The 72,089-nt window shown below is 32.2% G+C and overlaps 1 protein-coding gene across 1 annotated transcript; it reads right to left on the bottom strand.

Annotated features, from left to right (window-relative positions):
* Positions 1–33,217: 33,217 nt before the first annotated feature.
* Positions 33,218–52,722, bottom strand: LOC119834471 (D(4) dopamine receptor). The gene is made up of 2 exons (XM_038358845.1): positions 52,302–52,722; positions 33,218–34,732 (listed from the first exon to the last, which is right to left on the bottom strand). Exons 1-2 carry the CDS (start codon positions 52,475–52,477, stop codon positions 33,445–33,447), a joined length of 1,464 nt encoding a protein of 487 aa, XP_038214773.1. The 5' UTR covers positions 52,478–52,722; the 3' UTR covers positions 33,218–33,444.
* Positions 52,723–72,089: the final 19,367 nt, after the last annotated feature.

The following is a 72,089-nucleotide window of genomic DNA, read 5'->3' as shown; positions in this document are numbered from 1 at the left end:
ATCAATTGATCGAAAGAAAAAGACAGTGATCAAAATTATAACCAAATTTTATATGAAACCGACATGACTCTTCAAAATATAAGATAAGTGAGTGGGGACACTCACAGTACGAAACACAGCAGTATTTGCATGCTACTACGCGTATTTTTCGCAGCTCCTGTGTGAGTGTGAGGTACTTTCCCCGCAAGCTGGCCCCATTCGTGCCGGAATGTGCTCTAATCTAACAAAAAATAATGAAATAGACGCGAAAATAGTCAAATCAAGCAAAGTATTTATTAAAAATAATTTTTAAAATGGCATTCATGTACTGGTATTCCATCCTTCTACTTAATGATGAACATTTTATATGCTTTTTAATAATCATGATTACTTAGTGGATTATCCTACTAATCCTACTAATATGAATAGTGTGAAATTTGTGAGGATGTGTGTATGTTTGTTACTCTCTCACGCAAAAACTACTGAACCGATAGCAATTAAATTTGGTACGTAGATAGCTGGACAACTGGAATAATACATAGGCAGGCACAATACAACATTGCAGACTTTTCATCCCGATATCCTACGGGATACAGACTTACGCGGGTGAAACCGCGGGGCGCAGCTAGAATTTGATAAGCCTGCCTCAAAATTCTCAGTCACTGAAAATACTTTTTAATTAATAAATTGATACGTATATATTTATTGATGATTACTGAATATTAATACGTATATATATACGTATTAATATTCAGTAATCGCCTTTCATAAACTTTATCATATTAATTGCTTATTAAAATATGTGTAGGTACCTATTCCACATGGAGAATCATGATACTTGACATGGAATAAAAATTAAACAATTAATTTAGAATTAAAATAATTATGGCTTATGTTAAGTATTTTTTTATTACTTTCACAATCACGAAAACGAAAAGGTTGTATTATTTATTATGTGCCAGTTATTACGAACGTTATAATGAAATTAAAACAAAGTTTAGGTTAGCTTCCTATGTTTTGCTTATTTTTAAACCGACTTTTAAAGGAGGTACTCATTTCAACTTTTTTCGCCTGTTACCTCATCCCTCTTTATATAGTAAAATGATTTTGATGATTCTTTTTATATTCGAACTAGCTTTTTCACGCGGCTTCGCACGCGTTTTATTCGGAGTAAAGTTAATAGATGAGAAATTTTGAAAGAATAGAAAAAATTTGCCTTACTGTAGCAAGAAACGCACGTTCGAATCCTGCCTCGTGATCAATTTTTTTCTATTCTTTCAAGCTTTCTCATTTATAAAGCATTTGAATGCTATAAAACTAAAAATTAAAGTTAATAGATGTTATTGTACTAATAAACCTTCCTCTTGAATCACTATCTATTAAAAAAACTACTTGTCATGTGGTCACATTACACAAATAGGTGTAGTTAAAAGAATGTTTTTTTTATTAAGAATAATTATTTGTATATATTTACTTCTATTTGTACAAAAATGAACTTTGATGTACAATAATATAAGTACATAATAAATAAATTAGTAAATTATATAAGTAAATAATAAATAAAATAATCTATAAAAGAACAAAGTGATCAAATCAAATAGCACTCCATGTTTATTTAAAACCAATACAAAACAATTCATTGTTTGTGTTATGAATTACTCAGAATTTTAATTATTGCTCCCCCGGATTTCATATATTTTAATTATTCAAACGACCCAATATCACAAAGGTTAAGGAACGAACCAATTTCTTGGATTACATTTGTTAAGCCTGATTAAAAATTCACAGTCAGTTCAGTTTAATTTAAACTGTATCTTTGAGGCGGGTCAGATTTTCGCTTAAACACCCAAATTTTTTTTTAAGTCACACTTGGCAATGGATCTGGTGGAACGCCTGATAGTAAGAGCTACCATAAGGTCCATTGCAGACCTTACGCCTCTACAAATGTTTTGCCGACTTTAAATTGGGAAGGGATTAAGAAAGGATTGTCGAGAGGAAAAAAGGAGAGGACTGGGAAGGGTAAGGAAAACGATATGGGCCTCCGGCTCCCCCACACACCGAACGAAACACAGTAGAATGCTATTTCACGCCGGTCTTCTGTGGGGGTGTGGCACTCTCCTGGTGCGAGCTGGCCCAAGTCGTGCCGAAGCATGCTCGACTACCACATACAAAAATCTTCAATAACGTATCTTAGATTGATGTGTACTTATGCATGTCACATGTAAACCTTACTCTTGAATCACGCTATCGTTTAAAAAAACCCACATGAAAATCCTATACGCAGTTTTTAAGTTCTAACCGCACATAGGGACAGATATAGTGAAGATATGCTTATATATCGTGAAGAGATCTTTAAATAAAACTCTGTCTACTAAAACATTTGTTAAGTTTTAGGTTTATTAATTTTTGTTTAATTATATTCATTATAATTTGTCATTATTCTCTCGCATATATAGTAAACAGAAAAGCAATTCAAACGAAGAACGTGTAACATTAACTTCATTAAAATTGACGTCATTTCTTCATAAGTTTGTTATTAGACACTTAAACCTGATATGTCCCTTCATATTTCATTAAAAACGCGTGACCAATTCACGTGCCAAATTCCAGTAATCTATTATTCACGTTTTACTATATTTAAATTTAAAGGAACAAAAAATAAAACCAACTACAGAATATGCGATTTTACTTGGGTTATGGGTGCAATGATGGGAAATAGGGATTATTAAATTATTAGCTACATCAAATATAAATACTATCCATAAAATAACTCTTCTACAAAAATAGTACCAAAACAACAATGTTCTATGAACACAGCGAGTTTTGAGAACACATTTGTGTTTGCGAACGTCAGTTAAAAACAGCAAAATTTTATGCAATATTGTAAACATCGATGTAATTTTGAAAAAATAAACTGTGGCGGGATCACTGGTGGCCGAGAGGCTAGGCGTTGCTACGGTTAGGCAAGAAACGCAGGTTCGAATCCTGCCTCGTGATCAAATTTTTCTATTCTTTCAAAATTTCTCATTTATAAAGCATTTCAATGCTATAAAACTAAAAATTAAAAATAAATCGATCTAGAAAGATTCACTGCTCATCAGCTTATTACCGTTATACCAAATCCCTTTTTCAAAATTAATAATATCTTTTACAAAAAGTGAGTAAATGAAACGTAAATTTTGTATTCCTTAAAACGTATTTACTCTGAATTAAGTGACCTTGTTAAATGTATCCTTCATTTTCATAAGATTAAACGTCCCTTTTGCCAAATTATTTATTCAACAAAAGGCTTCAAACATCTTGTATTTCCCTAAGAGCTCGCATCAGAAATAGCACCAGGAAGTAAGGACAGCTCGAGGTTAAGCGTTAGTTTCAGGAGATGGATTGAGATGGTCCTTGGACCCTCTCCCTCGCGGAGGTCACGTCAATGCCAACATTGTTGACAGCTCGGGTCAAAAATTACGTTTCATTTATACTTAAGTACCTCCTAGTAATTATAGTATCTCCCGATTTTTTTCGCATAAACGAATTTTGTGTCTTGTTCTTTTATCGCAAAAATGAATTTTGTGCATCTTATGTACAGTACAAATAAATTTAAAGTCTACACAAATTATAATAACACACACCTACACAATAAGATAAATCACTATCTTCGAAATTCACCAAGAAATTTCAGATTCTCTACTAACATTTACTACAAGTCTTCAAATAAACTCATACTGTCGTTGAAATTTACAATAGTTACTGCTACAACTAACTTCAATTGCAGATATTTTGACGGTAGATTGTGATATTATTGAATGCATTTTCAAGATTGTTCTAGTATGTACTCGGTTTTTCCACAAAAACCGGTAGAAATCAATAATTTTGTGAGGAGCTTCATAGCTCAAATTCATTTCAATGAAGTTTAATTACAGTTATTTTTTACATGATATCATCAATATTTAATGACGAAAAATCTTATTACAAAATATAGGGTAGGAAAGACATTCGTATCGAATTGACAATCCTTTTCCCAACTCGGTCAAATACTACACTCTAACAAACATTGCAAGAGGTATTAAAAGCCATATCCATTATCTATTGTCTGTGGGGGTCTGACAGGGTGACAGGGTTTACGAGTAAACTGTCAGATAGTGCAACCCCCATTCCATCATAACACCTTGACATTATTGCGCCTGGGTCGTGGCACTGTTATATTTAACCTACTTATAATGGGTATGATTTAAAATCTCTTATAGTTCTGAACAACTTAGATACTTTGTTTAACTCGAACAGTAACAACCGCTCCAATATTACACAGTTTTGTTTTTATCTCTTTTTATTTTCTTCAATGTACTTGTGTATACAAAGAACGGATCGGCGGAATTTGATACACCATTTCGAAAAATAACAATAATTAAATGTTAGCGTTAAGGTTGTGGTGGCATGTGTTATGTCGGTTGGTCAAAACAGAAGCACTCTTGAGGGGATTTGAATGTAATAAATTTAAAAATTAACTCACCATTTAAGTACAGGTACATAACGTCACAATTACACGATTCGTATACCGAAACTCACGTTATGATTATGAGACATTAGCCTCGCGGTTTCACCCGCGTAAGTCCGTATCCCGTAAGAATAACGGGATAAAAATGCGAAAGTTTGTGTGTGGGTTTGTTGCTCTTTCATGCAAAAACTACTAAATCGGTTGCAATGAAATTTGGTACGTAGACATCTGGACAACTGGAATAACATATAGGCAACTTTTTATCCCGATATTCCTACGGGATACGGATTTACGCGGGTGAAACCGCGCGGCGCAGCTAGTTTCTAATAAAATTTTATCCCGCCCATAAAATCAGACCCTGTCACAGGGATGCCCTCCAAAAAGCCTATTGCGTAGTCCATCGAGACTTTTACAGCCTCATCAGAGCCCCAATCATTATAACACCTTGACACAATTACCTATGTCCAGGTCGGTGCTATTTGTCTAACCTACTTTCAAATAGGTTGTAATGTATGCATAAGCGTGGATACGTTGGTTTGTACACATGTGCGCATATTGTGGCGTTTTTTACGGAGCTTTGTAAAGGATGTTAACCAAAGGGAAATGAAATAAAGCGAAATATATCACGATGTTTTATTTTGCTTTCCTAAAGTGAAAAGTCAGGCCATAGTTCCCAATAGTTCCTTATACTGTTCCATTTACCATCCCATTCCATAGCCCGGATATTAAATGTCCATATTTTGCACTAGTCCTACATCGGCCGCGGACAGCCCAGAGCTGTAACTCTATAGTACAGCCAGGGGCAGGCTGCGGCTGATGTCACATCATCATCATCATCATCATCAACCCATATATATTCCCACTGCTGGGACACAGGCCTCCTATGAGGGTTCAGGCCATAATCCACCACGCTGGCCAAGTGCGGGTTGGCAGATGTCACATGTCGTCGAACTTTTGATTCTTGGACATGCCGGTTTCCTCACGATGTTTTCCTTCACCGTTTTAAGCAGTGGTGATGTTATCCACATGTGCAGATAAATTGAAAAATCAATTTATTTGCTGCACGCTCGCCCGGTCTCGAACCCCGACTCATCGATTTTGAAGTCCGAGGTTCTCACCACTGAGCCACCACTGCTTTTTACATTTTTTGTGATGTCACATAACACATTAAAAATCTCAAAAGGGCCCTGCGTGTTGCACCTATGTCCCCACGTAAGCCTTCCAAAAGACCGGGTGCCTTCCTTTTGGGGGTACCAGAGTATTATGGACATTAAGATTCTAATGGTAAATTCAAGTGCGAACCATCTTCCTGATATGTCAATTCACTTGCGCCGTTTCAAGTTGTGAGTCAATACTCACAGTGTGACTTAAAGTTTGAAACGGCGGTGTGACTCATAGTGTGAACAAACTCAAACTTATTAAGAACACACACACATTTTAAACTCTATAAGAAACTTATAAATATAATACCACAGAGTAATACTGAGGGTATTACTCTGTGATATTACTAGGAGGCTGTGTCCCAGTAGTAAACATGTATGGGCTGATGATGATAAAGTCTTAGTAATAGATTATGTTTATTATGTATTTATTATTGTTGTATTATGTTATCTGTCGTAACAGGGTCACAATTTTGCCTTTCGAGTATGAAACTAAAAATCACTTTAAAAAAAACCAGAAATTTGATGAATAAAATGTAACTATAACCACTGAACCATAAGTATTACATAACTAATATATGTAACCTTTAATGGGTTTAATATTTAATAGGTAGTCGCGGTAATGATAACGTGTTTGTATGTATTTTCTAATTTTAATAAAGATTCAAATAGTTTTCCTCTATTTAAACTTGATTTTAATTGATCGATTGATAATACTAAGGTACACTTCTTCATCATTTTTGGAAACGAAAAAGTACTGGTGGGTGCGTGATGAATATTTCAAATACAGTTATGCCAATAAGCATAATAAGACATGCCCCTGCTTAAGTTTCAGCTTATAAATTCACTAAGCTTAGAGATCGCGAAGTTCGAGAAATGAAAAAGCAAGTAAAATTAAACAGAGTAGTTCATACATGATAAGATGCACAACTTTTTAAGAGTAATATACATTTCTTGGAGTACTTATAAAAGTAATTGAAAACGTCAAATAACAACAAACGGCCCTCGTACACGTTACCTTACACAGATATTAGACATTTTGATTGAATCAGTTATAACAGAAACATACGTTATCCTACATGACCGATAAGGTAACTGAAAGCGCTAATAAAACAATTGCAGTAATTATTTTGTTACGAATTTTCTTGTGTTTGATTTTACGCGAGTATTAAACATTTAGAAATTAAAAACTTTTTAACGGGTTTTAAACTCGATTTATTCATTATATTATTAACCCGACGTTTCGAACACTTCACAGCAAGCGTGGTCTCCCCGTGACCCCGTGTATATCGCGTTTAAAATCCGTTAAAAAGTTTTTAATTCTAAATTATTTTGTTTCAAATACATGAACATTATATAGAATGACAAGGCCGCCCCGTACACCGTTCATCGCTCTTTGACCTTACTCAATTATTATTATAATTAGATAAATAAATGTTATTTATTGTTTTTCTTTACGTTTGAACGATTGCCTTTTAATGTTTTTTTTCTGATTGAATTATTGTTTATTACATTATGTCTATAATTAATTAAAATTTTAATTAATCATTCAATATCGTAATTATTTGCTCATAATATTAACTTGTAAAATTCGAATGAAGATTTCTTATTTATTTATTTATTTATTAAAACATCAAATATCATTACAGGAGGATCCCAATATGATATTGACTTAATCTAGTTATCTACAAACTAATACTAATATAATAATTATAATGAGACAACCCAATAAAATGTGATCATATACCCTTTTCTTATTATTAATTATCTACTTATTATTTGCATAACTAGGTAGCTATAGCACACAACTATATTAAATTTTTTTAACAAAAAACTCAACTACCTTATATTTTCAGAACGAAGACTTTAAAGACACCACACGGCAGGCACCAGCTTTCAAATAAAAAAAGAATCAAAATCGGTTCAACCAGTAAGAAGTTATGATATACACTCAAAATACAGTCAAATTTAAAACCTGAGTTTTTGAAGTACATGAAGGTACTTTTATATAACATTCCATCACATTAAAATACCAAAACGTATTACGCATACTTTTGTAGCAGTGAGGGCAATAAAAACTTTTTGTTTATTTCCTCACAAAAAGTTCGCGAAACACAATAAGTGCGAAACAATTTTTGATATTGCGTTTGAAAATAACCCTTTTCTATATAGAAAGAAATATTTTCCTTCTTACATAATCTCAATGATATTTTAAAACAGCACCAAGAAAATGTTGGGTTTCTAATAAAATTATAGGCGTAATCTATTGTGTTTTATCATTAGCTACTGGTTTCTGAATCAAATCATTTAAAGTTCAAGTGAAAAAAAGATTATGCCTTAATCTATTTCAAGAATCCTATGTGAATAATTGTTGTTCTCTATATTTATTCATTCTATTACAAATTCCTATTTTAACAGTCACTTTGGAATAATACCTAGTTTGATAGTTAATAGTCATTATCATCATCATCAGCCCAGATATGTTCCGACTGCTGGGACACAGGCCTCCTATGAGGGTTCAGGCCATAATCCACCACGCTGGCCAAGTGCGGGTTGGCAGATGTCGTCGAATTTTTGATTCTCAGCTAGTTATAATATATGTATATGTAAATTGTGCACGAGTATTTTATACACACGTTTACAAGAACCACCGCCACACCTATTAAACACGAATCATTAAAATAGTTTATAATATCATTATCTTTATAAAACCCTCAATATTTATTAATAGCCAATTCGCAGATGTTACTAACATTAATTTTAAGATAATATGGTATTGACTGCTAATTCGAAACACGTTTATTAGTCACGTTGTATCGCACGGAGCTGGGTAACTTTGTTAAGGGTTATGCAATGTTGGATCTTGATTTATTTGTGTATGCTTCAAATTTGTCTAAGTCAACTTTGATACGGTGTGTGGTCCCATGAACCGGGGAATCGTGTATGAGGAGCGTGGGAATTCGATTCATACCTGTTTCTTGTGCATCTTTTTCAAACGCGTAATAAGCTTTTAGTGTCCTGCCAGATCGAGGACATTTTTATCTTAGAGTTAAATATTGATACACTTTTGTGATTTATTTATTTATTCTTTGCTACAAAACAAAACTACAATAAAATCTTAATAAAATTACTATCTAAAGAAATGGTGGTCTTATATATATAGCGATTTATATATATATATAGCAAACTAGCTGTTCTATCTGGCTTCGCTCATGGTACGTTTCCCGGGTAAAAGTATCCTATAGCACTCGGGAATAATGTAGCTTTCTTTAGGTGAAAAAAAATCAAAGTCGGACCAGTAGTTTCGGGGCCTGTGAAGTACAAACAAGAAAAAAAAAACTTGTCCTCTTTATTACATTAGTATAGATAAACGAAATGGTCTTGATTATGAAAAGGGAATTCACTTTATTTATGCAAATAGTTCTCACCTTAACATTGCCCTCAGTAGAAACCCCGGACGTGAGTTTCTAAATAACATGCATTAAACAATATCGAAGTTTTCCATTTACCAATTACTCGTACCGCAAAATAAATACTTATTACCAGGTCCGTACTTCGTTAACTAACCTTGGGATAGGTCCCAAGGTTAAATTGTGTACTCCGGGGCCCCAGGATACGTAGGCCCTACAATAAACGGCTCGACGGAACACAGTGGGGTTTTAATCGATTTAAATCCGACATAATCAGGTTGCCTGGCCGAGATTGCTGATTAGCAATATTGTTTTGTCTATTTTTTCACTTGTTGTTTCTCTCTTAAATTGTAGAATAAAGTATTACAAATAAATAACCTCGGCTCCTTCACCAAGAGGTATTAGTGGCTATGCAAGATTTCCCCTTCAATGAACAAAAAAACAAACATAGAAGTAATAAATAATGTCGAGTAGCTTGATCCCGTCGCTTCATTGACGTGACGTTTTAGTCCAGACTATAATCAATATCTGTACGAGTAATGTCTATCTGAAGAGTTAGTTTTTTTGAACACGGAATCAGGAACTAATAGATCGATTCCAAATATTATTTCACAGCTGGATATGTCGGGTCGGACCGTTAGTCTGTATATATTTGTAGAATAATAATAAGATCAAATTGCTTATTTAAAGCTGACATAAGAGACAAGTCCTTTGTATATACATTAAATAAATCATTCCATTGGTTCCCCTAAAAAAGTTGATTGTTGCTGTTGAGGTTAGTTTCATCTCGGGGCCTCTATTAGTCCTAATTCGACCCTGATTGTTTCCAATTACATGTATTATACATGTACAGGTAAATGAAATTGTAAGATTTATGTAACATGATTTTTCTATTGATTGTGGAATATAAGCGTACTAAACGATATAATATAATGATTGATATACAGTAATACCTATTATTATATAATTTTTATTATTTATTAACTAACAATGAAATAAAATATGGCTGATGGCCTTATGAATTAATGAAATATCCTTCATTGCACACATAAAATATTATGAGGCCTTATGATGCCATTCTAGTAATATCATCATCTAAATAGAATATTTTAATTCCCACCCACTTCAAAAAAGAGGCGGTATTCAATTGTTTTTTTATTTGGATTTGCAACCTCAGACCTTTTGACAAATTTATTCATTTTATATTTCAAAGCTGGTGCCTTTTTCTAGTTCTGTCTTTTTGAAAGTGGTTTAGCTTCTTGATAAAAACAATTGTGTACCAAGTTTATTTATACGATTAAGAACTGTAACTCCTTGCGAGGTTTGTTTGTTATAAAAAAGATTAATTTTAAACTCCGTATCAGATGATCTTACTTGATCTATCTTTACTTAAAATTAAAAATTTAATTAACAGATAAACTATAGAATTAACTTAAGGTTTTAATTTTATAAAAGTGTAAGATTAACAACCTCTCTTGCGGTTGTATTTGACTCAGCCATTCTGTATCTTTTTCGTTCGGTGAGTGGGGTGGGATGCCGTATCCATTACCTCACCCTTCCGAATCCTTTCCTTCATCCCCTAAAAGCAGCCCAACCGCTGTAAATGTTTCTATGTGGTGGTGATAGCTTACCATCAGGAGAACTAAGCGAACGAAGGTCAGTTTCCCGCCATTGCATAAAAAAAAAGTTAAAGATAATAAAAAGATACCGGATACAGACTACAGATTATAAAAATACAAGTTCAAGTTTCTTTCTAATCCACGTGGAAACTGTTAGCAACATCCAATGCATCTGTCACCACGTGTAACTGGAATGGTTATGCAATATTTCGTAATTATTTTTTTTTTAATATAATTTATTCTATTGTTTTATAGTGAGGTCTATAGTGTACTATTGAGTAAGAATTCTATATTGTGAACTTATTTGAATTTAACCAACGTTGCTGAAGACGGGAAAGGTTGTAAATTTGTGAATTTAAGTAAGTTATAAAATATGGATATTTTAGATTTATTTAAGTTAATTAACTCTTATTTATTTAATTTTTTAGACTACTGTAGTAAACTACTCAGAGTAATAAGTAGCATAATAACATGAGAAAAAATTGTATAAATCAATTGTTTTATATTATTACATAAATATGAATAAATAATTATTCTATTAAATAAATTCCATCAAATCAATAAACGTTTAATTGTTTTAATATACAAAAAATACCCGTGTAAAGTCTTCTGAAGTGACATAACTGGTATTCTCGCATAAGTCTTATGCCTTTTTTATTTTTCTTAGTATTTATTCATAATTTATATTATCTGTATAAATAAAAAGTAAAAACTGTTTATTCGTAAGTCATTATTGCACTAATTTTGTTATTCTCATACACATTTTTCGCATATGAGAAAAAATGCCCATGTTGTTTAATCAATGTTTCATTGCCTGAGACTGTATCTATCCTGAAAACACCCAAAAAATTTTTTATTTATTTTATTTTTATTTTTGCCGTGATTTTGACGTATACGACACATACCATAGCGATAACCGTCATAAAATATGTTGATCCGTAAATAAAAAAAGCAGAATCCGTCCTCAGTGACCGAATTCCCGATGGAGTTGAGTTGCCATTTAAGGAGAAAAAATCAAAGAATAAGAGAAAATCGAAACGTTTCTACGACGAAAGACGCATGAATAAAAAATATTAAACAAACTTTTCTATTCCCAGCAATTATCCAACTAAGTAATTGTAATACTATATTATATAATGTAACATAACTCCACACAGGCGCCGTCAGTGCTTACAACGCGTCTATATAGCTAGAAGCAGGTGCTAGGCCGATGACTAACCTCGCGGTCACCGAATCTGTGTTACACGAGTATGTTATTTATTGCTTATCTGGGAATTTATTCGCTTATTTCTTTCTGTATAAGCAAATCGACTTCTGAACGTGTTGCCAGCCAACATCTTTGTTAAGGTCCTTTTTGATTGGTCAAATATATAATTTTTAGTTTAAAAACTTAAACATACACTTAACTTTCATACGTGCAACGCGCGTATTTTCACAAGGTCACATAAAAAGAAACAGTAATTTTTCTTTCCCTCACTTAGGATCAAATTAATTATTAAGACCCTTTAAACAACTGTGTAAAACTCACCTGAAACTTTTTAAAATGCTCTTATCTTCCTTATATGATACATAGATATAGACATAAAATATCACGAAGAGTGCCAAGCCTTGGATCAGGGGGCTAGTCCATCGTCTGGTGCGGTAAGGCAGCTTGAGACCCATTCCGCCCATGGCGCTTCCGAGGGTGGCTATCCAACAGCCGCTAAAGGATTTGCGTTTAGCGCGGACTGTCACCCAAGAAGTCACGGACGAATTTTAATCCAACCAACCCACCTACGACCCCGACCTTAAAAGAAGTTCCAGAGTCTAGTTGGCTTTAATCGTTGGTCCACTTTTGAAGTATATTATATCCCAGTGCCCTTTACGGCCCAGACGGGTATACACAAAGGGATTATCCACTCTAAATGAAAAGCACATAAGAGAAGAACATCTAACAGTATTGCATAATGTACACACCTCTTTATAAATATAACGCAACACACACCCGATTAACTCATTAAATTATATTTATAGATATCTTATTTAGTGTTAATCTATTTTAAGATATTTAATTGCATTTATGCAATTGGTTTTAAAACCTAAATAAGCATTATGTAATTGAAAAGAGTCTCCACGTGTGACCAAAGATGACATTTTTGTCGAACATGTGATTTTGAAATCACTGAATTATCTATATATAAGTTGAAGCTTGGCTTTTATGATATAAACAATGAAGTTTTTGAATTAGTCAATTGTTCTACTTTGGCTCATTCTGAAGATTTTCATTTTCAAGTTAAGTATTTTCTATTATTTTACGGACATTTCGACGCAAAGTTTTAATGCTAGAATTAACACCGTGAAATTACATATTGTGTAAATAAAATGCATGGAATTTCAAAATTTGTTCATATATTTATAATATCAATCAGTACAATAACGCATCAAGTAACAATATTACATTTCAGTGAGTGGACCACCTCGTGACTCCTGTTGGCGTGGTACAACATGTGCATTAATTTACAACTTATTGACGAAAAATATTCGTTTCATATAACGTTATATTGCAGTATTCCTGTATTTCCTAATCGTATTTATTTAATTCTTTTATAACTAACTAAGGTGCATTTAGTGTGTAAAAAATACGTCTTTTTTATTGCAGAGAATCGTGTATACACTTACAAATGTTTAGATCATAATAAGTATCTACTGAGTACAGAAAATCTGTTGAAAGTCATCAAATTTTAAAGTATGATGACAAGACTGTAAAAACCTAGATATAAATCTGATGAAATCTTTTAAATAGGTACGTCAATTTCAAAGTACAATACTCTTATCTTAGATTTTATCATCACTACCTACAAACCGTATTTTCGCAGTCGTATAAATACAAATATCATATCTAATACACATAAAAAATAAAATATCCTAATATGCTAAATTTTTTTTACACCAAACCACCCCTGCCTACACATAAACATAGGTAATTTAGGACAAGTAGTTCAACCCGGGAGAAAACAGTGCGGATTCCTATCTACGTGGAATTAACACACAATTACGTACTAAGTTGTATGTAAAGATTGAATTTATATTGTGAGCTTGATGTCATATGTCACTGATATGCGATACACCTGTTTACACGTGGAAAGGGGAATGACTGATCAAATTGTGGCGGAATAATGGGGTACGTAAGTACCAGATTGTTCAGGTAATATACCAGACTCAAGACGTATATCTTTTTAGTAGAAGTACATCGTAACGTGAAGTTTTAAAAGAAATTATTCTAAGTCGTAGCATTTCTATATCAGACATAAAGTAAAATAAATGCGAAAGTTTTTAAGGATGTGTGTATGTTGTTTCACGCAAAAACTACTGAACCGATTGCAATGAAATTTGATACGTAGACAGCTGGACAACTGGAAAAACAAAAGGCTACTTTTTATCCCGATATTCCTTACTTACGGGATACGGACTTACACGGGTGAAACCGCGGGGCGCAGCTAATAATAATTAGTGAGATGTGGTTTAAATCTTATACGACATCCACGGTCATACAGGATACACTATTAATGCAGGTAATTGAAAAACTTTTAGAGACAGGAATTTTTCTAGTCACTGTATAAAATCTTCCAAGGGGAGCTCCCTCTTAGTCCTCTCCCTCTTAGTTGTAGTCCTGGATGAAGTGTAAGGATTTACAAAAAATATATTATGCGTTTATATTGAAATAATCCTAATTAATAATATGTTAACTACGATCGTCGAGTTCATGCTAGAAGTCGCTGGGTGTGTCATATGGGTTTATTTAAATTCTACATTCATTTTTCACAAAATAAAAATGGTTTCAAATTTGGTAAATTTTACGTACATTTAAGTTTCAGCGATACACGTGATGTCATCACTTTTTCAAGCACTAACTAGCGTAACAAAGAATTATCTATTTTACATAATAATTTATGCATAAATATCAAACTAAAACAATGTATTTTACTACATATGGCTTTCTGAGTTCATTATATTAGTTGAAATTTATAAGTTTAAATACAAAATATGTTTAAAAACTTATAGCTAATAAAATAGCATTTATCTGTAAAAGGTACACCTTTTAAATTCTTATTATTTTTAGATGTAAATTCAACAACGTTATTGTATTTTTATTATTTAATTATACAGGGATTACAACAAAATTGCACAAATTAATTACCATGTAAAACGTACTGGGATGCTATGGCCTAGTATTCATAAGGTTTTAGCTTCTAAATAATGTGAACACCTTATAGATGAAATTGTCCACGAGAAAGAATTAGTTTTATTGAGGGTTTGTGAAGAATCCCACTAATATTACAAATGCGAAAGTTTGTAAGGATGTGTGTGCGTTTGTTGCTCTTTCACGCAAAAACTACTGAATTGCAATGAAATTTGGTACGTAGACAGGTGGACAACTGGAATAACATATAGGCAACTTTTTTATCCCGATATTCCTACGGGATACAGACTTACGCGAGTGAAACCGCGAAGCGCAGCTAGTCAAATATAAAGGAGACATGAATAATCAGTAAGGCCACCAGGATAACAAACTTTTCAAGAGATGTTTAAAAATGTTTCAGTGGGATATCAATAGCTTTGATTTGATGGAGTAATTTATGAAATTTAAATGCTGTATTGAGTTTATTACTGAAGGCATAAATTAATAAACATTACCGAATGTATTATGACATAAAGAACAATAGGAATTAGCATATTTCCTTCTAGAAGTGTCTTAAAGGAAAAATATGAAATTTGACTACATCATAATGCTGATGGTAGGTATTTCATTAATAATTGACTTTTAGTATGCATAAGTGCAAATAAATAAAGAAAATATTATTGACGGAAGCAAACGGAAGTTATTCGATAGATAATACCTACTTAAAATGATTGTGTGTGGTTTTATTATTGAATTTTAAAAGTATTTTAAATATATTTTAATAATTGAATATATCATGTAGTTATGGAGAGGCTGGCTGCGCCCTGCGGTTTCACCCACGTAAATCTGCATGTCGTATTATTATCATTTTAGTGAATAGTGCCCTCGACGTATAAATAATTCATTAAACAAATATATTTTTTTTTAATATAATTTCACGTTTACAATTAATTAAATATGATGTTTGATTCTCATGTAATTAAGTAATCAGCATACCTATATATAAATTTAAGCATAAAGTTTCATCTAAAATAAAGTAAAGTTTCATCAAGTTCTAAAAATCATCTGTTATTTCTTGCTTAAAGTTCAAAAACCTCTCTCATTTAATTACGGCGAATTTACATTGTGCAAATAAACTCCGTAAAATTGTGTTGCCTTTGTAGAATTCCAGATTTATCTATCTTGAATACTTAATAACTCAGTTATATGAAGGGAAGAAAATTTTATTCAGGAATTGAAAATTCATGGCGCATAATCACAGCTAAATATAGTAAAACAAATTATTATTATTTCCATTACATTTATTTTTTAAAAACGAAGTCATCTTGAGATGAATTTGAATCCTATTTTTAGAGCGGGCAATCGAGCTGGTGGTTCACATAATGGTAAGCCATCACCGCCGCAATAGAAAAATTTCCTAAGTTAGTGTATTTGCAAATACTTTGCTGTATTAAATGGATGGAATGGAAAGAACTGATGACAATAATACAGGGTATTTATACGGGGTGACCTGGTCTGGTGTGACCTGGCCTGGTCCAGCTCCCGTGACCCCTTCAATAAAGCGGCTCGACGGAACACAGTAGGGTTTTAGTCGGTAGGAATCCGACATAACACACGGCTTGCACTATGCAAGATTTCTCCATTTAAAAAAAAGGATAGTATACGAGGTTCCTCCATAAAAAAACAGTGTCACTTGCATGCTACGCTTTCAAGTCTTCTGTGGACGGTACCTTCTGGTGCAAGCTATCCTAATTATGACAAATCGTGCTCGACTCTCTTGTTAAGTTAAATTTCATTAAAGATGCTTTTAAATGCTTAAAACATTCAAAAGTATGGCCCTATTTAGAAGTAGTTGTAACAGTGGCATTTATTTGGATAGTTGTAATTAGCGTTAAACCTAACGAAAAACGGGTTGTATCGGTTATCCTACTAATATTATAAACGCGAAAGTTTATAAGTATGAATGTTTGTTACTCTTTCACGCAAAATCTACTTAACCGATTGCAATGAAATTTGGTATGCAGATAGCTGGACAACTGGATTTACACATAGGCAACTTTTTATCCCGATATACCTACGGGATACAGAGTTACGTGGGTGAAACCGCGGGGCGCAGTTAGTAGGTATATACAGAAAAACAGAGGATTAAAGCTAATATAACGCTGATAATTCACAATTTGGAAGATGACATCGCATAAATATTATACAATAAGGATATTAGTAACAGCAAAAACTTAATAACATGCATAAAGTTAGACATATAGCTTCGCGTAGGTACATTACTCAATCATATTTTTTATTTCGGTACGTGACTGGCTTAGGAGGTAATATAGAATTAATTCCAATCAACGTTTAGTGAAATACGTGTCCAATTTGATTATTTATCGTCTATTCCATTGGAAAGTAATTCTTTGTATTTGTGTGTATGTTTGTTATGTACTGCTGAACCGATTTCAAAAATTCTTTCATCATTAGAAAGCTGCATCTTTACTGACACGTCATATAAGTTAAGTATAAAATATAATTTTATCCGAAAACGGAAAGTTTGACAATTTCAATGTAAACCTTCGTGAAGTTTTTATATTATATTATATACTTTTTCTGATTATAAAAAAAAATGTATCATTATTTGAAGCTGACACGTGACATAACACGAATCGACTGTTGGTTGTTATTTCTATAACGTGTTATTTGACGCTTCACTTAATTACGATTAATATATTTAGAATCTTATCGCCATTTATTTAAAAGCTATGGTTAATAGTTTTCTAAATTCTATACTTATCTCCAAGGTTAAGTGCAGGAAGACATGACATTTATCATCAAAATGAACTGTCATAGATTATAATAACAGACGTTTAAAATATCATTCATCAATTTTTCATCAATTTTTACAGATTTTTTATTAAGTTTGAAAAATAAACAGGTAATTTTAGCATAATCTATACTAATATTATAAAGCTGAAGAGTTTTTTTGCTTCTATGTTTGATCGCACTAATCTCAGAAACTACTGGTCCGATTTGGAAAATTATTTCAGTGTTAGAGAGCCCACTTATTGAGGAAGGCTATATACAAGCTAAATATTTACCACGGGTGAAGCCGGGCCGGACCGCATGGGTTATATAATTAGTGAAATTGAAAGACGATTACAATATCGGGCCTAAATATTTAAAAGAGAAGTGAATTTACACATGGATGTTGACTCAACTAGTTGGATTCTGCCGTTTCACCCGCTCCATTGATTATTTTGTGAAATAAGATATTATAAGCATAGATAGTCATAAAATTCTTTGATTCATAGACATTACAATTTAAATTTCTTATTGGTCCCCATATACTTAAGAAATTGAGTAAGTAGTAAGCATTTGAAACCATATTTCTTGAGATGACTCCTTCAAATAAAAAGACAATTATTTCAAATATATTAGAATAGGTACCCTATTAACTCATAAAAAGTATCCTAGGAATTCTGATATGTTAAAAAATATTGTAAAGCAATACATCTTAACTAACTAATTTTATGAACTCCCTGAAATATTTCCTCAACTTTTCATTGTTTATGACAATACTGCATTTTAAAGAGAATAAAATACTCTCCTACAAAAACAGACAGTGGAATATATTCAAATTGACAGATAGAATGTGAAAGTAACGTTTATTATTATCTATAAATAGGCGGGAATCACCTGTCACTTGTCAATAGCACAGATAAAACAGACGCATGTTTAGCATAGTCTGCGATCGCACCACACCCACCTGTGAGTCATAAGTGTCAGTGACCTTAGTATTTACGATTTTTCCAAATGACCCACTCAGATTCCTAATTGTTAGTGAAACCTAATGAGGGTTTGGGGTAATAATAAGCCTTTGTTATGAGGGCTGGTATATTTCCTTATCGTGTATTAGACTATAATCGTTTATTGTTACTAGACGCTTACATTTCAATGTTAAGGATTTGTTTTACGAGTTGAATTATATTTTTATCAGTCAATAATAAGCTATGTATTTATCCACTTACCAAAAATACAATATATTTGAATGGATTTAAGTAATTTCGATTGAAAGAAATATATATTGTATGTTTATTAATTTTATTTTAAATAAATAAAATGTATTCTTTTAATACATTTTTTAGGTATAATTTGTTTAGATGTTTGTAAATAAATCACACAAAATCGCCTACATAGATAATTTGAATACAATTAATAATGCCGCAATAAGTGAGGGATTCAAAATAAAGAACTAGCTTCGAAGTTTAATGTACTAAATAATTAGATATATCTTGAATATATACAACCCTTAGTAAAAGAGTTAGGTTAGATTACATAAAGATGTACACTACTTGTGGATAAGTAAATGTGTAAAGAGGTTTATAATCATACCTAACCTTCGATTTTAAATAATTTATTTCGAACACACTTCATTCCACGTGAGTCTCCGTTAAAAAACTAAACGCTTTAAATGTTTTCCTTATATCATTCCTGTTTATGGGTATTCTATATGTATGTGTATATGTATTCTGTGGTTCATTATATAAGAGTTTTTAGTTTTGAAGCGAGGGTCAGAAAATACCAATGTTTATAATAACAACAAGCTAAAGCTCAAAACACACCTAAATTGTTTCATCGCTCCCTATATCCATACATCTAACCTATCTTCCCCGAAGATTTGGCTATCCAATGTATCGAATTTTCAAATGGAACTACCATTCTATCTTCAAAAATGTTTATCACTTATTATAATTTTAATAATTTTTACCGTAATGAGTGTAGATACTGCGAAACAATCAATGTACTGAGGTTATTTGAAACAGATCTTTATTTAATGAAAAAGATGTTTACTAAAACTATTAAAAAGTAAACACTATTGTATGTTAAAATGTATGCGGAACTAATGTCTGATAGTGTATGTGAGTTTGTTGCATTAATTGACCTCATTACCTAGCTCTTACACTATTCAGCATATATAAATAAAAATACAAACAAATATTATATAAAGATATACAATTTTGTAACCCACACTTTGCATATGAGTAGCTTCAACTTCGTACAAAACGTTGGTGGTGCCTAGATGCAAATGTAAAAATAATATTATATTAATAATTATTTAAAAACATTTGCACTTCTCAACCAATGACAAAAAAACAGGCATTAATTATAATATCAAGTAAAGGGACTTAGAAAATTATTTAATCATGACGAACTTAATCAGGTTAATAAGAGAAACTGATGATATTATTGTAATATCACTGATCTTTAATAAGTGTATAAAGTTTGAAAGAATTCTGTATGTATGTCTAAGATTGCGTATATACTAGCATATAAAACATACAGGTGAAGCTAATAAAAGTCTAAAAATCGACCAGACGAGTTAAAATCTCTAGAAAAGTGTAGCGAATTATATACTCCCGTAGACGGTCTTTGCTCAACGAGGGGAACTAGAACTGATGATGATTTTATACAAGTGTTAAGACTTGAATGAGGTAATAAAATTTTAATTCAGACATGCATTGGGCTAATACGTACATTTACGTTTAATAATCAAGTGTTATACTATATCGTATAAAAAATAATCTTTTCGGTGTTAGCCAGAAATATATTCAAGATTGTGCACTTCAAAAAATAAAGGTTTTCTTATTCCTAAATAAGCACTAACAATGATTTCCCCATTTCAAATTTAAATTCGACAAGTTGTTAAACATACGCCCCCGCGATTTCACCCGCGTAAGTCTGTCTCCCGTAGTAATATCGGGATAAAAAAATTGCCTATATCTTATTCCAATTGTCCAGCTGTCTATGTACCAAATTTCATTGCAATCGGTTCAGTAGTTTCTGTGTGAAAGAACAACAAACACATACACATCCTTACAAACTTTCGCATTTATAATATTAGTAGGATTGTAGAAGGAAAACCTTCCCATGCGAATAACCCTTATGTATTTTTGTGAACCTTTTTAATAAAGAAGGAGATTCGATACAACTCTATTTTTATTTACGGCATTGTAAACGTTAACTCAAGGGGTTTTCAACCGATTGGCGTAATTCTTTTTGTGTTTGATAGCAAAATTATTGTCATTTGATCATTTGGACGTCGGTGCCCTTTGTTGTAGATAAGAATTATTTTCTCGTATACTTTATTGCGAAATCATAACTCAGAACTCAGTATTTGCAACAGCTATCACGCGACTACGTCATTTACACGCATAGAGAGGATCAGAAGGCAAATGCCGTGTGAATACTGGGATAAAAAGTAACTATATTTTTTTTATGTCATAGTCGGCAATGGAGCTGGTGGGTCGCCTGATGGTCAATGTCACCGCCACCCATGAAAATTTGGAGAGGCGCACAGTCTATTACAGACCTAACGACTCTAAAAATAGATTGTCGACTTCAAATTGGAAAGCGATTAAGAAAGGATTGACGAAAGGAATAAAGGAAAGGACTGGGAAGGGTAAGGAAAAGGACATGGTCCTCCGGTTCCCCCACTAACCGAACTAAAACCTAGCAGTATGCTATTTCACGCCAGTCTTCTGTGGGGTTGTGGTACTTCCCCGGTGCGAGCTGGCCCAATTCATGCCAAAGAGTGCTCGACTACCACATACAAATTTCATTTACAAAACTTCCTCACCAATAAACCAATCGAAACCAATACAAAATAACACATCAAACAAACGATACAAGGAAACATTTCACAAACAAAAACAGGACAACAGACAAATTCTGTCTAGTAATACTGCATTCACAGATTTTTCTACCAACCACAAAACCAAGATGACGTCATAGATTCATTCAAGGCACAACACAACACTTCGAATCTTTATCCCTAATACGATACAATTGGTTGTGACAACATTTTATTTAAAACGTTGAGGAAAACTAATGTTTGTCAAAGTTTTTGTAAGTTGTAACTAACGATTACATCACCCTTTGTACGCACGCAAAAACCTGCCTCGAATATAATTATAATACGTATTATATTAAAAAGGGTACTCCCGCTTAAAATTTAGTATACTTCGTTGAAGTCCCCTCAGTTTTAATATGTAAGCTGACTCAATTTGTGTTGTAGTTTCAACATTATAGCAGCCCATATATATGTTCCACTGCTGGGACGCAGACCTTTGAGGGTTCACGCCATAATCCACCACGCTGGCCAAGTGCGGTTTGGCAGATGTCACATGTCGTCGAACTTTTGATTCTTTGACATGTCGATTTCCTCACGATTTTTTCCTTTACCGTTATCCACATGAGCAGATAAATTGAAAAATCAATTAATCTCCTGCACGCTCGCCCGGTCTCGAATCCTTATCGATTCTGAAGTCCGAGGTTCTCACCACTCAGCCACTGCTTTAATGTTGTAGTTTATTTCCTGTCAAGTATATATAACAGCTTTCGTTTTACAAATGCTGGTCGCTTTCTATTGATAAAAATATTTAATGCCCGTATTGCCATATATGAAACCATAAATAAAAAAATACGTTTATCCGAGCTTCAGCTAAGAGCACGATGGAGGAAAACTGATATAAGGAAACTAATAAATCCAAAACTGTAGGTAATTTGTGATGGAAAACATACAAAATCGCAATTAGATTACCAATTAACAAAGCAGTATTTATAGGAGATATTATACTCTCGTTGTGGCAAATATTGTTTATTAATGTATCTAAGACGAAAAAAAAATGCCTTGTTATATTATACTAACATGAAAGATAGATTTTCTTTTCATACTTTGTGATTATTATCTATTATATAAAGTAACAAATTTATGGATTTTGCTTAGTATTTAGCAAAGAGCACATCAAGTTTTATAATCGTGCTATCTTGCATAATTAAATGCCCAAATATGCTTCATTTGTTTAAAGCTTTTAATTAACGAATTGGCTAAACGTCTCGGGATTGTGTGTAAAAAATGCTAACCATATTAAAACCTATTTAATAGGCGATGGCTAAGTTTGTAGGTCGCGACTCGCCACTGCCCATGAATATTTGCCGAGGTAGGGCCGATACAAATGCGTTGACCTCTTTCAAGGTGTAACTGATATGAAAGGATTGACGGTGAGAAAAAAGGAATGGACTGGGAAGGGTGAGGAAAACGATACGGGCCTTCTGCTCCTGTACTTACCAATCACAGTAGCATGGTACTATTTCACGCAAAGCATCTGTGTGGGGAAAACTTTCCCGTTGCGAGCTGATCAAATTCGTATCGAGGCATGTTCGACTCTCACTTACAATTCACTGACAAGTTAGGATTGATCTTTTGTCTTATCCAATCCTTTTACTTGTAACAACCAACCATCAGCCAAAACTACAATTTTTTTGACATTCATAGGCGTCGTCATAGATATCTGATTATTTAGATATCGCACTTTTTTGCGATCAGCTGACAAGTCTATTTCCTTCAACCCGTAAAAGCTGCATAAAAGTGGAGTTTGTTCAAGATATTATATTGAATCATTCATCTATTTTATACCTACACACGTGTAAAAAACAAATAAAACTCAGCGTTTAAGAACGTGGAACCGCAAGCATGTACCAAGAGATCATAAAACCTAGCAACTATTCCCGAGCATAAAAATATTATCACGTAATTAAAAACCGTGCTGATGATACTGCCGGGGAAATTAACTGTGCCAGTTATGCTCCCATTAAACTTATATTTCGGGATTTTATTATCATAGCAAAACGTTCATGTGATTTAAACATATTAAAATTATTTTTAGTCGTACTATTAAACGATGTACATTGCCCGTTGTCGTTTTGCGTATGAAACCGTACAACCGATATTTATTTGAATAATCATACCTAATTGTAATCCTACTGATATAAAAAATGCGAAAGTTTGTAAGGATATGGGTGTGTTTGTTGCTCTTTCACGCAAAAACTGCTGAACCAATTTCAATGAAATATGGTACGTAGATAGCTAGACAACTGGTATAACATAATATAGGCAACTTTTTATCCCGATAATCCAACGGGATACGGACTTATACGGGTTATAAAATCATTAAGGAGTGATTTTGTAATCCTTGGTAAAAACTATGAAGTATCGAACAATAAAATAAAATAATGTATCACACAATAAAATAAAAATGATACCTCCAAAATGTACACATTCTTGAAATGCTTATCTAATACGATATTCGATGAATAAACTATTTTACAAATGAATGAACAATCTGCCTAATTTATAATTCTTAAAGTTATTCTATATCATAAGATCACTTCAAACTCTAAATCTTATATAAGTTACACCGTCCGATTTGCAAGAATAGGTACAAATTATAATGCAATATATTTCGCAGTATCACAATAATATGTTTTCGCGTCTAAATACTAGGAATATTCCGATCTCAACCACGTCTCAGTTGATAAACCTCATTAATGCTAACTTCGATAAACAACATGACATTCTAGTAGTATGTAATTTGATTTTAAACGTTTACGATAAATTAAGTATAACTTTATTTTAGCTAAACCACAAAATTACTACCAATGGTAAAAACTTTACTAGTATAAATATATCTGTATATGTAAATATTGACCAGTACTTTTGAATAAATCTTACAATTAAAATTAGATATAACAATAACGTAAAAACTTATTAACTATGATGATTAATCAGTTCCTAGAAAAAAAAATACATTGCAATTTGTACATAGTGTAAAACAAAATCGCTTTCTCTGTCTGTCCCTATGTAGGGACATACATAGGGATGTATGTTTAAATATTTGAAACTACGCAAAGAATTTTGATCGGGTTTTTTTAATAGATAGAATGATTCAAGAGGAAGATTTAAATGTATTGTAACGTCTATTAAACTACTCCGAATTTAACGTGACCGAAGCCGCGGGAAAAAGCTAGTATATAATATATTCAACTAATCATAATATCCAAATTTTAAATCATCTGTTTTTCCCAATGTAAATAAATATTATCTATAATATTAACACCCGTTTTTTTCCATATAAACTCGTATTCTTACGTTCCTTGACCGATTGTAAACAATAAATACATTAATAATTGTAAACATACATGCATACGTTTACATATTGTCAATGAAATGACGCGGGACCGCGCCTCCGGCTATCGCGAGAAATGTAGGTCTGAGATAAGTGCTGCCATGTGCTTAGTGTTAAAAATACATTCATCGAAACGTATATATAAAACAATAATTGTAAATAATAATGGTGATTATGTGCTCTTATCGGAAATTTAAAGATGCGTCATACTGACTTGCATCTACGGAAAGTTTTCTCTTACATTGATTCTGTAAGCGAGTTATATAGTAACGTTTTGTTTCATTTATACCCTTTAGTATGCTATTTCATTGTCATTACAACAGTTATTTTTATTGAGATACATCTCAACCTATTTATTTATTATTGTTCATTTCAAATTAAACTCTATACAATAATCCATTCGGTAATGGATTAAAACAATAGAGTGGAGTTCAATTACGATAATACATAATATAGAAGCTAGAAAAATCACAGGCGGTAGACAGTTGCTCAAGGGATCAGTTAGGTCAATGTCGGAAAGGTGAAGCCCCGGGCACCGTGTAGTTCAAATTGTTTAACTATTTGTGTTTAGTTCTTTATTTATTATTTCCTTATGTATATAGTGTTATGTTATCTGTGGCAATAGTATGAAAAGGTTTAAGCAATTACGAAGTAAATCTATGACATAGTATTTTCTTGTGTTTAATTTTACGCGAGTATTATACATTTAGAAATTAAAAACTGTTAAACAGATTTTAAACGCGATTTATTCATTATATTATTAACCCGACGTTTCGAACACTACAGCGAGCGTGGTCACGGGGAGACTACCGAGATATACGGGGAGATATATAGAATAAATCGCGTTTAAAATCCATTAAAAAGTTTTTAATTTCTAAATCTATGACAGTTTAAAATACATTTTACATGAATTCATGTTACGATGTTTCTGACTTCTAAATGTTGGAATACTTGGCGTTTGTATACGTTGTTATTATGTAATTAAGTATTAACGATTTTGTGTTTAATTTTAATAATTTTTGTCGAACGTTAAATATAGCTTCATGTATAAAGTCTTTGTATAGTATAGAAAGGAGAAATATATGTACAATCAACGCCTCCATCCTCCATAGTTGTAAGGTTATTTTAATAACTTTTTCCAGTTTTATTACAGTTATTATAAGGGAAAAATAAATTCCATTTTCCAGATAAAACACAATAGTTGAGAGGGTGATAACCCTCAACCAGTGTCAAATACAACGTCGGTCATTATTCTACGTACGCAATCCATGGAAAATATGTAATTTAAAGATAAAACGAACATTATAATGGGTGCTTATTTTACCTCTAATATTATCCTCTCCAGTAAATAAAGCGTACTGTAACTGTATTGAACCTAAAACGGAAAATTCACATTATTGCAGATAAAATATCGTTGGACATTAGTGATTCATATTTGTGGCAATTCGTGTCCATACGTAAGATGAACTTTCACGTAGGCATGATTATGAATTTCAAATATTTCAAACGCTATAGTACTATACTAAAACAATAAAAAATTAAATTAAAACTTAAAAAACCCCGATCCCGTTATTTCTATAAGTAGGCTATATCCGAGTATATTTGCAGATATTCGGTTAATCTACCCACTTCCAACCCCTACAACTTTTAAACGGACCAACTGATTTTAATCAAACATATCTAAGAACTCTCGCACATAAGTCACCTTTAATACAAAAAAAACTAAATTGAATGCATCCGGTTGGGAGTTATGATGCCACAGACAGACAGACACACAAGTCAAACTTATAGCACACCTCTTTTTGCATCGGGGGTAAGAAACATTACAACTTCTAAGTTTATTTTAATTATTTACAAGTGAAAAATAAAAATGGGACTTTAAATTCTATTTTAAGTATAATGCACTTTTGAGTCACGCAATATACCTAATACTTGATAGGATAAGCTATTTTTACATGAGTTACACCCACGATTTTATTAACAAATTATTATAAAACTTGTCAGTTCAATGAACCTTTAATACGGACTTTGCTTCATAATAAATCATTTTCCCAAAGGAAGATAATCCGATTTATTGAATCGATATTTATTTATAAACGTAAAATCTTACGCAATGATAATTAAATTTAAACGTCCCACTAACTCATGGCGCCCTGATAACCTATCGCTCCTGTTTTAATTTATCTGTCACATTGATTAAAATAAACTGGTGTAGGAATTTTTTCGTTCATAGATAGTTATTTTCGATAGACTAACCACCACACATTATCTTTCATACAATAAACTATGCGATTAAGTTATTTAGACCTATCTAAATCTCAGGGATTGAGTCTCAGAGGTATATAATCTGTGCTACGTACCCAGTTTCTTCTTTATAATTATTTTCAAATATTTTTATATTCATCGAAGGGCTTTACAAGAAACCACAATAGATAAGGAAGTAACTTATAACGATAATTTAGATTATACTATTGAACCAGTTTATCCACATAGAAGATTATTAAAACATTCATAATTATTTTTAAGTAAAGCTATGGTATAGTGAATGCTAGGTTTATGTTATAGTGTTAATATATTACAATATAAATTCTATAAATAACATTTAATAAAAACATAAAACATATAAATTATATTTGCATTGTTACAATTCACCTCTTCACCCTTATATATCGTATAAACTATATCTTTAATACATTTGAACGTTTACTATTGAAGTTATCACTGCGCATTATTTACAGTTTATAGTAAATATGTATTTAGAATTAAGACGCATATTGAAAAATATTTATTGAATTGGGTTTTTTATTGGATCAGCCTTATTCCATACATATTTATACTCGGCTTCCATTTACTCATATTTTTAATTTATATTTATCAATATTTTCTCTCCACATCTTAAAGAAAGGATCGCACTTTAAATTCGGAACATTAATCACCTCTCAGTTTATTTTAAAGGAACTCTAAACGATAAGCTTTGTACTTTTGTATAATAATATTATTATTGACTTTTATTTCTAATAATATAACAATATATAAAATATCTTGAGTAATAATATTAACATTGGGACCTCTTATTTCACCCAGCTAAGACTTTATACGCTATCTATATGAACTTGCATGTATAATTAATATTTTTTATAAGTTTACAATTTATGGATTGCAATTTTATTCCCACTTCCTCATTCTCATTTACTACAAATCTTGTCGAAGCTTCAAAGTGTTTTTTTCAGTGCACGAATATCGTTTCCCGCCATTACATACTGTATCAAATGAAAAAAACATTGATGACGCGTTCATGATAGAAAAAAAAATTGTCCTTTTCGAAGGAGGTTTCATACAATGCATGCAATGTATAGGTATAATCTTCGGTATCACTGCAATACGACAACCATTTCTACTACAATTTCTAACGATGTATGTAATAATAAGGTTTTAAGTAAGTTAAAATATAATACTAAGATCAAACTCGATCAAAGGGTCTTTCCTTCAATTTCGTAACATGACTTTCAGTATCGTTCTACTCTCCTGGTATTATTGTACTAAATCACAGCCAAGTGATAACTACCAACACTATGTTAGTCACTGTAGTGACATAATGTTTAACCAGGCTTATGAACCGTTTTAATATATAGTAAATAGTTTTTTTAGAGGTTTAAGTAAATTTAGTATTTAATTAACATAAAAATTATAAATACGCTATTTAAATATAAATGCGTATACAGACAAGATTTTTCGAACACGTTCCTTAGTTAAAAATTAACTGGTCCTAGTTATAAAAATCACGTTATTTTTGTATATTATCCTTATTTAACATATTAAAAACAACAACCAATTACATGTTTTATAAAATTGGTAGTACTCACAAAAGTTGTTTAATAGATGATTAAAAGAAACACAAATTAATGTATTTTACGCGGAAACAAAACTTGATTACGATAAATCAAAGTTTTTAAAATAAATAATTGTTATCACTACCGCATACTAAAATAAGTCTTTGATAACTCTTCTTCTCATAGAATTAGAAGAAATCTATTCGACTATCTGATATTGAAACAAATTATATCTAGTATGTAGACACAATGTACACTTAGAAATAAATAGATGGCATGTGACTGTTTGCAGTGTCAATTTGTTTCTTATTATGAATATTGTCCCACTACTTATAATAAGTGTATTACTATTACTTTTTCAAACCTGTTATTTCTTTCTATTAAGCGAAACCAATGCAAAGATTTAGGTAAAATTACTTGTTATTCGTAAAGTTTTATTGAATCTAGCTTATATCATATAACAATTCTTATAATATATAGGTTTGCTGTTATTTCTGTTGCATATAGGTTTTATAACTAAAACTGTATTAAAATAAGTAGGTATGTAAATTGGAACCTGGATAGTTAGTGCCACGAAACAGTTATAAAAAGTCCCATTATAATAATGCGATTAGTTATTATATTCGTAGGTGCATCATGTACCATTAATAATATTTTCGCACGCACCCAATCCAAGCGTATTACCGTGAGTGTGGCCAACAACAATGAGCATTGTTCGTCGTTTTGAGTCCGACGTTTACATAATACTACGAAAGTGTTCTAATTGTATAATTGAGAATCTCGTAATCATATACATATTTTGTTATACGTTGCGTTAAAAAAACCCGCCCTAAATGCCTTCTGTTTGATAAATATAAATAAAACAATACTTCAAACGATATAAACGTTTTTTTTTGTAGCTAATGGAAGAGCTAATGCGTAATGAGTTGCCGTAATAATTTAATAAAGGAAAGGATTTATAAGGGCATAAGGGAAAGGACTGGTTAAGTTAAGGAAAGGGATATGGGCCTCCAGTCCCCGCTCCCTGCGCTTTCTTACCGGTACCAACTAAAGCAACAGATATTTACAGGGATTCAAATGCATGCTCTGAAGCTATAATCGAGTTGAAGTTACCACTCCGCCAATCGAGAGAATTCGGGGCAATATTGAATTGATATTACCACAACACGTCCCATTTTGCTTAAATCTTTTATGTATTAAAAACATCATCAAAACAGGATATATCCCATGAATTATTCAATATTTAACTCAAAAACAAGCTCTCTGACAAAGGTTTTTTTTTTATTTAAGTGTGGGATAATACATACTTTGTTGTATTAATCTAGCATGAGCTAAACGTTACTGTGTTCGGTTTTACAAAGTTATAAATTAAGCTTATTTGATGCAATTTGTTTTTTTCCATAAAATACGTTAAATAGCATTTCTCCCGCGCATTTACATGCGTAGTTTAAGGGAAATGGTAGATATCAGACAGACCCGTGGTTTTTCCCTTGTATATCGCCGTTGCGGTAGAAAATCCGGGATAAAAATTATCTTATATCCTTAGAATATCGTCAATGTTACACACTATATTGGTACCAAACAACATTTAAATCGGTTCAGTGGATTATGCGAGAAGTGGCAGACAAACAGGGCTATTTTCGCATTTGTAATATTAGTGGGGACTTTTTTTTAACACAATAGATATTAAATAAAAGATTGAAGCAACTAATATGTATGCACAGAATTTTAAAAATAGCAGTTAAGTAAGAAAAGCAATACTGTACTACCAATTACTTTAAGTTTTAACAACTTCGAAAGTTATACCTAAGGTTGTTTATTGAAAAAAGGTTAAGGTCTAAAACTTCATATATATTTTGTAAACGATAAAGATATCGATATTTACTACAATGTTTCGATTGGAGGATATCGATTTTATGTTCCTTGTTATCAGTTTTGTAATAGCTTACATAACATCAGATAATCTTCACAAAATTGTATAAATTATGAATGGACACGTTCGCGATGTAATCACAGCTTCCTTGTGTAAATGATTGATAAAATATCTATTGTTTAAACAACATATTTTGTAATATATCATGTGATTACTGCTTATTGGGCTTCGACTCTGCAGCATTCCTATTTATGTAAATATTATCTATTTATGTAACCTATATTACCTATGCAGTATCTAACGAAGTAGTTTGTAATGGTAAAGAATTTTTAAAATCGGTACGATAGTAATTGATTTAAACCGTAATAACAAACGAAAAATGGCATAATTCCTCTTTGTTTTATTACTTTAGTATGCCATTGCTTCTCATTTCGTAGATATGTAAAAAGTCGGTAACATAGTAACTTCTCGACTTGCATCATCCTTCCATAATGCAATTATAACAAAATATTCACTAGTACCTTTTTTATATAATAGCGAGCAAAAGAGCAAGCGCGTCAACGGTAAGCGGTGATGGACGCCGCCCATAAGCATCCACACAACCTGGAGAGTTGGTTGTGCTGCCGGCCTTTAAGGTCGAGTACGCCCCTTAGTTACTTCTTACCATGGTGAAAGTCATTGGTCCTGGGAGTTGTCTGTTCACTGCCAGGTCTCTGTTCCTGGTACCACTTCAAACTCTAAAATAGTACCGAATGACAACAATTTCTATCAAACACAGAAGCAAATATAGAAGAAAAGCACGTAGTTATCAAGCAACAAAACAAAACAGTCGACTGGAGAACCTTCTCCGTATTGCTAACGTTGGCTAAAAATACTACTAATTATATTAAACAAGTCTTTGCCGACGATTTCACTCCCGTACCAAAATGAAGATGGCTGCCCTAATCCAGACTATTATCGATCTATGTGTATAATATATTGGACAACATTAATGAAATTTAAGGTGTTTTATGTATTTATCATACTTATACCCTTTTAGGGATAATATGCTTCTAATTTTTTTTTCTTCTATTCATTTCATTTGTATTTTGGACAGAATATAATAAACATTCAAAACCGTTTCATTATACGTTAAAAAGGGCCTCAGAACAAGGAATGTACCCAGTAATCAATATTCATTTATGTACGTAAATATTATTCAATGATATAAACGATTCAATTTCGAAAATTTTCCTTCAATTGTGAAATAGATTATGACATAAAGTAGCTGATATGGATATCTATCATGCTCACGATTGTCATGACTAGACTCAGAGAACGACAGGTATCCTAGTTATGTTAAATACCTATATATTATAGTTGGTATAGACTAGTGTAGTGTGGTCTTATATGTATGCATTTTCTGAATAATTGTACTTCTGTTATGTTATTATCGATTTCTAGTTGATAGATCAAAGTATTTTTCGAAATCAGTGTGTAAAAATTTGATTCAAATTATATGTTTTAAGTGAAATTACAATTGAAAATCCTTATGCACCACTCTTTCTCTCTCTCTAGAGAGAGATGCATATGCGTAGAGATGCATAACCTCTTTTTGTCTTATGACTACATCTTATAGAGCAGGTACATGTTTCAGAAAAAGTGGATTATTATTATATAATATAGTGCAAAAATTATAATAAATCCTTTACAAAATGCAAGTGTAAGTGCCTCATTTTTATTTAATTTTCAACTGACTACAAAAAAGGACTCAGTTCTGTATTTTTTAGGGTTTTTAACTAACATTTGAATGGGTGAACCGATTTTGATGATTATTTGAAAGTTGATGTGTGGTACTACTGTGGTAAATGGTCCCAGAAAAATGTCGTCTAGTTCTGATCATTTAAGGACAGTTTCGTAATTTGCGGTTTTTATGAAAATGGCTGTTCCAGTTTTAAATTTATGTGTAATTGAAGATGTTTGTAAAAAGAGAGAATAGCTAGCTACTATCTGCCCGGACATCAAGATACCTGTTTTATCCCAAGGAAGCATTTAGTCGGGATAAAAAATACCCAAGTCATCTCATACCCTGTCTGTACACTAAATTTCATCCAAATCCGTTCAGCAGTTTCAGCGTGATTGACGGACAAATAAACTTCCATATTCATAATTTCAGTATGACTGTGTTATTTAATTAGTAATATAGTGGAGTGTATATGGTCCTGAACATCTTAATCAAAAACTTAATGTTTTTCAACATCAGTTTGTACTTTGTGTATCACCCTTTTTTATAATTTCATACTTTATATAGGTGTGTCCAAAATTTTCTTAATTTTGTCTTATTACTTTTGAGTTTTTATGCTGTAATGAGTATTCAATAGATCAATTCAAGTATGTTCCATGAAATTAAAAACTGTTGCTTTTGCCTTCCATTATTAAATTTATATTATATAGTAACTCAGCGATAGGAACTGCGTAAGAACTATAAAACTATCAGGTGGCAAGTCTTTAACTGGATTATATAATATTTATATATACAAACTTGAGCGCAATCCAGTAACATTAGGAAAACAGTGCGCAAGAAACATGAAATAGCAATTTTCGCAACAAGATGTTTTACTGACAACCTTCACTACTTCTGGTTCATGAATATAACATGTTATTTATAAGCAGATTATTAGGGTCGTGAAATCAAACAGTGCATCATTTCAAATCGAATTTTATATTTTCTATTACATTTATCAGTATCAGGTAGTAAAATGCTCCGCTCAGCGGAAAGGTACATGGACACATTAATAAATTAACTTATGCTAAATCAGTCTAACGGTCGCGCCGAGCGCGGGGCGTCTTAACCTAGTATCACAGATGAGTAGAGCGGTGGGGCGCAAAGAGAAGCGGACCCGCGGGGCGCGCGGGTCGGAAAGCGACGGTCACTCGTCCGACGCCGACGACAGCTGCGTGCTGCCGCCGGAGCTGAAGGAACTGCGGCACGCACCCGCCTCAGAGCCGTTTCCCGAAACCGACGCACGGTTCTCTCCATTTTCTCTCCCATCGCTGCCTGGAGACAGCGTCCGTAGCAGCTCGAGAGCGGCCCGCGCGCGCTGACCGTCCGCCGCCGCCGCCGAGGCAGCCCCAGACGCTCTATCCCACGCGCTCTTCTCAGGAAGCAAAAGCCGCCGCGCTTCACGCTGCACACGGCGCGAACGTAACGCAAATAGGAATGGCGATGCTGCTGAAGCAAGCAACAGTAACGCTAACGCAGGAGTCCGTACACAAGCTGCTAGGCCCGGTACGGCGGCCGATACCACCGCAGCCGCCGCGTGCGGCACATGCAACATCACTAATGCACCCGTTAATAGTCCAACTCGGGCTGCACGAGATTCTTCTCTATATCTAAACAAAGAAGCGTTCGATATTCGACACCGGATAGACGTTATCCTCGATCCATTGTTTGAAGGAGCAGGCGTTCTCGGTTGCACAGATAATAAAGGTGCGGCGAGAGATGGCGCCGAGCTCACCGCAGGCAAGCCTTTCCTTAAATCTTCATTCGATTTGCCCTCTCTTCGTGCGTTTCTGAGACTCGCGACAGAAGGGCAGCGGACAGGTCGCTCTGGCGGCAATAGGAACGGACCGAACTTGCGATCGGTCTCTCCATTTTCTGGCACATCAATTTTCAAAGTCAATCCTTCACCTTCTTCTATCAAGTCTGGCAAGTTGATTTGAGGTTCATGTAACTGCAGAGCGCTGGCCCCATGAGCACGTGCTCTGAGACCGGACGATCTCGCCGCGCGGTATATCCTTGCATACATGATGCAGACGACGGCTACCGGAACAACGACTCCAGCTATTAAGTACACGACGTAATACGCTAGCTCGACTGCCTGAACGGCTGGTTTGACGGGGTAGTAGTATCTGAAGACGGCGATGGCTGCACGAGTGGAGGCTGCTCCGGCTGCAATCAGCCACGTGGCTGCACAAAGTGAAGCAGGGCGGCGCTGAAGAAGCCTCGTGTGACAACGGAGCGGGTCGGTGACTGCGTGGTGCTGGTCCACAGCGATGAGCATAACAGCTAGCAATGCTGCCAAGCTGCACGCCGAGGCGGCGGCGTCTCCAGCCTCGACCCAACCCGCTGCCTCCCTCGCCGAGTGCTCGCCAAACAACGCGGGCGCGAGCAGGGAGGTAGTCACGAGATTCGTCGCCAGCAGATTGATGACAAATCTGTAACAATAAGAAACCTCATTGAGCATGATTCATGTACTACAGTTTGAAAACAATGAAATAAAGAACATGCATGTTTTCGATTTGTTTGACGCAAACCAAAACTATTCGTGTTTAAAAACATGTCCCTACATCATATGTCAATATACCGAAATAGAGTGTGAGCACGTAGAACAGGCCAGAATGCACTTGTCCTTCGACACTAGCGGGCCCGAGGTTTTTTACCAAGATTAAGATCTAGTTACGTAAGCGTTTTCATTGTCCTGTTGATACGAATACGTTTCGAAACATCAAATGTATCTACTTGACGCTAGAACTAAGAACTGTTGAGTGTTTCGCAAAGCTTCTAACGTGATTATATCTGTGGCACGCTGTTATGATTGAATTAGTCATTAAAGTGTATTAATTTCGATAGCTATTACAGCCTTAGGTAACGACCGCACTCATTTTGTAAGGTTGAGATATAAAACACACAGTCGTTGTTAATTATACGTCTAGGTATGTTTAAATATATTTAGTTTTAAATAATTTTAACATTTAGCGTAAATTCAAGGGCGTGCGTAAAATATTAGACAATATTGCGACACGTTTGTAAATAAGATAAACCTGTTCACATAAATAATTAAATTTTTATAGCGATTTGCGCGATATACGTATAACAGTATCTATTAAAACATTTATTTGATAAACCTGAACCTTTATTTTTGTTGACTTTCTATAACGCGCTCCAAGGAAAGGTTGTTTCTCGAAATAACCTTAGGAGATGTAGATAGACACATAACATGTGAATAAAGTTATTTAGACAAGCAATGTATTGTTTTATTTTATTTTAGATAACATTTCGACAAATTTAAATTGTCTTTTATGTTTAAGATGTTCTTGAAATAAGAAATTATGAATCGTAAAGTTTTATTACCTGCTTTTTATTTCAATTAATGGTGTATATTTTGAAGGGTTTTTTTATTTATTACTAAGCACACAAGACTTTGAAGAAAATCTTTTATCCAGTCTTTATCTCAAATGTTAATCAATGTAATTAGTAATATTATTCTCAATCAAGGTGAATATTAAGTGACTTAACAACGTTTAAATAATAATAATCATTGTTTTGAATGTTAGTTCTTTTAGGTTAATAATTATACCACCAACTTTAAGTAAACACCTATGGCATTTATAACATTAGTAAGGGTACCTCTTTATTACTCCTGACAAAAAATTCACATAGAACTAGATTTTATATTCACATAATATTCCCGAAAATATTTTTAAAAACAATAAATCTGTTTTTAACCGCAATCATCCGCCATTTCCCTATGAGTTCCTTAGAAGCCCATGGACTATCATCGGCACAAGCCGCATGGTAACATAATAATGTTTTAATAAACATCCAGAAAGATCCTCTCTACATATGCAGGAGTGCCCTTGCTGCTGTGACATTGGGTTCTGGACCTTCGTTCATGGTGTATTTGAAAAACAAATGTAATATATGCATTATGAATATATCAGGGCATGTAGGCGGAATCGCTTTTTAGAATTAATGGATCTGGCATCGTTTACAGGGAATGAATATTGTTTATGCCGACTTGATGGTTTTAGAATGACCTTTCATAAAATTATGGTGAGAATTAATCTCCGCAAGAGCTTGCGGCTTTCGGCAAATCTGTTGTATCTTAATCTTTTTAAATAACTAATACATAAATAGTTCACTAGTATTTTTATTATTAGGAAATAATCATACAAGTAAACGTCTTTATATAAAAATATAATATCGAATACTGATGAACTTCCTAATCAAATATAAATAGGTTTGAGAATTCCGTATTTTATTTAATTAACTAGGAGACTAGCCAAAACCTAATCAGACAAGGCCATCACACCAGTCATACATCAGATGATAATATGTTCCTGCGCTGATATAATGACTGAAATAGAAATCGCTTATCTCTAACTAAATAACTGATATAATACTTGGTTTTATATAATTAACTGACCCGATAGACGTTGTCCCGTCTTTTACGATAAATAATCATAAAATGTTATTTTTTTATTTTAGAGCTAATTTATTTTGTTTCTTAGGTGTCTCCTTAAGTTTGTTTAGAGACCCTCCCCCCTGACAGAAGCAAACTCAACAACAACAAAAAAACATGTGCAAAATAAGTCGAGGCCTTCTTGATTAATATTCATACAGATTTTTATTCATAGAGATAAAGGAAATACAGCTTAAAGACAATTTTTATATTTACGAGTGCACATAAACGTCAACAACACAAAGCTATTCAATTTTTCGCAAGTGAATTTTAAAATACTATACAATATAGCAGTCATAGAAGTAAAGGAAATGTTACAATTCTTATTGCAAGACGGTAAATTATGCCGAGGTCAGAAAATACGTGATTTTATATACAGTATTATATTATGTTTCGTTTTACGTGAGATTAACTAAATTAATAATGGATAAGTTAATGCTAGAGTAAGATATTTTATAGTTTCATGTCATGACATATTGACGAGATACCAAGAGTTAGGAATTGATTAAGACCTATGATGTAAAATTATACTGGGATTAGATTAGTTCAACCAATACACATTTTATTAACATTTTGTCCTCTTAATTACAAACAACATCTAGGCAGTTCTTTCTTTGTAAAGACAGCAGTTCAAATCTACAGTTAATTGTTAAATAACATTTGATTCAAAAGCTTATACAAAAGTTTTTATAGACAAGTTTTAAGTATAGTAATTTCATTGGTGAGGAAATAATTTTATGTGACAATGTATATAAATACATGTATTTTTATCAGTAAATAAAAATGACATACTGTTTTGAAATACATATACGCCAAAGTCTTCGAAAAACTTCTAAAGGAAGGTAATAAAAAAATCATATTCACAGAAACGAATTTATTATATGGCGTACCTTGAAAAATTTGCGTCAGATGTTTAGAAAACTAGAGGAAACTTTTAAAGTGTGTCAAAAAATCATCATTTGATGGAGTCGTTCCACTTTTAAGCGATAAATTACTTTAACGAGCGCCAAAATCATCAAAAAAATCCACTCAATGCCAGATTAATTGCAACTTTAATATAAAAACGTGACGTGTGTTTTTCCAAGTTTTTTAAATTGTTTTCTGATACGCTTATAGACTATTGAATGAAATCTCTTTGAATGAAACGTAAGTATATGACAGATAAGAATAATAGAAATAAATCAATCATTACACACTTCATCGTTATTTCTTGACCTAAGCTCATATAGAGATATCTTTAAAATACGACATGGAGATCGCTTATATGTACGATTAGTTAATTGTTATAGCATATTTTAGAATCGACACGACACTAAAAATAATTACACGAACCAACCAAACTGTACTCAATTTAACTGCAAATTTTAACTATAAATTTAAACAAAAAATCAAACTTATAAACAACATTCTTAATCAAGAGAGTTTTTTATCGCATTTGTTAAAAACATATCATATTAAATCGAGTTTATTAAGTGGCACAAGGCCGGGGAAACCCCGGCGCGAATACATCTAGAAACATATTATGTTTATCTGTATTTGGTTAACAATTTCAAAACGTATCTAAAGTTCATTAGTGCGGATGCATCGTCTGAATTTATACGATATTAAGGTATAATTATGTCGTGTCCAAGAATCAAAAGTACAGCGACATGCGACATTTGCCAACCCGCACTTGGCTAGCGTGGTGGATTATGGCCTGAACCCTCATAGGAGGCCTGTGTCCCAGCAGTGGGAACATATAAATGCGCTGATGATGATGATGATCATGATGAAGGCATAATTTTCTTATGACTTTTGATTTTTTTTCCTTTTTGATTACGACATTATTTCATCATCATATTTCAGTCTAGTTTGCCCCAATAACAAAACAATAATAAAAGAGATAGATATTATATTAGTCTATTTTATGAGAACAGTAAACAACTTCACTTAGAACTTAGAAGAAGAACTTAGTAATCGTTAAAGTTATTCGTTTTTTTCCTAGAAACAATGTGGTGTTTTGTATAACACATCCTCCATCCCGACTTCGCTCGAGCTGTATTAATAAATCACAGTCTATGTCACTTTCTGACCAGCTATGCAAAAACTAACCTACGCCAATCGGTGGCTCTTATGAACAAACCCACTTTCGCATATTATATTGAAGATTTACAACTTGTGTGTACAAGAAATATGTATTTAATGACCAGGATGTGGAAAATCCGTTTTTATATCTAGAAATTACTCGTAATTAATTCTTTTGTTATAGATATTATCACAATATCACACGGAATAAATTAATACCGTCGTAATATTCAAAACCAACTCGTGAACGTAATATAAACTATGTAAGGCATTTAGATGAAACATATAATGATTTTAGCTATTTCTAAGGTAAACCGTTACCTTTACTTCTCTCCCATGTTTTATTCTGATTTCATTATTTCATCGAGTAATTCCATTTATTCGTTTTTAATTACAAGCGTTTAAGATAACGCAACAATAAGAACGAAATAAACTTAATTGTAGTTAACATATGAAGTATATATGAAGAAACTAGCTGTGCCCCGCGGTTTCACCCGCGTAAGTTTGCATCCCGTAGGAATGTCGAATAAAAAGTTGCCTATATGTTTTTCCAGTTGTCCAGCTATCTACGTATCAAATTTCATTGCAGTTCAGTAGTAGTTTGCGTGAAAGAGTAACAAACACATATTACAAACTTTCACATTTATGATATTAGTAGGATAGGATTTTGTTGAACTCAAAATCGTAACCTATCGCACTACATTGATAAGAAACATAAATACTAGCAAAACTAATTATAATCAACAATAGGCATATCGAATTGAAAATTTCCTATTTTCTTTCATACTTACGCTATAGTTTTATCCGTGTTTTGTTTACACTACCTATGCAAGACAAGAATTTAACAAAATAGGTATATATAAGTACGTCGTAGTAAATTGATTTTAAGAAATCTTCCATAAAAATAAACACTTATAAACAAACCACACAGATAACAAATATCATTACACGAATTGCATTTTAAAAGCATTAAAATGGACAAAACCATAATGTTTAGTAACACGAAAAATATTTACGATGCATCGTAAAAATTCTTTGTTGATAACGAATAAGCTGTTATTTTGTATGTACATATTAGTATGCAATAGTAATAAATTTAGAATATGATTCTATGAATGTTGCCATAGATAACTTCCTTTGCCGTCAAGGCGAAAACATAACCTCTAAAAAATGTATGACCATGACCAACGAGACCAAATTTGCGCGAAGATGGATGTCCGTTAATATCCTCTCGTAAAGGCACTAATGAGTCATTTAATAATACTTTGTGAATTCAGGCCGTGGAAATCAGAGGCCATTGTTTTGAGTTGCAATCATAACTCACTACGTCTACTACGAATTATCAATCAAAGTATTGCCAGTTGTAACAAACTTTTTGTTGAGTTGAATGTAGAATAAAAATATAATGCAGCTATTCACGTGTTGTATGGATGGCATGGAAATAATTGCGTGAATAATTAATACGAATTAATCCATAGCATCAATTCCTAATCGATATTGCGATGTCGCCCGATACGTGTTTTTTTTTTTTGTTTTCCGTGTTAATAGTTCAGACAATAATAGCATATTCCGTTTTAACTTCATTACTTTCAGTATTTAGTTCGATCTTATATGGAATGCGTATTATTCACTTTCGCTTAGTACACTCTATGTGTATTTTATCTAGTGTATTACAATACAACTATTTGCCAAACGTTTGTTCCAATGTTGGAGCCAAATAGTAAAAGTCATCAAACCAGTTCTAAATCCCACAGAACTAGAAAGGACAATCTCTCTACGTTTGCCAGCTCACTCTGTAAGGATCTATTGATTGTTACTTACACTGCTATATATGAGATAATTTTTTAAGTATTAAAAAGGGTTAGGTGAGGCAATTTATAGTATAGTCTTATTAAAAATGTGTGTATCTAATTGTCTATCCTATAGCGTAAGCTTTGTTGAGGTTAAAAACAGCTGTATATAATATACTGGGAAATATATACAATGATTTTATATAATAATATTTATAGTTGAATTTAAGTTGTGCAAGGGATATTCCAAAGGTTAAAAAACTTTTGAAAACTCCTAAAATGCAACGTATTTTTTAAAGTAAAACGATGAACACTAATATATTATAAAAATCGTAAGATCATACTATGTTGCTTATAATACAATATTTAACAATTGTTTGTACAGGTGAAAGGTGATGACGAAAATTTACGAGTTTTTGTAAACACCGTTTGATCATAGTTTATATATAAACTACGTTAACAACGCTGAGAGCTAATTTAAAATTTGATGAAAAACTTTGTAAAGTTAACATTACAATATATAAAGCGTATATTTAATATTCTTAAACCTTTCTTTCTTTCTTTATCTCTTTAACGATGCTAAAGAGATAAAGAAAAATATAATTTCATTCGTAGATTTTGATAAAAAGCAAATTTCTTAGTTCTAGCAGTCTATGTTTCCAGTTCTATACATTTTCTATGAAATGTCCTGTTTTGATATACAACTTCAAGTGTACTAAAATAATATTATAACATCAATATGACGTTCCATTTCTCATTTCAAATAATGGAATCCGCATTTGATTGACAAACATACAGAACTTCTTTAAACTATATTGGGCACCATCCATCAAACGAAAAACAATGGCCGCAATAAATTTTGACGGGAACTGACGTAAAACGAAAAGGTTAAGGTAATATTGGGAAAGGCTTATAGGAAGTGCAATGACAAAAGACTGTGTGAGTGATTATTTCTTCGCTTGTTTCCGGATGAATTTCCGCATTAATGTCTAGCTTTTAGTGTTAGTTTCTGTCATGTTTACATTTACATGTCAAAACAATACGTTATCTGTATTAAGTTAAAACGTTTTTTTATCTATGCTAGCATAACTTAAAGTCGAAAAAAGGAAAATGCTTTTTTCTTCAAAAGTCAGTATTTCTTTCGCACTGTATATTCTAAAAAAATTACATAAAAAAAAATTAAATATACTCAAGATTATTAAAATGATGAATCTCACTTCACAATCACATTATTTTGACGTTGATTTGAGTTATATATGATTTATTAGTATTCATGCAATTTTTAAGGAAATTAACATCCGTCTTACTACTTTTAACTAAGTCGTTTATTTGTTACGCATAATGTTAAGTCACCTTGAATTCTTTAAAACATAACATATTATAAATATTTACTAGACACAAAAATAAATATATAATCCTATGAACAGTTAAGGTTATGTGAACCTTTGTATTATTTAGCTATAGTTTCTTATTTTTTAAGGCAATTTCATAGCTCAAACGTTAATGAACTATTACTGACTAAAAGTACGTAATAACTTTGTCTGTGACTATTTAACTCATCTAATTGATGATTTAATCGTATAATAAAATATAATAATTTTATTTAAAGAAATAATTTAACTTTAACACTATAACAATTGAAAAACAATTAGCGTTGATCAATAACAAGTTATTGCAGTTTCCATTGTCAGCCATTATATCCTAACCTAATTTGCGGCCTAAAAATATTAAAGAAATCCTCTATTTTTAGAAAATTTCATACGCAAGTCAACGAACTGAAACATGACGAGATCGTACAAACAAATTCGTGTTTCATAAAAGCTTTAAGGATCTAAACTATATAATGAGTCCTTTCACCTTTACCCTAATGTAAGTTCTCCCCTTTAATTAATATTTCGTCTCTTTCACTTATAGGTAACGAAAAAAGACAGCCTGTTCGTGAAATCTTTCAGTGAATCTAACGCAGACGATTATAACGTTACGTGATATGCCGTTATTAATTGCTGTCGTATACTTATCCAAAACGCTATTTAAGTTCTTTTGTCCTTTTCATATGGAATCTATTTAGAATACAAAACCGTCGCATTCGAAGCGACGGCCTTCCTCGATGATGAATGTTGAATAATGTATCGAATGCAACCCGGCTGGTTTCAATGTACACGTATTGATAATCAATCCCTTGTTTAAAACGAATATTAATTTTTATTGTATTTTATATCAATGGCGAGTGGCCCCCGAACCAAAAATATCGCGCACCTGTGATCTGTACAATTAAATAATGATAAGCATTTTAATATTCTTGGCCCAACTCTGGACAAGTTTATTTTATAAAATTGAATGCGGCGCATGTGATTCACACCTATCGAATTTATTTGACAATCACCTTTTGCCGTATTACCATTACGAAATTTTGTATGAGTTTCGTATGTGGTTAGTGTTAAAACCTCAGTAGTAAAACAAGATTATTAATTATTTCTAGGAGTACATTGCATTGTAACCAATGCTATTGTCTTTCTGTTAGACAGTGGATACCAGGATCAGATAGAACAAAAGAAGTTTATGCTACAGACTGTTTATGTAGGTATATATGACGGACGAGACTGGGAATCCATGTGTTGTCCCACACACATAAAGGACGTAACGCACACATAGACTATTATGTTCCTAAGAAACATGTATTCAAGGTTTTACCGCGTTAGAGTAGTCCATCCATATTAAGCGTTATGAGAAATGTTTCTCAGTTCCTAAAATGAATAGCTCTAGAAGCTTCTCGGACAATAATTAATACCAATACACATACAATAACCAAATTAAACAAATGACATTGGGCAAAAGTACTTAGCCAAAAGTTTAGTCTTACGTCAATGGCAGGCAATTAGTAACAAAAGATGGCGGCCCGCCAATAATGATCCTCAATCGATTTGCAACTGTTTTTATGAATAATAATTCAATGTCTAGTGGGCAAAACGAACAAAACGTTTGTTATACACAAATTAATCAGCCTTTGTGACTTTCGTATAACATAAAAAAATATTTAAATATAAATTATATGTACATCGGAATCGATGAAAACCATGAGACAGATAATAAATTTACCAAAGCCGCGCAAAGTTTTTCCGCAAAAAAACTCAACCAACGTTTCGTCGAAATGATCAATGGTTACAATTTATTTAGCCAATTAAGAGCACGATAATGAATGAACATTTCACGGTCAAGGTTTGAAAACTGTGAAATGAAGATTTATAACGTTCAACACCATTACTCTCAATTACTTACGTCAAGATTAACATTAACAATGAAAAAGCGCGCGAAATTCGAATTTAGAACCGATAAATGTTAAATGACGTAATTATAAGTTATTGTATGCAGAAGAATAAGATGTAGATGAAAATAAAAATTATTTAGCATGCAACGGCCTTAGGGCTACCTTCACACAGTAAATCCAATGTGAGACAGATTATATTTGAATAGTTAACTTCCAATTTGCAGTTAATTGCTGTTTTAAAGCATGGGTGACCGTGAAGTGTTATTACAGATAGGAAGTAGTTGAGCAATTATTGCAAAAGTAATATGATATTGCACGTTCGGTTTATGGCAACAATGCAATCTTTGTGGAAAGCATTTCAATGACCGTTTATTATCAATGATCAAAATCGTATATGATAGCATGATAAAAATCATATAAAATAATGATTACATGTTTTAAAAGTAGCCTTTTACATTTAGTTTGCATAAAAATAACACAAAAATTTTATTGTTTGGTAAAGATGTCAGTCCTTAAGCTATAGAGTAACAATAGACAAGTCATAATATTGGTGCAGCCTATAAATAATACCACAAATAATGTTAAAACTACATTGCTCTTATGATTGCAATAATAATGTAACGTTTACAGATAACTAAATACATAAGTAAAGAATGTAATTAATTTATCTAAATAGTCAAGATTCAATCAATCAATCTCAATTTAAAATGAGAAGACATTTTTTAATTGTACACTATCAAAACATGTGAAAAAACTGAAAAAAATTCGAAGAAATAGTTGAAAATTAATTGGCAACACTCTGAAAACTGGAACAAACATTTGTCAATCGACATATTAACTTTTTATTATGTATGGCCAAATAAAAAAAACTACGATGTTGCTAAGATATGTTAAAATATCGAATCGAGATTGTTTATATAATTAAATGACATTTCTGGGTAGATAACTTAAATGTCATTGATGAAATATTATTAGATTCCACGTACATCGCCATCCAAAAGATTTAAATCTGTTTCGCAGTTTCTATCCCTTTAGATAGTTAAACGTTAAATTAAAATACCTATTGTATTATCAAAGTACATATTATTTTAATCTAATAATTATATAATGAAACAACTACAGACAATTACTTCATTCTATTTTTATATTATATCAATGTTTTGTTGTGCGGGCTTATAAGGCTATTGAATAAATTAAATATGGTCGAACAGGACATTATAGATTGGACCAGTTTCCTATTTAGATAATGACTCATTCTCAAAATAATATTGTTGCTAACCAAACCCTATATCCATAATAACGTATTGTTAGCCACGATTAGGGTTGCCAGTATTGGAAATAATCAGGGATAATTATTCAACAAAATTATAAAGTAATAAATGTCACAATCATTGCATTGCGTTATTGTAGATTCTAGTAGTGCCTGGTTATATACTAGACTGAGAGTGTTTGTAGATATTTTATCTTTTTTTTCTAAAGGTTGTAGAATTATTTTTTAGATGTATTGTTGTTGAAAACGAAAAGATGCATCATTATTTTGTTCTTACGTTACTCGTACAAGACAATGAAATATATGATTATCTTTTAATGATACGATTGTACGATACAATTTTTTTTTTATTTACCGCATATAATGTTTGGCCTTGGTTAAATTGATTGAAGAATATTGATGTTTTATTTTTCGGTAGTTCATTGTTCCTCATGCTCAATGATAAAGAACTCACCAATCGGGCTCATAATTCGACACAGTACTCTCGGTTTTGAATGGAGCATCGTCTAACAAGTTTCCGGTGACATTCATGTGCAAATTAGCCAAAAATACCCGCCAAAATTGTCGGGAACAGATAACCTTCGCGAACTCGATGAGACAATTTCTGTCACAGATTGTATATATCGAAAACGAGCCTATTACATATGCGTGGCATAATACTTTCTGGTATATACAGTATTAAATAAATTTACAGAATAATACTGAATATAATAGAGCGTATTGTGCGCATAGAATTTGAATTTTACCGCCGAAAAAATGATTATCTACCACGAATCTATCATGAGCTCTCCGCGTGAATGTCTATGACACATATAATACATGGCTTAAGTTTAAAATTATACAGCGATCGCCTAAATCTCGCCTTGTTTGCGAATAATTAATGCCCCGTAACTTTATAGGTTTGTTTCATTCGTTATTTTAATTTGGAGAACGCTTTAATTTCATGTATTTGAACATTTAAGTGGCTGTTATTTAATGATTGTGATATGACATTCGATGAGGCGCTTCGAAAGTTGTAGCGTTCGTTTGGTTCATAAAGAAAGTTATATCAGTCATTTGTCAAACTGTGAGCTGAATACAACCGGATCCGTTTGAGTGAAATATTTTAGTTTTCCGTCGCTATTCCACCATGATACTTACAGAATAGATATTTTGCGTGTTTATAGATAGAACTCCGTGATATTATTCCTCCAAATAAATGTTTTGTTCCTTCCTTCTTTCGTTGCCTTTACTTGAAGTACTAACGTAAATGAGTTGGTATTTGAAGCATTAAAATCTATAACAACTATTTCAACCTTAAAAAAATATTTGGAGTCGTAGACAGACATGATGTATAAATTACAATAATTTTAACCCGGATCGAAAAACCTAACCATTTAAAAAGAACAATAGTATAGTAAATTTTGTAACACAAACAAGGAACATAATGTTACGTGATTTTATATTCTTATTCAATCTCTATTGTTTACGAAATGGCTACAATTATTACAAGGTACCTATTGATTGTTTAGTAAAAGACCTTGTTACCTTTGACAACTACGGAATTCAAATCCTATCAAGGTACATTTTATACATTGTAGGAATATTGCGATTGGTATTGCAGCTTTTTTCTATTGTTGCACCTACTTGAAATTACAAGTGCCATATTACAAAATTCGATTTAACGTTTTCTTATTTATTTTTAATAAAAATTATCAATCCATGCATTACATACATCGTAAATAGAAAGTATATATAATTATTTTTGTCTAGTTATTAACTTTTGTTCCGGATGCTCGGTATTAAAATATGTCTAGGAATATTTATTAACGCATTTTGTAAAAACATACATTTCACGATCATTTATGGGTGTAACATCCGCACTCAAATGAACAACAATCGACGTGTGTAATCAGCTGCTTTCATAATTTTACATTGTATTCTTTATCATACGCCATTGCTCTTTACTTTCAATGCCATTAGTTTATTCAAGACTATAAAGGAAATAAGGAATAACTTAATGTCACTGAACACCAACAATTAATGCAAGTCGACTATAGTTGTTCCAATTTTCACGGTTGATTTAACATTTGCGCCTAAACACGGTCTGTGAAAATGTTACACTGGCTTTTAAAAACGAATTCGAAATCTCTTTTTTAATCTGCGTCTTATTTTAAATTTAGAACGGCTGCTTTCCCGCTATTTTCTGTATTGTAGTTAAAAAATTAAAAGCAAAATGCATATGTTATTTTACATACGTACATTAGGGTAATTAAATAATAACCATGTATTTGTTACAGAAATGCTCTTAGAAAGTCACATTGGTAAACTGATACCATCATTAGCACGGGCACTTAATGCTCTCGTATTTGTTGGCATTTAACATGAATTCAAATAATTGTGGAAAATTCCTTATACAATTAGCTTTTGATTAGCGTACAAATACACATACATAATTCATAATAATAACTGAGTTTCGGGTTTATTGTCCTAATATCTATCCTAATCCATTATACGTATTCAGTTTTTTATGTTTTTTAATAGCAAAATTAGTAGGTGATGCACGTCAACGCGCTGACGTTATAGTCGCGCTAAATTATTGTTTACTGTGAACTGTCCCTTTAACAAGCGATGATCTTTAAAATTGCGCTACGTCATAAGACAGTACTGACATATGTAATTCTTTTTCGCCATTTATTTTAATGTATTTATATTTACATACAATACATTAGAACTACAAACTTGTACAATTTATTGTATTACCATTGCTTGCACGCGTGCTCTGCACGAAAACGCGCCAAAATATCGTTATATAACTTGCAAATATCAATAAAAACCATATTGTTGTATTTGGAGGAAAAAATAACTAAAAGTTAAAAGGAGCAGCGAAAGTAATTATTGTAAATCTAGTTTCAAGTGTTCTAGCTCCGAGTTAATTCAGTTCTTGACACACTTCAAATCAATGGGCAAGTTAAGTCGATCGTCTGTGCAATGTCTCTGTCAAGGAGTTTAAAAATTATCTTTATTTATACTCTGTGTTATGATTGCTTTATAATCTGTTGACCTAATTTCGACGCGACCTTTAGTTGCAACCAAAACATTAAATGTTTTCGATTTAATACATCGCGTATTTACGATGTATTGGTATCAATATTTGAGTAACGTTTTAGGGGTTCCTACATATTTATTTATTATTTAATGTACAAGGCAAAGATCTGTGTTAGCGGATGTTTAGACAGCAAAACCAACAAATTAATAATTTCATTTCATTAATGAATGAGGTCGTTTTATTAATATGTAGTTAAGATAAAATCGTAATGGTTTTAAATGGATTAGAATTTGGACCTAAATAGTAAATATTTATGTAGAAAATCTAGCTTCTCGGAATATGAAAGTCTAGGTTTGAGAAAATTAAAGATTCGTACATACACCATAAATCTCAACGTGTCTACCTGGGATAAGATTTACCAAGAAACAATGACGCTGTAATACTGCGGTTTATTCCATAGCAAAAACAGGTAAATCATGACTATTTTTATAGGTCTTTTTTTACGCACATTAAAAACATTGTGTATTATGATATAATGTTAATAACACATTTTAATTAATTATGAAGATATTGTTCGTATTTATAAATTGACTATAAACATTTAATGTAAATTATCTTCTATTGATATTTACTAATTTAAGAGGTCTCCTAACTTATGTACAGTCTATCATTATTCCATAGTTCTAAGAAACCCATAGATAATTAATAATCAATTTGTCTATAGTCTGCATAGATTACAGACTTCCGTGCAAATACTAGTAAGTTGTACTGTTAATAGAGTTAAGGACTGTTGTTTACCACTTCTCGTCAGATTATAGACCAAATGACATGTTAAAATAAGATTTAATCGTATGAATGTTCCGCGAACTATTACGTCATGTTTAGATAATTATTATGATACAATCAGTGTTAAAAACAAAAGCGTATTTTTAATTTGTGTAATATGGGTTTGGTAATGTAAATTGAATCTGTATTGATTGTTTTTTGGACGGCTAACATTAGTAAAGTCAAGGTATTTCATTACAGTTTCAACTTTCGTTGCATTAATCTTATGCATTCCGTAAATTTCATCATCTTTGAATTGGTTAATGGTTGGGTACTAGAGTAACTTATTTCAAAACCGATATTAATTAATTCGATAGTACTAAATCGATTTGTTGCTTCATTAGAAATGTATTCAAGTGACATGTTAACGTTAGTTACTGACGTGTTGCGTTTAAATAAAAACCTTCACCTTGGCCTTTTGTTAATTATTTTATTGTTATTAATGAAGGAATTATGATTACAATGTTTGATGAAACAGAAAATATCGATAAGAAGCGGAGAGCCCTGAGAGAGGAAGATCGTTTAGTTCATTATTTTAAGTCTGTTTAAAAGATTACATTGAAATTGTAGTAAAAAGGTAAATGTATAAGAAACGGTATAGGGCCAAAATTAATCCATATTTTGTTCGAAATATATGTTTAAGAAATACATTTACCATGGAAATAATATGTGATGGTTTACATTCGCCTTGTTTAAAATATATAAGGTATAGAAAAACGCGTCACTGTTTCAAATGGGAGATCAATTTTGTGTGGAATATACGACTTCCACCAAAAATTAACACAAAGATTAATTCTCAGTGGAAATAACTCCATTTAGTGATACTAAGCAGATTTCTAAGGTGTACTTTCGTAAATTTATGTCCAATTTGTTTTAAAAATACGAACTATACGCAACAGTGACGTCAAGATGGAGGTGTATGAATGAATTGATAAGTCGTGACTTTATAATGAGCGGGGTACGAAATTCTGCATATTGTCGATAATCGGATTATACGAAACTTACTGTTAATTATTGTAAAAATAGACATTTTATCGAAGAATTAAAAACTTCATTATTTCGAATGATCTCTCTACACTTAAAAATAGGAACTTTTAAAGGCCACAAAAGTAAAATTTAACTTTAATTAGTGCGTCGTAACCGCGAAATTATTCAAAAAAACATTAACACACTTAGCAAAGAGACGTAGACAGATAATATTCAACCTCCAAGCTGAATTTAAAAGACACGTCCAATAAAAAATGACAAGTACCTAGTACTGCGCGATCTAGTTTGACTGACATTTATCGGTTTTAAATTCATTCGCTAAACAGCGGATGCTAGCTGAATCCAACCCACAACAATTGAGCTGCAATTACCCCCCGACTATCTTGGGGTCAGAACATGACTCAGTACCATGTGGAGCTTTATCAAAGTTCAAAGACCGGATAGAAAGCGTGTAAATACAAACATTTATTTATATTACGATAATTATTATGTCACTGGAGCCGGTATTGAGGACGTTTGTTTCTTTATCAAACGTGTCAAGCATTATTTTCTGGTTGCGGTCGCTACGTAATTTTCCACTGCCTTTCGGATGCAGGGTTGCCTGTTCTGTTGCCATAGATCCCGATATTTCGGGAGTTTTTAAATGATAGGGATTATTAAGTTTATTAGACGACGATTTTTTTTCGAATTTAGGCACATTTTAATAGTTATTTCTGGACAATAGACAATCAAATGTTGTATCCATACAGTATATTTATTTAACTTAATTCTCTAAATAACCTTATATTTATTCAATAAAAATTGTACACTACAATGGATATAAGAAACTTTAGATTTAGACACCTCGAAACAACTACCCGCATTCGTCAACCCTAAATGTATATCTTAATGTTAAAAGCATTTAATGTTCTGCATCATTTCTCATTTGCTCAATAGATTTGCAATTGGCATTACGATGTAGATAACTAAGTATTGACTTAAGTGTATAGTTGAGCAACACTCGAAACAATTATTTGATAGGACCGCTTCAATATTAATGACCCGAAGAAACTGCTTGCTCTTAACATTGGTGCGGATTACAAGATTTTTATGGCATTTGGTAGATTTCTCTGATCTTCACCGCAAATACGTCAATACACTGAAACGCTCGTGTGTGAGTGATAGACTCAGTCAATGTTTTCACACTCATTCTCATCAAGCAATTAGGTTAATTTATGGGCAAATATTTTTAGTCTTTGATATTTGAATACTCATAGGGAACGCGACGAAATATTTATTCACAGAAACCACGGTTTATACCGTTTGAAAGATTGGCTTGAATTGATTATAGATTGAACTAATGGAATATTCTGAAGGTACACTTTATTATACGATGGAATAAATTGTTTCGGAGCGTCTCCAATAAAACTACGTGATAGAATTTAACAACCTTGAATAACTGACTTCCATAAATATCAGTGAAATGGTATAATGTCTCAAGTGAAGAAAAGTAATTATTAATAAGTATTTTGCGTGTTTCAGCAGAATAGTTTCAAGTGCAATAACTTCACGTTGTTATTAATATCACACACACGATACAAATATATGTATGATGATTTATCTGATTTCTTTATTCAACTAAGAGTTATTAGACGTTGATGACTTGCGATTATGAAATGAATAACTGGTCACAGCACAGTTACTGTAACTATTTTTTTATTTTCAACGATGATACGCGACCTTCTCAGGTCTGATGAAATACATTGCAGATACCTCTGTACATTACTCTATTATGTTTGTTGCTTACTCAAATTACTAACACTGGCTTTGTTATCGATAGCAAGCCTCAGGTAGACGACGACCGGTACTAATGATCTAATAATAATATGGGCTTTGGCAAAGCCCCAACTACTATGGTTCGGCTTGACAAAAAATCCAAAATTCAAAATAGATTTACATTAATCAAGTTTTGTAAACGTTCATACTCTGTGGGGAGTTTGTTTTGTTTTATTTTGTAATATTAACCGCCACCTCTACCTGTTGAAAGTAACTTTTGAAGTTGTTTTTAAGTTATAGTTATGTAGAGCTTAATGTCATTGAACGTTGCAAGTTGCGACTCTACATTTGTAGAGTTTAACTTATAGCTAACAAGTGAGACCTACTTAAGTAATACAGTCCATTCTAATCTACGTGGGTAAAGCGTGGAGGATCTTAAAATTTCGCATTGAATTTTAGAAACCAGTCAGCCTTGATTCTCGATTGTTTTACGTCCTGTGAACCTACTTTTAAAAAATGCTGAAATTGTTAAAAAAAAAGTTGTGACTGGAAACTTACCGATTTGAAATCGTCCTCAATCCAGGTCGTCGACAGAAGACCAACAGGGCCAATGAGTTGCCCGCGGTCGAGACCAAAAACAGAGCAAGGAGCACCACCTCCTCGACGAGCCGGTCTTTCGTTTCCATCCCCTCAGTCAACGCTCGTCCAAAAGACAAGTCAGTTGATTGTTCCATGCAAAAGTCATCACTACCACTGGCACTGCACGCAACACTCTCAGTTCGTTTAAGTCACTGCAGTAATCGCGTTAAGTTTTGGAGAACACGCTGTACGTTAGCAGCGTCTTTCTCGCGTGGCTGTCGGCTGACAACTGATCGCGGTCCGCGTTACGGCTTGGAGTGGTCGGTGCCGTGCGCTCGCCGTCCCGCGCCTCGCACCGCTCCACTCGTTGAATTTTAACATGCATTCCGTGATGCACATGTTCTCTCTCGGCCGTTACATTTGAAATTGTGCGTTTTACAAAAACTCTACAACTGCCTGATAAATGTTGTGTAGAGTTGTTTCCGTCTGTAGAGTATGGCCTTAAGCTATTCAAATGTTCGATTCAAATAACATTAGAGATATCAATTAGATAATGGCATTATCTTTACACATCTACAATGTCTACTGAAGTCTCGTAGTAAATACAGATCTTATAAGAAATAAGTCTTGTTTTAAAACTTTATTTTATAAACAATGAAAACTTTCCATCGTTTTGTGAACGTCATAATATATTTAATGACACAAATACAGGTGGCAAACAATTTTTATGTAGAGTTCAGTAAGTAGAGTTTGGACTCTACCACGATCAACTTACCTTTCCTTTTGAGTAACAATACGTATTAAACGCATTATTGCGTTTAATAACCTAAGCTAAAAAACTGCTAAGCATCTGTTTAATATTATTGAATATTTTTAATTGGCAACCTTAAAAGAGTTTTGTCAAAAAATACAAAACATTACTAATTCTAAATGATTCCCAAGATTATTTTGCATATTATTTAAATATGTGGATTGTCTTAAGAAATAAAATCTAATTTGATTGAAACTTATGTGTTTTCTATATTAATGTCGTAATGAAACTACTTAATTATAGCGTCTTGAAGCTGTCATTGTACAAAACAATTTTAATCTCTCATACCCATTTAATGGTGTTTTATTGTTTTGCAGTTCTAATTATATATTGACATTCATAATCGTTACTATGATAATCTTGTTATTTTGGTATGTTGGTATGTTATCTAAAAGTATGTAATTAATAATACTTTGTTCCTTTAACTCGTGTCTCTTATTTCAAAAATAAGCTATCATTTATTAAATTGTCCGTTTAATTTATAAAATTATGTGGAACTAGTTAAACAAATGTGGTGTGTTCATATGTGTTTATTCTTTAAAACAACCGATTACAACTATGTATCAATGTATAAAAGAATTAGAAAGAAACATAATAAAAGAAAGATAAATTTCGAACGATAATCTAGCGAATTCTATTGAATCGATAGCTGTTTCAATAATTCCTTAGCAACGCCCTTCGGGTTCAAATGCGATACACATTTGTAATAATTTTGTTTATTATAGTATTTTCTTGTGTTTGATTTTATGCGAGTGTTATTCTTTTAGAAATTAAAAACTTTTTAACGGATTTTAAACGCGATTTATTCATTACAGCGAGCGTGACCACGATAAATCGCGTTTAAAATCCGTTAAAAAGTTTAATTCCGTTAAAAAGTATTGTAATTAATTGAATATATTTAATATTTATGCATATATGTATAATGAAAGGAACATGAAGTGTACTTTGTTTTATATTTGAATTATATTTATAAAATAAAATTACATTTTGATAATACGTTGATTTATAAAAGTAGTGACATATATAAACCACATCCAATAAGAATGAATTTATTAATATTTATAAGTACATATATAATATTTTCAGTTTGTTCTTATATAGTATTATATCATTTTTTCGTGCTTTAGCACTGTACACGATGAAATCTATTCATAAGATTAATATACATCTTTTTTTGTATATTTAAAAACCCTACCCATAGGTTGCCTGGTAGAAATCGCTTAGTAGCAATAAGTCCGCCTTTTTGGCTCTATGTTATGTTTTGTTTGTAATTTATTTTCTTTTTTATATTTATTGCATTAAAATTGGTGCTAAATAATTTATTATTATTATTATTAAACATGTTTATCAAAATAAAATATCGATTACAACAACTCTGTAGAAAATCACTGGCCAGAGAACGGAATGACATTGTGGAAATAAAATCTTACAATGATCGTGTTTAATTACGGCTCACAACTAAAAACCGTTTAGATTTCTAGATATTTCCTTTCCCTTGATTACAAGGATACCTATCCATTGAGAAAGTGAAATGAATTATTTATCAATGGATTTACTTGAGTGCAGTTGACTCAGACGGTATTTGATAAATAATATATGCGTAATCCATGAGTAATGCTTGTATTTTTTTTTTATTCAACTTCACAAAATTATTAAACCTTTAAATCATCACGATTAAAAAAAAAGGGACATTTCAGTTATTTTGAATTGCCCTTGTCAAGAAGAAAGATCTTAGCTTCTTTATCGATTAAAATATATACCATTTTATTACTTTTATTGATACTCCTATACCAATATTGTAAAAAGGTTACTTCGGATTTTTGAACTCTCGAATTTATGGGGGACCTTTCGAAATATTGTGCTCATCATAGAAATACTTTTACTAAAGCTACACTGTTCAGGAATGACATAGGCTATTTTATATGCTTGGGTCGAGCTGGGTAACGTTAGGGAAAGTATCGCATATGTATATACCTATGAATATTGAAAAATTGAGAAAGAAAATACAATCCTAAAATAAATTAATAAGAAACTCAAAAAACTCAAAGGAATTTGATTCTTTTGAGTCACAAATTCACCTTCGACGAAAACTTCGAATATAGTTCCATCAAGGCACAGGTCAAGAAAACCAGCATCTTATATTGCCAATATCTATTTAGATTTATCGGCCAAGTGCGAGTAGATTCGTTCACCCAAAAATAATCACGTGTTCTATTAATTATTATTTAAAATTTAGTATTTTGCAATAATTCAAGTGTCTCTGTACAAGTTACAAACTATTTGAGATCTAAGAAACATGGACAGATTCGGAGAATCTATTGCAAGCTTTCTTTACAGTTTGGATAATTTTAAGCTTAACTCTGAACTTTAAATGTCTCTTTACGGATTACCTAGAAATCGAAACATTTTTTTATAGATGAAAATTCAAATGGAATGAAATATCAGTTCACCAAAATTGAATGAACTGTAAATGAACAGTAGGTTCATGTTACTTATGTTTACTACAATTCCGTTCCTCGCATCCTATCATGCTAAAAGCCAAACACTTTTATTTTAAATACAGCGAGCTCCAACTTACTCTGGTAAATAATTACTTCAATCATTACGTTTATTGAGACCAGTAAAAGATCAGTTTTTATAGCAATATTAAATGTAATTTCTTGGAGAAAGAAATAAAGCTTCGGCATACCCTAGAGCCCATTTAGGGACTTGGCAATGACCCAGGTTCTCGGTCATTACACTATGAGGAGTGATCTTTTGCAAGCCAAGTTTTAATGGGCAAAAATACAGATGGTAGATGACTAATCGACTACCTCTGGCGCAGCTTATGCAGACGTACAAATACCATAGGGCGTATGGAGCCAACTTGTTGAATAAGTTTTTATTTTCGTGTTTAAAGGTTATTATGCTTGAAACAAGAGACTAGCTGATGTATTGACAACAAACGTCACAAGTGTCAGTGATGTTTCGGCAAAGTTTAATGGCTCTTCCAAATAATTCGTTTGAACTCAGTAATCTGTAGCACTTTGAGGGAGACTTGAAATATCATCCTATATAGCTCAACATTTTGAGAGAATTATTTTTTTTTTTGTGCTGTTGCGGGCAACTGAGCTGGTTGCTCGCTCAATTGTAAGCGATCACCACCGCCTATGGCCTCAGCAAATGCGATGCACGCTTTTAAGGGATAAGGAAAGGACTGACGACGGCAATGAAAGAATGGACTGGGAAGGGTGAGGAAAAGAATACAGACTTCCGGCTCCTTCACTCATGCCGATTTTGTGGGGGTACGACCTTCTTCTGCAAACTGGCCTAGAGCCTATTCGTGCCCAAGCGTGTTAGACTTTACTATTTAATGTACTGCTTGCTTTGCATGACTGAGGGCGATAAAAATCGTGTAATAAGACACAACCCTGTGATTATACTTTGTGATGGATGGCGAATTAAACATCAGAGCTTACAATACATGTAGATTGGTTGTGATAGAAATATTTTTCATGTCTTCTTCAATCTTATACCGATACGTTTTTCTTAATTTTTATTTGCTTATTATTGCTTACGGTAAGATCAAACAACCAGATGGCCGTTTCATTAAAAAGTTTTCAATCAAATTATACTACAATATGGATAAGGTAACTTTATCAATTATACATACATATTGACCATATATATTATTGGCACATCGAATATCATTATATAAATTAAATGTAATAAGGATAAAATACATTCCATAGCGAATTAAACACAGACAATGTATTTTTAATTAACAAACTGAATAGAAAGTTTACGTATTCCCTACAATATGCTATTATTATGACGCCTATAAATAACTGATGACTTTAGTCATAGTTGTCGACTTATAGCATACCTACTTCATAGACGATTTAGGACTGCCTCGTGGATATATATCTTCTATTGTGACATGACAACATCCTTAACAAAGGAGAAATGTGCGTATTCAGTGCGAATTTTTTGAAGATTTTATTTTCTTCATTGGACAATGATGTAGCTGTGAAAAAAGGTTTTACTATACACATGTGTACATAATATACATAAGTACATATACCACAATAAGAGTAAAGAAGTATACACTGACAAAATGAAAAAAAAAACAAGAACACAGTACGATAATTTTTTATTTATAAAAACGATTGTTAACTTTGATAATATTTGACGCTTTAGTTCAAAGCTTAAGCCAACATTTATGCACAGGCACTAACCTCTTTGCATAAATAATCCTTAATAATAAGACTACTAGCTACGATATATTACTAAAAGACAAACGAATTAATATACAGAAATGGTTATACATATGAAGTTTATTTCGAAACATTCAAAATCTTCCTACAAATATGCGTGGAAGAAAAATATATTACGTGGCTAATTAAAATTGTTTCATCTTTATTTGTCTTGTGAGAAAGGAGATCGGTTTACTTTTCTAAGGTGAATACACGACCTTTCCAGCAACCCAAATATCACCTATTTATAAGCACCTTTCCATACATGTTTGCTGTAGGAAAGCCAAAATCCAGTGGGAGTTTCTGCGACAGCTATTGACCCGCTTTTAGGCCACGTACTACAATGATTAATTGCTGGAATTTTACACAGAGAAACATATATTATAATGAATAAAAATCACAACTCGCTTACAAGAAAACATCTTTATCAACAGGTCTCATATATAATATTATTGAGGGAACTTGAATAGTAACAGCCACAGACTATACTTTATTAATTTTTTACAATTTCCCGCCATTATCTTGCAGTACCATCGTGTTCCACATAAAGTCAACGTTACTAACGTTCTCACATCTATAGATCTATATCAACGGTGTAACGTCCAACAAGTGGTTTTTCACAATCACTTTGTAGAAGTGGGAATATGTTAGAGATATGTTTTAGAGGTTATTTTGAAATAACTGTCTACTTTCTGGCTCCATGAAGATTTAAGGAATTAGAAAGTTTAAGAGCGGTGTCTATCCTTAGTAAGTACATTTTAAAATACCGTCTAATTCTCAAAATTTCTCATTTATAATGTATTTCAATGCTATACACCATGTACTTTCGACGCTATTACTGTATATTTATCCTTTACCGCCTGGAAGAAATGGCTTATGGCCGCCAATTGTATACAAAATTCTTTGTAGCTTTTTATTTATATTTTCAATTTGTTTATGGATACATGAAAAATCAATAAATAAATAAATACGTTTTTGAAGTATATGCAATGGATATATCAAAGAGCTCAATTGCCACATGTATACTAGCATACAAACCATAACCAAAAACATGAAATTTAATTAACCTGCAGTTTCCAATCCGTTCCTGTTAGTAAGAATGACCGTGTGTTGTTGCCAAGATCCAACGTAGTCTCATTCATATATTATATTACGTAATTTATCGCTAATATGTAATATTTTTCATTCATGCTTTTGCTCGATAAATTTAATTTACACTACTGATTTTGAATCTATATATATAAAAGAAAGTGGTGTTAGTTTCACTATTTATAACTCAAGAACGGATTAACCGATTTGGCTGAAAATTTTACAGAGGTAGCTTAGAACCGGGGGAGGAACATAGGATATATAAAAAATTTTTCCCATTCCACGGGAACGGGAACACGCGAGGAAAACCCCGGAGCCTATCTTTCCTGCGACTACGCGGGAAAAGCCGCTGGCGGAAAACTAGTTCTATATATTTTCGTAAGTTGTTAATATTTATGCTGTAGAATATTGTACGAAAGTATGATGGAAACCCTAAAGTCATCATGTTGTGCTATTCATTTATAGGCTATACTAGTTTTATAAAATGATAACAAAAGCAGATCTTCTTTTCACAGTGGACATATTTTTGAAGAGAATTGGTAAGTAACGTAACCTATGCATGGTGCTCAATATTTTTAAAACAAACTTATATTGAAGATACATACGCCTCATTTCTACGTACTAACTTTATCCCCGGTTTATATTAGAAATTAAAACTATACATTAAGGGAAACTAGTAATAACCGACGTCAGCCATATCGTAATCATAGATTTATATTTAATACCGGTTATAGCTATATCACGGACGTGTCCAGTACTGACATGGAAGATTAGATAAGCTGACCAGAATTCTTTACTAATCTTGCCTTATTCGCGCTTCTGGTTTGCTCCCATTATAACCTACATACGGAAATGTTTTTGAATACCAGAGTACGTTCGTCATAAAGATGATACACTGCAGGCTGACCTCGTCCTGCTTCTCAGGAAAAGAAAAGCTTTAAATGAAAAGTGGCTTGTATTTATAACTTGGCTTGGCTTAAGAGGGATTATGGGATTTCCTTTGTTATAAAGGAAAAATTTATATATAGAATATTGTGTGTAGAGATTTTTAACCCGACTTCAAAAGGAGATGGTTTTTAATTCGAGTCTATTTTTTGGGTTTGTAATCTCATAACCTTTTATTGGATGTATCGGTTTTGATGATTACTTTATATTCAAAGCTGTTACGTGTCATGCGGTCCCATTTAAATATGATCTAGTTCTGACAATTTGAAGATGTTCTAGTTTTTTATTAAAAATAATTATTGCTTAGTGGGTATAATAAAATATATAGAAAGTTTGACTTTGAGCTTCTGTATTGTGAGTTATGTATACTCATTAAACAAACAAATTTAACTGGTTTGAAAATTAACCAAAAAAAATCCTGCCCAAAATAATTTTTATAAAAACAACGCAGCAAAAACTGATGACTTTGAATAACTTTACGGAGTTCGTAAATTAAATAATGATCTAAAAATAACCACGTTAAGACGCCTATATAATGAGAATTTACGAAAAAACACGCGAAAAACGATTTCGTTGATAATATAATTGAAACTTATTACATACAATATTATATTTCATTTACGGGTTCCTTGATAAAAGCTATATAATCCTTCATCATAAGAAAACTGTTATTTTTAACATTGATAGGGCGGCAATTTTTCAACAAATATTGTATTGATGTAAAAGACTATATTCATAATAAATCCAGAATAATGTGTATACATCTGCTTTTCCTTCAAGCAAACGACTATTGAAATCACTCAAATCTCGAATGCAGGCGGATAATAATTTCAATATTCTGAAAAATTAAAATCTAAGGTTTTAACGCGATTTATTCGTTGCATTACTTATCCCGACAATTCGAACACGTTACAGCTAGCGTGGTTACACTAGAGAATAATTTCTAAGTACTTAATGCTTTAGTAAAAAGAAAAAACACTAAACACTATTTATTTCTTGTAAGAGGACATAATAAGATGAACACGCAATAAAATTTTCCCAAACCCATGATAAGAGCTAAATAAGATTCAAATTATGCCTATTCTTGTCGAGGACTCACCAACTATTCAAGTAATATAACAGTGAAGTGTTGCAATCCTATGTATCGGATAACCAAACCACAATCTGAAAACAATAAAACAAATATCGTAAAGTAAGGTCGCGAAACGAGTTTTGAATTTCTAGAATGTGCATATCAATTTTCAAATGCAGACTGTAGGTGTGTTTAAAAATGTAATATAGCATATAATTATATTGTCTACAATTAAGAATGGAGGCTATTTATAGGCTTCAGCTCAAATTTTTAAAATTATTATTTGATTTTTTTTCTTTTAGATCATTGTCGGCAAAAGAGCTGGTGGGTCGCTTGATGGTAAGTGCTACCACCGCCAATGAACATTTGCAGAGGCGTAAGGCTATTTGTAGAGAGTTTCTGCAAATTTTAAGTAATAATACAGTATACAATGTTATATAATTAAAAAGAAAAAAAAATTATTATTTTTCGTGACAGAATTTTTCATTTAGAAAAAAATGGCAAGTAATAAAAAGAGCAAACTTAGAATACGCTCAAAACAGGGTAAAAAAATAAATAAGATATAATGACTTATTAAAATATATCAATGTGTGCCTAAATTTTGTGAAATCTATAAATCTACATGTATTATTTGGTAGGAACGTAAAACAAAGCTGTATCACAATTTGAATGTTTCTTTAATTAAATCTACATTTGTATTCTAATATACATTACAGTTAAAGACTGGGCAGTCTGCCCGTTAACAAAGTTGTTTAATGGTATCTTTACGAATAGAAACGGCGATTCGGTTAACAAATGTAATGAATTTATTATGCTCTGGATTCATTGCGTTTTAAATTTCCAATTTTTTAAAGACATTCGCATGCACAAGAAGGTTCTCTATCGATTGTTATTTTAGCTGTAATAGCTACTTGACAACTATCTTAGTTTCAGCTGATTGGCATGATTCTTTTTGTTTTTAATAAGAAATTGTTATAGTTTCGTCTCATGTCAAATCTTTTTTGTAGAATAATTGTATTTATGTAAAAAAAAACTAGAATCGGTGGGCCCGTTAGTGCGCGTATTATAAAACGTAGACTATGAATTGTAATTACTTTTAAGTGGTATATAATCTGTAATACTGAGACACATGATAAAATACCACCAGTTTCTTTTCCTACTTCATAAAAATAATCTCCATATCTCAGCGCCGTAATTAGAGCAATAAAAGTTTATTTAAATAGATAGTAATAATAAATAAAAACATGTTCACTTGACATTGTTAATTTAATAAATTATAAAAATAATTAAATTAAATTTAATATGTTATTTTATAATTACATTTTGTATATAAAGGAATTTCACTGGTTTTATTTTTCTTATATGTAAAAAAAATTGAAGATAAATAATTATTTATTTAAGCTGTTAAATTAGTACAATTGTATAACTCCAATAGGCATTAATATATTTGAAAATAATTATACCTTTTTTTTAATAATTAATACTTGAATTATAATCTTTTTAAGTTTGTACATACTACAAATTCGTCTATTAAATACATATAATATAATAACAAGCGATATAAAACGGATACATTCCGATAACACGTGTAAATAAGGTGTTAGTCTCTCGTGATTTCTTACGCAATATAACTATGTGGAATTACCATAAGTTTCTTTTAACTACTTAATTTATATTAATATTAGAATACCATCTACTAGTTACTGCCTGCGGGTTAGCACGGATGGCGTACAGAAACTTATAAAATGGAATTGAAAGAAATAGGGCAACCGTATCGTTACATAATCTAAAAAAAAACACACTTGAGATGCTTTCAGATGATTTAATCGACTGTTTTGTCTGCAAGAGATTGCATTTTAGCAATAAGGCGACCTTTCGCACACTCGCCACATAACTTTCATATCATATCTACAACTAAATCGCCACTAAATTTCCCTACTATCTTGACAACTGTTATTTGTTTAATGTATGATTCGATATTCTACGGAATTGAGTAGTAGCGTTGAAGATAAATAAATAAACTCAGTCTCGGAGAACATGTATGAAAACTCAAATAAGCAGTGCATATTTTACATTGTTATTTTAATTTTGTATATTAGGTTTTGAATGAACATCTTTTAACCGACCCTCCCGACAATACGGTAGGTTCTCAAGTTCAATTTGTTACATAATTCCGTCGGTTTTCATCCTGATTCCAGGATGAATCCTTAAATAAGTAACTACGATACATAACAGCGTCACTTACAACAAGACAATCGAAATAATGATTTTCTTTTATTAATTTTCATTAATTCCATTGAATTGAAATTTTAAAATGCATGTATTGGATTTAACAAAATAATTTTTCTATTCTAAATCACACTTCATGCCAAGTTAAACGAACATCCGGCTACACAACTTAATAAAACATTATAAAAATACAGGGTGCGCCCCGCGGTTTCACCCGCGTAAGTCCGTATCTCGTAGGAATATCGGGATAAAAAGTTGTCTATATGTTATTCCAGTTGTCCAGCTGTCTACGTACCAAATTTCATTGCAATCGATTCAGTAGTTATTGCGTGAAAGAGTAACAAACACACACACATCCTTACAAACTTTCGCATTTATAATATTAGTAGGATTTGTAGGATAGGATTGATATGAAACCATATCTTTCCATTTATTTAATGACTTTATATTCGACGAAATCCTTTGTGAGGCTTTTAATCCTTCATTACATACATTATTTTTACAGTTGCATGCTTTTTAGTTTATATCTAACTCTGATTGGGTATTATTGTGTACAAGTTAATATAGACTTATTCCAATCTCTATACATAACAACCCTATCCCGATTTCCGTAAATAAACAAACAATTATATTTTAATAAAGTCTGGAAGATTTCTAAAATCTGCAATTGAATACATATAGATTTTATCAATTTACATAGGCAGTTACGATGTTACATCGTTGTCCAAAAGCTTATTATTAAAGCATAAAAAATAATGGTGTTTTGATAACATTAAAATACGTATAAAACTGATGAATTTTTATTTGCTTCTTTTCTTTTCTTTCTTTCTGGCTTATACATATAGCATTTGGAGATTGTTTTTTTAATACTGGAATCACTTTGTTTTAAAGTATATATCTCAAAATTTTAACCCAATCTTGTTAAAAAAGCATTTAAAATCAATCCTTTATAACTTGTTTATTCTACAATCATTACATATCATGATATGTTTATTATCATAATATTGTTACATAACTTATGTAAAGCTTATTCAATAACTGTAATAATGGCAGTTATATCATTATAATTGCATTAATTCCATAAATACACAACATAGTTTAATGTATAAATTACACAAGTTCTCATGAATATACACTTAATTGTATCCAAGTTTTCCAAAAATTCGTGTGAAAATGTGACAATGGAACTACTTTCCTTACAGACTTCAAATATCAGTACTTGATAGACTACTTACTCATGGTTTTTATCAGCAAAGTAGAGGTAGAAACAACAAAGACTAAATTAATTTTGTGTAACTACAACTGGTATAAGACAAAAATTAAATACCTAGCGTAGAGATATACAATATGCGTATATAGTATGTACCTACATACTTAATCATCATCATCAGCCCATACACGTTCCCACTGCTGGGACACAGGCCTCCTATGAGGGTTGGGGTCATAATCCATGCTGGCCAAGTGCGGATTGGCAGATGTCACATGTCGCCGAATGTTTGATTCTTGGACATGCCGGTTTCCTCACGATGTTAACTTTCACCGTTTTAAGCAGTGGTAATGTTATCCACATGTGCAGATAAATTGAAAAATCAATTGATTTCCTGCACGCTCGCCCGGTCTCGAACCCCGACTTATCGACTTTGAAGTCCGAGGTTCTCACCACTGAGCCACCACTGCTTTTACACACTCACATACTTAATACCCATTATTAATAGTGGCAATACCATGATACATGATCAGGTTTGCAATTTCCTTTTATAACATGCTGAACTGAACTGTTTCCCGAATATGTATCAATGTAAGGAATTTCTTTTAGTGTAGGTACTTTTTTAATTAGCTACTCACCTGAAAATTTTTAATCTTGATAAAGGATGAATTTATAAAATTTCACCATATTTCAACGAATTGTAATATAATAAAATGAGCTCATAAACAGTCATACAGATAAACTAAAACATATCTATATCTCTCTGTCTAAACGTGATAACTTAAAACCTATCGAACGAATATTCAATAACAGATGGAGAAACAAAATTACGGATTTTTTAACCTGTTTATAAATGAAGAAAAAAATCTTAATATATAGAAACATATACGAGTATAGCTTCTTAACGCAAACAAAATTAAATAAGTTTTTTGTGTCCCATTTTATTTGACAGAACAAGGTCTGTGTACAAGAAAATTAAATTAAAAATAAACAGACATATCAACAATGAATTTTACATAAATTAGCTGAAATATCTGCATATTTGTTAAAGACAGTATTAAACACAGGTATTAAACAAATTAATTGTTTATCAAATTCGAGTGAGCAGATAACAAAGCATTTGACATGCGATGTTGTTTTTAATCGAATTTATAGGTATTACACACTCACAGTCTATCGGGAAACCACCGGTCTTTGTATTAACAATCTATAATCTAGTATCAATAGCATTCCAGTACAAACTGATAACGTTTAACCGTTGTATTATTGATATTGGGTTTTCACAATTATCGTACTTCTATTTTTTTTGTCTATGAACGGTCAGGATGACATATGTCTATTCACGCATGTAGGAATCCGACATAAACCACGGCTCTTTCACCGGGGGCCGTGGGTATCTATGCAAGATTTCGCCACTGCAAAAATGGCATACATTTGAAATCTGTTTCACTAATCTTTTTTTTTATGCACAAATAGGTGGTCAGATCTTTGTCTGCCAGACAGAGATACGCTATGACCACTGTATGAAGGAGGTGCACATCCATGAGACAGAAATTCTTTACATTCTTTTTTATACGTATAAAAAGATGCAGTCAATGCTCTAAATTTTAAATTATTTTATCATACAAATGCGAATTTTACGATTTTTATCTTGCAGGGTGTTTACCGGAATTTGCACCAATGAATAGTTGAAGGCCTAAGAGATTAATAATTGATTAATTATTGAATGAGGTGATTTTTTTTAATGAGGATAAGATTTTGATAACAAACACTTCTGAAATAACTCCAACAGTAATCCTTGCTTAATATAATAAATGCGAATTGTAAATCTAAATATGTCTGTCTGTCTTCTTCACACTGAAAACCACTGAAACGATTCGAATGAAATTCGGTATAAGTTTGAGATCTGAGAGACGACAAGAGAGAAGGTCATAGAATAACTTAAATCCCACAGACGCTACGGCAATGAGAACTTTGCGAGTAAAACCTCGGATTGTCTATTTCTTTAATTATGCGTGTGAAGCGGCGGGCGGGAAGACAGCAGGCACTTATATATAGTACTAGCTGCGCCCCGCAGTTTCACACGCATAAGTCCGTATCCCGAAGGAATATCGGGATAAAAAGTTGCCTATATGTTATTCCAGTTGTTCAGCTATTTACATACTAAATTTCATTGCAATCGATTACGTAGTTTTAGCGTGAAAGAGCAACAAAGAAACACACATCCTCAAAAACTTTCGCATTTATAATATTAGTAGGATTATGTTATCTGTGGTACTTCTATACCTTAAACATAATTAAACAACTAAAACAAGTTGCCCAACAAGCTAGCTAGGGAAACATCATCTTTATATATAGTAAACTTTAAAAATATGTATGATGTATATATATTGCTATACATAAAAATATATCTGCAAATAATTAAAAAGCTATAGTGGCTTTTCAGTGGTTATAAGCATTTTTCAACCAAACGGGGATCCCCTATTGAGAAACAAATATATTATTCTCAATAATATATAACAGCGCAATATAGTATCAATATGGTCACGAACATGACTCACTTGTAATTCAAATAAATTTATTTCATAAGCGGGATAATATTGAACGAGTCGTAACTCATTGTCGTTATTTATAGTAAGTCTGTTTTACAATATTGCTTACGTAATTTTACAATAGGCGCCGATAAATAATTATTTATTATTGTATTTATCTTTAGGGTTCCGTACACTTGGGTATATAATATGTGAAATTGTTTTATGCATTACATATTTGCTAAAAAGATTAGTTACGGTACATATCCCTATTAAATATTTCCTTTAAGATAGAATATATTATACTAGCTGTGCCCCGCGGTTTCACCCGCGTAAGTCCGTATCCCGTAGGAATATCGGAATAAAAAGTTGCCTATATGTTATTCCAGTTATCCAGCTGTCTACGTACCAAATTTCATTGCAATTGGTTCAGTAGTTTTTACGTGAAAGAGTAACAAACATCCATACATCCATACTTACAAACTTTCGCATTTATAATATTAATTAATATTATATTATATAAAAGAAATATTTAGATTTATGTTACCATAATATTCTTCTCTAACTATATTATAGTAGTACTGAGTTATGGTATGGTAATATATTGATTTAACATATTAAGCATATAACACAAGCTTATAATATTTTTAATCACCAATCAGTTTTAATGATAACGCTTTAAAGTCTTTCATTTCACTACTCGATGGCAGCCGAAATTGACCCCACTTCGTAATACCCGTGCTGTATTTCAGTAAGTGCTCTTGCGTTCCTGTTTTCAGTATCTTACTGTTTTTCTGTTAGTACACAGTTTCTATTTTACTAGATGAGTCAACTTTGTCTACTCTAATATGTAATATTTTGACAACATTCTTCCTTACCGCTCGGCTGCTTTTGATGGTAGCATAATGTTATATTACAATCTACTAACGGTTTGTATTCGCCCGTGGTGCATATGAAGCCTATGTCACTCGGTGAAGATGCAGCTTTTCAGCGTTCCAGTAGATCTTGCGTGAAATCATCACAAAAATGCATACGAAAACATAAATGTTTCCTTTTTTATAATATTTGTTTAGATTAATGACCTTACTTTATAAATAAAATGTCCGACACATAAACAAGTTCCGTAGATTACAGGGATACAAACAAACTTACCATAAAGGTATTAAGACCGTCTCATCATAGTATCTAAGTAGATCGAAATACAGACGCATCAGTAAGTCACTGACATCAGCGCCAATCGAGTAGATTTATCTGCAAATCCGCTAATTACTAACGCAGTAGGTACAACTGTGACTGATATGAGTCAGTAACATATACAAGCTATCCATTCCATCCATTTCGCTTGGCCTAGAGAATACTCCTAAATAATCTTATTAGCCACTATCAATGAAAACTGAATGGGATTGAATAAAACTTTATAATAATAAATAAGGCAATTATGGAATAGTTTATAAATAGCATATGTAGAGTCACGGGCGAGTTTTGTATTGTGTTAATAACTATTATTACAGGCTCTGCTTAGGCGCGGTTCGCAAAAGACGGATGATTCATGAATTCTTAAGAGATTATATTTAGGCTGAATACACACTATGCTGCTTCTCTTTTGGATTCCAAAGATTTATTCATGGGATTATCTGGCATGGCAAGTGGGACTTTGTTTAGTTTTGAAAATAAAGAATTTAATGATGTCAAAATTTACTGTTGAATGAGTGTCTGTGAGTTTCATTCTGAAAATGACTAAAGTTATTCGCAGATAGATTTGTTTTAAGAACGCCCCTGCCATTCATAAAGGAAATTTGTCTTATTCACCTGATGCAAGCTTTGTTTTATGAAAAAATAGAAGCCCAAGTCCTACCAAAGGTCTAACCTGGATCTTAACAAAAATTCATCTTACTCAGAAGTCAGAAGTTGCATTTCATCACAGAAACTGTATGCAGATGCTAAATATAATGGCTAAATATAATGACGTGCCTAGGCTACAAATCTAAAATCAATTAAACATATCCAATAAGTGAGCAGAAAAAGAAATTTTTATTTTTCATGACTATACAAGCCATCTTGTAGACTGCAGAGTTTAAATAGTTATTTTATAAATACTTAATAATGATAACCGTCACTGTGCTATATAAAACGACACATCTCCCATAGGTTAGTAAATGGATTCATAAATGACGATCTATTTTCTTTCCGTTTTTTCATACCAGTTAATTGGTTATTTATATTGCACTTTTGTTTTCATTTTGAAGATGTATTTTTATAGTCTCAAAAACAATAGTATGATAGTATTGGCGGTGTTTTCGTTTATTATTATTATCGTATTAGAGTCTCCACCCACTATATTTTTATTATTATAAAAAATGAAAAAAAGGTTAAATATTAAACCAATTGAAGGCGTATTCTATTTTGTATACTAATAGGCAAGTATAGATAAACTTTTCTACTCTGTGGTATGCGATAATTCATTTTTCAGGTATATTACAAAATAATTCCACGTTATTAAAAGTGGGATATAGTAGTTTTAACAGAACGGTTGAGATAAACGTACCATTAATCATTATGACTTATTTATAGCGCCGGATACAAACGATCTCTTTCTGAAAAATTCCATTATCTCCATTATTATTCATCAGTTCATAATCTTATTTATTACTATGCATTCCATATGGTGGCCACATTCATATCAAGGTTACAATTAGCAATTTATGGTGTCAAACTACAACTGATCTCTCTAGCTAACATTTCAATTTATAAAGTACAGGAAAAGACCATCTCCTCTTGCCAAGCAATTATGTTTTTTTTCAAATGTCATAGCGAGTAACTGAGTTGGTGGTTCATCTATAAACATTCTCCACACCACCACCTCTAAGCAGATTCTCTGCCCGCTTTTAAGGAGTAAGAGATAAGGAAAGCATTGACGACTGGAAAGAAGGAATGGACTGAGAGGGTGAAGAAAAGAACCTCCGGCCAACTTAGTATTTTCTTGTGTTTGGTTTCACGCGAGTATTATACATTTAGAAATTAAAAACTTTTCAACGGATTTTAAACGCGATTTATTCATTATATTATTAACCCGACGTTTCGAACACTTTACAGCGAGCGTGGCCACGGGGAGACTCCCCGTTTAAAATCCGTTGAAAAGTTTTTAATTTCTCCGGCCAACTGTTTAAAATCGTAATATCTACCTAGATGTCTTTCCACGGTACTATCTTTACTCCAACTCAAGCAACAATTTCTACTTCGTGATTCCGAGCATTGTATATACATATACATATTTGCATAGATGTATAATACGCTATATCATAGGCAATGTTTATTTATTTAAGATAATGAACAGTAGACATTTGTATACCATAGTGCATAGTAGTATTTAGGGAGTCGATCACGCTTTGGCGAGAAGTGGTTATGCTTACGAAGCGGTGAGGCTTGCCATCAGCAAACCACTAGCTCGGTTGTCCGCTCTAACAAAAAATAAAAACCATTTAATAATATATGCCATAGCACGTCTGAATAGAGCCTACAATGCAGTGATTGTAAAGATAAGATTATTTTAACTTGTACGATAAATATTGACCGTGATATTTTTCAGAAGTATGAATGTACTGCGCAATGCTATTTATCCGCTTAATACATGAGTAGCGTAAATATTTGTTACTTTAACGTTTGAAACATCCGAATGTTTACTCATTCAGGTGTAGTATGATTTAAGATTCCTAAAATTAGTCAGCATGATGTTCTGAAACCGTTTGTAGTTTTTGTAATTAAATAATATAAAAATGAATTTAAGTGGAGCTAATTACTTTTTATATAAAAATTAATACAAAATATAAATTGTACCTCTATAAACCTGGGTAGTTTATAGAAAAAAATCTTTAGCTATAACAAATTCAAATAAATTTTATACAATGTTCGATAGACGTGTTTATAAACCATAATAATAATAAAGAAAAATAAGCCTCTTTAAAACTTGCTTCAAAAGTTATTATGTCTCATAGTACCTTCCAGTAGCCAATAAATCATTGACCAACTATAAAATTCGAACTCTTATCAATCCTAATATCCTGATACATTGTTTTGAATTTCAGGCTTGTTTATAAACAATATTTTCATAGGCCACGCCCACATTTTCCATCCCTCTCCATAAATGCATCCCTTTCAACAACACAAGCAAAGCTCTTTGAATGCACACAGTCACAGAACTACCCCCGTGAGAGCTTCGCAGCTCTTCTGTATTCATGTTCTCCTGGTATCGAATGTTTTGGTTTCACAGATCATTCCGATTCATAAAAAAACACAAATTGCAAATCAATGTGATTGGCATTGATTGTGATTGAAGACAATCAAGGCCATTTAGGTCATTTGAAGGTTATAATTTTAAGCGCTTGCTTTCTATTGGAATTTAACTCATTTAAATAAAAAAAGACCCTTTATCTCTGTATAATACAATAATGAATCTCTATTTCCTTTGCTCAGCATCAAACATCAACTGCTGGACCGATTACGCTTATTATTTTTTTGTTGTATTTTTTAGAAGGATCTTACGACAGAAATATGAAAAACTAATGTCTATTTGATCTTCCTCATGACAGTTCGCATGAAAATACAACAATGTCTGTTGCGTCAGCTAATCCTATCAGCTGAACCGATTTTTAAATTTCTTTTACCAGTATGAAGTAACGCTATCTGTGAGTATCATAGCCTATATTTTAATTTGTTTCTATCCCTGTCAACACGTGCGGAGTCGGCACGAGCGGCTAGTTGGACATAAAATAGGTCAGACATACGAAAATAATATAATTCATGTTTTGCTCTATATTTAAAAGGGCTGTCAATAGTCTATTATATCTCATCATACTAAATTAATAAAGATAAAATTCAGTTATGCCTCGTAAAGTATCATTGTGTATTAATGTTCATAATAAAATGGCAATTATTTACCACTGTCTAAATGATTATCTAATTTAAAATTCTAATTAGTGGTTTATTCAGTCCGAAAATTAGCTATATCTTTTATGATTACGTCAGCGTCATTGAAGACGGAAATGTTTTATTATAAATCCATTCAAATAAATTTGTGAGTTTTTCACTTTTCTGAAAAACTTATAAATAACGTATATATACGCATACTCAAATCAGTGAAATTAAAATATGATAGTGGTTAACAAATACAATGTAAATTCCACGTGTAACCTCAGCTGTAGTTGTTAAAAACCGAATTAAATATAAATAAGCCACCAACAAAGAGCATCATGACGTGCATTGAATGTTTTAATAACTTATTAACTCTTTATGGAAGGGCGTTGCTATGTGTGAGGAATGTAACATAATAAATAGGTTTACTTTATTTATATTTTATTTAGAACTTGGTTTATTGTCAACATTTATTATGTATATGAATGTATATCGCAAAAAAATGCATTCGATAGTACAAGCTACTACATAATACATAATTATACATAATACTGACGTCGTTGTTACTACCTGAATATTTTTTGTTCAATTAAAATAAATACAATTCCATGGAAATTATCCTGCCTATTGCAATTCGAATCCTGTTGGCTAAGATCTTAGTGCAAATTCTTAAATTTATTCCCATATTGTTAATTTATATATTAACTAGCAAACCCGGCGAACTCCGTTTCGCCACCAGA

This window comes from Zerene cesonia, chromosome 2 (genome assembly GCF_012273895.1).
Source record: "Zerene cesonia ecotype Mississippi chromosome 2, Zerene_cesonia_1.1, whole genome shotgun sequence".
NCBI lineage: Eukaryota > Metazoa > Arthropoda > Insecta > Lepidoptera > Pieridae > Zerene > Zerene cesonia.
Note: the sequence above shows the minus strand (reverse complement) of the source record. Positions and strands in the feature narration are given on the sequence as shown.

Excerpts from the sequence above, each read along its gene's own strand:
- LOC119834471 (XM_038358845.1), bottom strand. The coding sequence starts at position 52,477 with ATGGAACAATCAACTGACTTGTCTTTTGGACGAGCGTTGACTGAGGGG. Across the intron at positions 34,733-52,301 it reads TTGAGGACGATTTCAAATCG|ATTTGTCATCAATCTGCTGG; the intron begins GTAAGTTTCCAG and ends TTATTGTTACAG.